This window comes from Numenius arquata, unplaced genomic scaffold (assembly GCF_964106895.1).
Source record: "Numenius arquata unplaced genomic scaffold, bNumArq3.hap1.1 HAP1_SCAFFOLD_777, whole genome shotgun sequence".
Taxonomy (NCBI): Eukaryota; Metazoa; Chordata; class Aves; order Charadriiformes; family Scolopacidae; genus Numenius; species Numenius arquata.
The window spans coordinates 1-63,287 of NW_027415477.1; the positions used below are offsets into that span (position 1 = coordinate 1).

A 63,287-nucleotide genomic window follows, 5' to 3' on the forward strand; every position below is an offset into this window, starting at 1 on the left:
GGCAAGGGCCTGGCGGGGGGTTGGTACCCCCCTCCCAGGGGTGGCTTTGGGGGTGTCGGGGGCCTGGGGAGGGGCAGATCCTGGTCTCCCCCTCCCAAGGCCACACCTGGGGGGTAACCGGGGCTGGGGGGGTCCCGGTCACCCCCCCCTGGGATAAACTCCAGAGGGGTTGGGGGTCCGGGGGGGGTCCCGGTACCCCCATTCTGGCTGCAGCCGGTGGGGACCGGGGGGGTCCCCAGATCCTGGGGGCAGATCCGGGGGGTCGGAGAAAGCCAGGCCTGGGGGTCGGGAGGGTCCTGGGGAGGGGGGGGGGAGAAGACACAACAGGGTGGGGGGGTGTCCCCATCAGCATCAGTGCCCCCCCCTCTCCCCCCAAAAAAAAAGCCCCCAAAGCTGGGGGGGGGGGTGGGGGGTGGGGGGGGGTGTCCTGCACTCACCCCACTCCATGGCGCCGCCGATGTCCTCTCCTGCTGGGGGGCACCCATGGGGTGGGGGGCAGTGGGGGGGACACACACCCCCCTCTCCCTCCCCGGTGCCCCCCGGGGTGTCGTCCCCCTCGGTGATGAGCAGCGGCTGCGGGGGGACGCTGTGGGGCCGGTAGAGGGGCACCCCCTGGGCACCCATGGGTGCCACCACCCGGCTCTGAAAGAGGGGGTTGGTGTGGAAATGGTGCTCCTCCTCCTCCAGGTCCTCCTCTTCCTCCGCGTCTTCCTCCCGGGAGGAACAGCCGCCGTCGTCTTCATCCTCACCCTCCTCTTCCTCTTCGCTGCCTTCGGGGTCCTGGTGATTGGGGGAGGTGGTCCCTTCCATGGGCATGAACTTGGGCGAGGTGGTCCCATCCATAGGCACGTGCTCCTGTGAGATGGTCCCATCCATGGGCATGGCCTTGGGCAAATTGGTCCCTTCCATGGCCATGAACTTGTCTGAGATGGTCCCTTCCATGGCCATGAACTTGGGTGAGATGGTCCCTTCCATGGGCATGGCCTTGGGCAAGTTGGTCCCTTCCATGAGCGTGGCCTTGTCTGAGATGGTCCCTTCCATGGCCATGAACTTGTGTGAGATGGTCCCTTCCATGGGCATGGCCTTGGGCAAGTTGGTCCCTTCCATGAGCGTGGCCTTGTCTGAGATGGTCCCTTCCATGGCCATGAACTTGTGTGAGATGGTCCCTTCCATGGGCATGGACTTGTATGAGATGGTCTCATCCATGGGAATGGCCTTGGGCAAGTTGGTCCCATCCATGGACAAGACGCTCCTATGTATGGGCATGTGCTCCTGTGAGATGGTTCCATCCACAGGCATGGCCTTGGGCGAGGTGGTCCCATCTATCGGCACATGCTCCTGTGAGATGTTCTCATCCACAGGCACGGACATGGGGGAGATGCTCCCATCCATGGACATGGACCTGGGCGAGATGCTCCCATCCGTGGGCACGTGGCCACGGCGCTCGTTTGAGATGCTGCCACCCATGGACACGTGCGAGATGCTCTCACAGGCGAATCCCCAGCCTTGGTGCTCCTGGAAGATGCTCCCATCCACGGGCAGGGACTTGGGGGAGATGGTTCCATCTGTAGACACATGGAAGACGCTCTTGTACGTGGAGCCATGGCCTTGGTGCTTGTGGAAGGTGCTCTCATCCATGGGCATGGACATGGGCAAGATGTTCTTATCCGTGAGCATGGACATGGGTGAGATGGTCCCACCTGTAGATACACTGAAGATGCTCTCGTATGTGGATCCATGGCCTTGGTGCTTGTGTGAGATGCCCTCATCCATGGCGATGAACTTGGGTGAGATGTTCTCATCTGTGGGCACGTGCTGCTGTGAGCTGCTCCCCTCTGTGGGCACGTGGCCCTGATGCTCTGGTGAGATGCTGCCACCCGTGGACACGTGGAAGATGCTCTCGAACATGGATCTGTGGCCTTGGTGCTCATGCAAGAGGCTCCCATCCGTGGGCATGAACTTGGGTGAGGTGATCCCGTCCCTGGGCATGAAGTTGGGCGAGGTGCTCCCATCCATGGGCATGAAGTTGGGTGAGGTGATCCCATCCGTGGCCATGAACTTGGGTGAGGTGCTTCCATCCGTGGCCATGAACTTGGGCGAGGTGCTCCCATCCATGGGAATGGACTTGGGCGAGGTGCTCCCATCCGTGGGGATGAAGTTGGGTGAAGTTGTCCCATCCGTGGGCATGAACTTAGATGAGGTGCTCCCATCCGTGGGCATGAACTTAGGTGAGGTGCTCCCATCGGTGGGCATGAAGTTGGGTGAGGTGGTCCCATCGGTGGCCACGTGTTGGTGCGAGATGCCCTCTTCTGTAGCCCCAGGACCACGTTGCTGGTGTGAGATGCTCCGTGCTGTGGCCAAACTCCCGGCGGTGGCCCCGTAGCCGTGGTGCCAGCCACCTTGGGGCGTCCGGTCGTGGTGGTCGCCATCCTGCTGCCCCTCGATGGCCCCTTGCAGCTCCCAGACGCAGAGTTGGGCCTGCACCAGGCTGGCCCAGAAGACGTCGGTGCCAGCCCTGGGGACCACGCTGGGGGGGGTCACCCCTTCGGCACCCGCCCCCGAGAAGACGATGGCATCCTGCGCCGCCAGGACCCCTGATGTGGTGGTGGTGGTGGTGGTGGTGATGGTGGTGGTGATGATGGTGGTGGTGGTGGTGGTGGTGGTGGTCGGGGGGGGTGCCCGCCGGCTCCATGGCGCCGTGCCCCCCCCCCAGCTATGGCCACCTGCCCGCCCCGTGCAGGCAGCTGCCCCTCCTGGTCCTGGTCCTGGTCCTGGTCCTGGTCCTGGTCCTGGTCGCGGTGACGGTGCCCGGCCCCATGGCCGTGGGTCAGCCCTGCGGGGGTGGGGGGGAGAGAAGGAGGAGAGGGGTGGGGGGTGAGGGGGGGGTCCCTGCGCCGCGGGAGGGAGGGAGGGAGGGAAGGAAGGATGGAGGAAGGGAGGGAGAGATGGAGGAGGGAGGGAGGGAGGGAAGGATGGGGGGAAGAAGGAAGAAGGGAGGGAGGAAGGAGAGAGGGAAGGAGGGAGGGAGAGAGGAGGGAAAAAAGGAGGGAAGGAAGGATGGAGGAAGAAGGGAGGGAGGGAGGGAGGAGGGAGGAAGGAAGAAAGAAGGAAGAAGGAAGGAGGAAGGAGGAAGGAAAGAGGAAAGAAGGGAGGGAAGGATGGAGGCAGGGAAGGACGAGGGAGGGATGGAGGGAGGAAGGAAGGAGGAAAGAGGGAGGGAGGAAGGGAAGGAAGGAAGGATGGAGGAAGGGAGGAAGAGATGGAGGAGGGAGGGAGGGAAGGATGGAGGGAGGAAGGAAGAAGGGAGGGAGGGAGGAAGGAGAGAGGGAAGGAGGGAGGGAGAGAGGAGGGAAAAAAAGAGGGAAGGAAGGATGGAGGAAGAAGGGAGGGAGGGAGGAGGGAGGAAGGAAGAAAGAAGAAAGAAGGAAAAAGGAAGAAGGAAGGAGGAAGGAGGAAGGAAAGAGGAAAGAAGGGAGGGAAGGATGGAGGCAGGGAGGGATGGAGGGAGGAAGGAAGGAGGAAAGAAGGGAGGGAAGGATGGAGGCAGGGAGGGATGGAGGGAGGAAGGAAGGAGGAAAGAGGGAGGGAGGAAGGGAAGGAAGGAAGGATGGAGGAAGGGAGGAAGAGATGGAGGAGGGAGGGAGGGAAGGATGGGGGGAAGAAGGAAGAAGGGAGGGAGGAAGGAGAGAGGAAGGAAAGAGGAAAGGAGGGAGGGAGAGGGGAGGGAAAAATGGAGGGAAGGAAGGATGGAGGAAGAAGGGAGGGAGGGAGGAGGGAGGAAGGAAGAAAGAAGAAAGAAGGAAAAAGGAAGAAAGAAGGAGGAAGGAGGAAGGAAAGAGGAAAGAAGGGAGGGAAGGATGGAGGCAGGGAGGGATGGAGGGAGGAAGGAAGGAGGAAAGAAGGGAGGGAAGGATGGAGGCAGGGAGGGATGGAGGGAGGAAGGAAGGAGGAAAGAAGGGAGGGAAGGATGGAGGCAGGGAGGGATGAGGGAGGGATGGAGGGAGGAAGGGAAGGAAGGAAGGATGGAGGAAGAAAGGAGGGAGGGACGGAGGAGGGAAGATGGAAGGAAGGGAGGGAGGGAGAGAAGGAAGAAGGAAGAAAGGGAGGGAGGGGAGGAAGGAGGGAGGGAAGGAGGAAGGATGGGGAAGGGGGGAAGGAGGGATGAAGGAAGGAGAGAGGAAGGAAGGATGGAGAAAGAAAGGGAGGGGGGATGGCGGAGGGATGAAGGGAGGGATGAAGGGAGGGATGAAGGGAGGGAAGGAGGGAGGGAAGGGAGGGAGGGATGAAGGAAGAGGGAGGGAAAAGGGAGGGAAGGAGAAGGGAGGAAGGGAGGGATGAAGGGAGGGAAGGAGGGAGGGAAGGGTGGGAGGGATGAAGAAAGAGGGAGGGAAAAGGGAGGGAAGGAGGGAGGGAAGGGAGGGAGGGATGAAGGAAGAGGGAGGGATGAAGGGAGGGAAGGAGGGAGGGATGAAGGAAGAGGGAGGGAAGGAGGGAGGGAAGGGAGGGAGGGATGAAGGAAGAGGGAGGGATGAAGGAAGAGGGAGGGATGAAGGGAGGGAAGGAGGAAGAGGGAGGGAAGGGGGGAGAAGGGAAGGAGGGAGGATGGAGGAGGGAGGAGGCGTGAGAGGGGGAAGGAGGAAGGAGGAAGGAGGGAGGGGGGAGGGATCGGAGGAGGAAGGAGGGATGGAGGGAGGAGGAGGAGGAGGGACAGCCTGGTGGAGGGGGCTGAGGGAGGGGGGCTTGAGGGTGGGTACCTCCGGGCAGGGTTGGGGGGGGGGGTCCCAGCACCCGCACCCCAGCACCCGCACCCCGTCCCCGTCCGTCCCCCCCCCCGCCGTGGCACCCACGTCACGGCCCCCACGTCACCCACGTCACCGCCACCGCCGCGGCTTCCGGCCCTGCCGGGGCAGGAAACGGGGATGGGAGCTGGGGTGGGGGTGGGGGGGGCACCCAACCGACCCCCCCCAGTTTGGGGGAGGGTGGGGGGAAGGGCTCTGCACCCCACATCCTGCCCCACATCTCCCTCCCGCGTAGGCCGCCCCGGAGCACAACCCCATAGCAGCCATCAGAGAAGCCACTACAATGGTGGGGGGGGGGGTACATTGGTGTCTCCGTCCCCCCCGTCCCCCCCCCCGCCACCAGCACCCCTGTCCCCGGTCGGGGGGGGGGGGGAGGGGGTGCACCCAAGGTTGGGGGGGGTCCTGCAGCACCCCCAAATCAAGGGGGGGGGGGGACAGGGGGTGTCTTGCCCCCAGATTTGGGTGCTGCCTGAATTTTGAGGGGGTGGGGGGGGGGCTGTGCCGAGGGGGGGTGCACCCCAAAGTGGGTGCTGCCTGCACGTGCCCCCAACCCCTTCACCCCTCCCTCCAAGTGCACCCCCATCAGGACACCCCAGGGAGGGGGGGGGGGGGGCACCCAAAGGGTTATTGGGGGGGGGTTTTGGGGGGACCCCAAAAGGCTTTAGAAGGGGGGGGGGGACACACACACAAGGTCTATGGGGACCCCAAAGGGTTCTGGGGGGGGCTCAGAGGGTGGGGACCCCAAAGGGTGGGGACCCCAAAGACTGTAGAAGAACCCAAAAATTGGGGGGGGGCACCTCAAAGAGTGGGGGGGGCGCTCGGGGGGGGGGGGGGGTGTCCCGAGGAGTGGGGGGGAGGACCCCAGAAGTTTACAAGGAGGGTCTGGGGGGTGGAAGGGGGGGGGGGGGCACCCCCAAGGGTGTGAGGGGCACCCCAAAGGCTGGGGGGAACCCCGAAACTTATGGGGGGGTTCAGGGCGGGGCTGGGGGAGGGGGACAAGATTTGTGGGGGGGGGGGACCCCAAAGGGTGTAGGGGGGACCCTAAAGGGGTGGGGGGGACCCCAGAGATCTTTGGGGCTCCAGAGGAGCCCGGGGGGGGACCCCAAGAGTTGGGGGGGGGGGGACCGAGGGGGGGGGGGGCCCTCAAGGTGTTTTGGGGGGACCCTCAAGGCTCGGGGGACCCTGAAGGGGCGAGGGGGGCCCTGGGGGTCGCTGAGGGCTATGGGGCCCCCCCGGGGGTCCCGCCCGTGTCCCCCCCCCCCCCCCCCGCTCCCCTCCCCTTCCCTTACCGGCACTGCCGGCGCGCGGCGCGGGGCGTGTCCTCCGATGGCCACGCCCCCTTCCCCTCCCTTCCAGGCGGGGGCGGGGCAAGAGCGTACAGGGACACGCCCCGCCCCCCTCCCCGCGGCGAGGCCACGCCCCCTCGCTGTGCCCAGCCACGCCCCCTCGGTGTGCCAGGCCACGCCCCCCCGGTGTGCCCGGTCCCGCTCCTGAGCCCCGACGGGAGGGTCCTGCCCCACCGGGCCCGATCCTGCCCCCCACAATGGGCTCATCCTGCCCCCACGGGGCCCGATCCTGGCCCCACACGGGCTGATCCTGCCCCACGGGGTCTGATCCTGCCCCACAGGGCCCGATCCTGGCCCCCACCATGAACCCCATCCTGCCCCATGGACTCGATCCTGCCCCCCCCCCCATGGGCTGATCCTACCCCCCCATAGACTCCATTCTGCCCCACAGGGCCCCATCCTGCCCCACCGGGCCCGATCCTGCCCCCACACGGGCTGATCCTGCCCCACGGGGTCTGATCCTGCCCGACAGGGCCCCATCCTGCCCCCCCCAATAGGCTCATCCTGCCCCACAGGGCCCGATCCTGCCCCCACATGGGCTGATCCTGCCCCACGGGGTCTGATCCTGCCCCACAGGGCCCCATCCTGGCCCCCACCATGAACCCCATCCTGCCCCATGGACCCGATCCTGCTCCCCCCATGGGCTGATCCTACCCCCCATAGACTCCATTCTGCCCCACCGGGCCCGATCCTGCCCCCACACGGGCTGATCCTGCCCCACGGGGCCCGATCCTGACGCCCCACAGGGCCTGATCCTGCCCCCCCAATGGACTGATCCTGCCCCACAGGGTCCCATCCTGCCCCACAGGGACAATCCTGCCCCCCCGGGCTCCATCCTGCCTCCCCAATGGGCTCATCCTGCCCCACGGGGTCTGATCCTGCCCCATGGACCCGATCCTGCCCCCCCATGGACCGATTCTGCCCCCTCCTATGGCCCAATCCTGCCCCACGGGGTCTGATCCTGCCCCATGGACCCGATCCTGCCCCCCCATGGACCCGATCAAGCCCCATGGGGCATGGTCCTGCCCCACAGGGCCCGATCCTGCCCCTCCACGGATCAATCCCGCCTCTCCATGGGGCCCGATCCTTCCCCCCCCCCCCCAAAAATCACACCCCACAAGCTGTGACAAACGCCATCGCTTTATTCCCTGACCCCGGGGGGGGCTGAGGGTGGGGAGGACACCCCCACCCATGGGTGCTGTGTCCCGTCCCCGTCCCCTGTCCCCCCCCCCCCAGGCCATGGGTGCCACGGTCACTTGCGGCGCAGGTAGAAGGCGGTGATGGCGGGGGGGGGCGGCCACGGCCAGCGCCTCCCCCGGTCCCGAGGCCGTGCTGAGGAAGAGCCCGGGGAAGGCGGCCGCCTCGAAGGTGTGCGTGGAGCCACCAAAGGTCTTGTAGAAGGTGTAAGGGGTGGCCTCCTTCGCCCGCAAGAACAGGTCCAGCAGCCCCACCTCCTGTCATTGGATGGGGGGGGGGGGGGGGGGTGTCACCGCTGGGACACCACCACCCCCCCCCGGGGTGGCACCGTCCCACAGAACCCCCCCCACCTCCAGGTGTCACCATCTCCAGGTGCCACCATCTCAAGGAACCCCATCCTCAAGGTGATGCCATCATGGGGTGACACCACCTGGGAAATCCCCACCGCCAGGTGACACCCCCTCAAGGTGGCACCATCCTGGGGAACCCCCACCTCCAGGTGATGCCATCACCTCAGGGTGACACCACTTTGGAATGACACCACCTTACGGTGCCACCACCTTATGTTTGCCACATTGGGTTGACCCAGCTTGGATTGACCCACTTCTGGATGTCCACCACCTTAGGGTACCCCCACCTTGGGTTGTCCACCTTGGGTTGACCCTCCTTGGGATGCCCCATCTCTGGGTGACCCCACCTTGGGTTGACTCGCCTCTGGACGTCCACCACCCCAAGGTGCCCCCACCTTGGGCTGACCCACTTCTGGGTGTCCACCACCTCTAGGTGTCCCCACCTTGTATGCCCGCCTTGGGTTGACCCACCTCTGGATGTCCACTACCTTAGGGTACCCCCACCTTGGGTTGACCACGTTGGGTTGACCCTTCTTGGGATGCCCCACCTCTGGGTGCCCCCACCTTGAGTCAACACACCTCTGGACGTCCACCACCCCAAGGTGCCCCCACCTTGGGTTGACCCTCCTTGGGACACCCCATTTCTGGGTTCCCCCACATTGGGTTGACCCACTTCTGGGTGTCCACCACCTCTAGGTGTCCCCACCTTGTATGCCCACCTTGGGTTGACCCAGCTCTGGACATCCACCACCCCAGGGTACCCACACCTTAGGTTGTCTACCTTGAGTTGACCCATCTTGGGTTGCCCCACCCCAGGGTGCCCCCCACCGTGACCTCCCCCACACACACCCACCTCCAGCTTCAGCTGGGGCTCGGGACCGGTGCCGCAGGAGAGGGCCTTGGTGCCACCACGGATGCCCACGATGAGGGGACAGCGCTGGCGCTCCAGGTGCCGGTTGGGCACCACGCTGATGGGTTCTACGGGGAGATGAGGTAGGTGGGGTTGGGTGGGAGGAGCACCCACGGGTGGGGGTACCACCCCCTCCCCACCCAGGGCACCCACCTTCCTGGGCGGCGTTGACCCCCTGCAGGCTGGTGGCCACCAGGCGGCCGTTGTGCAGGCAGAGCCCCCTCTGCTCCGTGTCCCGCACCAGGTAGTGGTAGGGCTCCAGGGGGGGGCGCGACTCCGCCGAGGATATTGTTGCCCCCTCCTCTGCTGGGGGACACGGGGACATGGGGACATGGGGAGTGGGCAGAGGGGTGGCATGGGGACGTGGGGACACGGGGACATGGGGACATGAGGAGGGGGCAGAGGGGTGGCATGGGGGCGTGGGGGCATGGGGACACGGGGGCATGGGGACATGGGGACATGGGGACATGGGGAGGGGGCATAGGGGCATCGGGAGCATGGGGACATGGGGACATGGGGAGGGGGCATAGGGGCATTGGGAGCATGGGGACATGGGGACATGGGGACATGGGGAGGGGGCATAGGGGCATCAGGGGAGCATGGGGACATGGGGACATGGGGAGGGGGCATAGGGGCATCGGGAGCATGGGGACATGGGGACATGGGGAGGGGGCATAGGGGCATCGGGAGCATGGGGACATGGGGACATGGGGAGGGGGCATAGGGGCATCAGGGGAGCATGGGGACATGGGGACACAGGGAGGGGGCATAGGGGCATCAGGGGAGCATGGGGACATGGGGACATGGGGACATGGGGAGCGGGCATAGGGGCATCGTGGGGACGTGGTGGCATCGGGAGGGGGCAGAGGGTCATCATGGGGGGCATAGGGACATGGGGCATCACAGGGACATGGGATTGGGGTACATGGGGATGGGGCACAGAGGAGTGATGGGCACGTGGGGTTGGGGGACATGGGGACACAGGGAGGGGGCACAGGGGGTGTCACAGGGGCATGGGAATATGGGGGCATGTGGGCATCACAGGGACGTGGGGATGGGGGACATGGGGACACGGGGACAGGGGACATGGTGAAGGGGCACGGGGGGGGGGGGGTCACCAATCCTAGGGGGACATGGGGACATTGGGCATCACAGGGACGTGGGGATGGGGGACATGGAGACGGGGGACACGGGTGTGATGGGCACGTGGGGATGGGGGACATGGGGACAGGGGACACGGTGAGGGGGCACAGGGGGTGTCACAAGTCCAGGGGGACATGGGGACACCGGGCATGACAGGGACGTGGGGACCGGGGGGACACGGACGTGATGTGCACGTGGGGGTAGGGCTAGATGCAGGGACATGGGGACAGGGACACGGGGGACAGATGGGGACAGGGACACGGGGGGGAGGGGGGGGGCACGTGGGGACAAGCCCCCCCGTCCCCGTCCCCCGTCCCCACCGGGCGCTACCTGTCCCCAGGAAGGCGTCGAACAAGGCCACCATGTCGGGGTCGGTGACAGCCTCGGCCGTGACACCCAGCGGGTGCCTGAAGGACTGGGTCTGCTCCGGGTGGCCCTGGGGACCCCCGGCTCTGGAGGGGGACACACACACACACACACACACACACACACACACACGGGGGTGAGGGCGGGGGCCACGCTGGGTGACTCAAGCCCCTGGGTCCAAGGAGAGGGACAGCCCCGTCCCCACCCTGTCACCGCTCACCTGCAGGCAGGTCTGGACCCGTGGGACATGGCTGAGCCTGCGCGAGAGAGAGAGGGTGGCATGTGGGTGACACGGGGTGACGCGGGTTGGGGGGGAGTGGGGTGGGGGGGGTGGGGAATCCCCCCCCTCCCCTCTAGCCCCCATCAATGCACCCGGTCTCCCAGTTGGCTCCCAGTTGGCTCCCAGTCGGCAGCCGGTTGTCAGTAGGCTCCAGAGTGAACGCCACCTAGAGTGTCACCCCAGCGGCTTGTCCCCGTCCCCAGCGATACCTGCGATTCCGTCAGCGTCTGGAGTCCTGTCCCGCGTCCTCTGGGGTGTCTCTGTGCGTGTGTGTGTGTGTGTGTCACCCCCCCAACGGGTGACAGTGGCTCTTATAAGGCTGGGCGGGGGGGGGGGGGACGGGGACAGAGCCCGCCCCGGTAATTGCACGGGTGTGAGCTGGGCTGGGCGGGCGCTGGCACAGCGCGAGGACGGGTGACAGGGACAGGCGGTGATGGCGAAACACTCTCCTCCCGGTGTGGTTGTCCCCGTGTCCGTTCCCCGCCCCCGCCGGGGTGCCCATTGTCACCGAGGCTGGGGTGTCCCCCGTGCCCCCCCCCCCCAGCCACCCCCATCCCCGTGGTGTCCCCTGTCCGGTGACGCCGTGTGGCCCGTGGATGGTCCCCGCGATGTCCCCGTGCCCTGTCCCCAAGATACTGGGGTGTCCTGTCCCCGTGGTGTCCGTGTGTTCCGTCCCCACGGTGTCCGTGTGTCCCGTCCCCATGGTCCCCTGTGTCCCATCCCCACGGTGTCCGTGTGTCCCATCCCCATGGTGTCCGTGTGTCCCGTCCCCATGGTCCCCTGTGTCCCATCCCCACGGTGTCCGTGTGTCCCATCCCCATGGTGTCCGTGTGTCCCGTCCCCATGGTCCCCTGTGTCCCATCCCCATGGTGTCCGTGTGTCCCATCCCCGTGGTGTCCATGTGTCCCGTCCCCATGGTGTCCGTGTGTCCCATCCCCACGGTGTCCGTGTGTCCCATCCCCATGGTCTCCTGTGTCCCGTCCCCATGGTGTCCGTGTGTCCCGTCCCCATGTCCCATGCGCCTCGTCCCCGAGGTCCCACGTGTTCTGTCCCCATGGTCCCACGTGCCTTGTCCCCACGGTGTCCGTGTGCCCCGTCCCAGAGGTCCCATGTGCCCTGTCCCCATGGTCCCACCCCCAGGGACCCATCACGGAAGTCCCATGTGCCATGTCTCCATGGTGCCCGTGTCCCCTGTCCCAGAGGTCCCACGTGTCTTGTCCCCGAGGTCCCACATGCCCTGTCCCCATGGTGTCCACTGTGCCGCGTCCCTATAGACCCCCGAGCGCAATCCCCATGGTGTCCCCCACCCCCTGGTGTCCACATCCCCACGGTGTCCCCCACCCCCTGGTATCCCCCCATCCCCCTGGTGTCCCCCATCCCCCTGGTGTCCCCCACCCCATGGTGCCCTCCATCCCCCGGTGTCCCCTCATCCCCACGGTGTCCCCCACCCCCTGGTGTCCCCCCATCCCCCTGATGTCCCCCATCCCCACGATGTCCCCCACCCCATGGTGCCCTCCATCCCAACGGTGTCCCCCATCCCCACAGTGTCCCCCCACCCCCTGGTGTCCCCCATCCCCATGGTGTACTCCATCTCCCTGGTGTCCCCCATCCCTTTCGTGTCCCCCATCCCCACGGTGTCCCCCCATCCCCACGGTGTCCCCCATCCTCCTGGTGTCCCCCATCTGATGGTGTCCCCCAATCCCCTTCGTGTCCCCCATCCCCATGATGTCCCCCCATCCCCACGGTGTCCCCCATCCCCCTGGTGTCCCCCATCCCCCGGTGTCCCCTCATCCCCACGGTGTCCCCCACCCCCTGGTGTCCCCCCATCCCCCTGATGTCCCCCATCCCCACGATGTCCCCCACCCCATGGTGCCCTCCATCCGCACGGTGTCCCCCATCCCCACAGTGTCCCCCCATCCCCACGGTGTCCCCCATCCCCATGGTGTCCCCCACCTCCTGGTGTCCTTCATTCCCACGGTGTCCCCCATCCCCCTGGTGTCCCCCATCCCCACGGTGTCCCCCATCCGATGGTGTCCCCCGATCCCCTTCGTGTCCCCCATCCCCACGATGTCCCCCCATCCCCATGGTGTCCCCCATCCCCCTGGTGTCCCCCATCCCCACGTTGTCCCACCCCGTGCCACGCCGCGCTGTCCCCCCGCGCTGCCGGTGACAGTCGGGGCGCATCGTGCGGGAAGCGGCTGCCACCCCACCCCACCCCCAAAATGCGGGAAGGGGCCGGTCCCGGGAGGTGCCCCATCTCTGGGGCAGCCCCACCGCCCGCGTCACCCCTCCCTGGGGACATCCCGTCCCCGTCCCAAACGAAGCGGTGGCGCAAGAGCGGCCACCCCGCCGCGGTGACGAAGGCGCCGGGGGCCACCGCTGGCCCGGCCCTGCCTTGTGTGTGTGTCCCCCCCCCTCGCTGCCACCCACGGCACGGGGACAGAGGTGTCCTCAGCATCTTTATTCCCAGGGGATGGCACCGTCCCCGGGGCGGGATGTCACCATCACTGGGGGGATGTCACCGTCCCCAGAGGGGGATGGCACCATCCCTGGGGGGGGGGGGGGGGGAAGGCACCGTCCCCAGAGGGGGATGGCACCGTCCCTGGGGGGGTGGCACTGTCCCGGGGGGGGGGATGGAACCGTCCTGGGGGGGGATGTCACCATCACTGGGGGGCGATGTCACCATCAGTGGGGGGTATGGCACCGTCTCTGGGGGGATGGCACCGTTCCGGGGGGGTGGTGGCACAGTCCCCAGAGGGGGTTGTCACCATCCCTGGGGGGGGGGGGGGGGATGGAACCGTCCCAGAGAGATGTCACTGTCCTGGGAGGGAGGGATGGCACCATCACTGGGGGGATGTCACCCTCTCCGGGGGGATGGCACCGTCCCTGGGGGGGATGGAACCGTCCTGGGGGGATGGCACCGTCCCGGGGGGGTGGCACCGTCCTCAGAGGGGGATGGCACCATCCTGAGGGGGTTGTCACCATCCCCAGGGGGATGGCACCATCCCTGGGGGGGGATGGCACCATCCCAGAGAGATGTCACTGTCCTGGGAGGCAGGGATGTCACCATCACTGGAGGGATGTCACCATCACTGGGGGGATGTCACCATCTCCGGGGGGATGGCACCATCCCTGTGGGGGGATGGAACCGTCCTGGGGGGGATGTCACCATCACTGGGGGGGATGTCACGGTCACTGGAGGGGGATGGCACCGTCTTGGGTGGGATGGCACCGTCCCCAGGGGGGGATGTCACCATCCTGAGGGGTGGCACTGTCCCAGGGGGGATGTCACCATCACTGGGGGGGATGGCACCATCACTGGGGGGATGGCACCGTCCCCAAGGGGTATGTCACCATCTCGGGGGGGGGTGGCACCATCTCCAGGGGGATGTCCCTGTCCCCAGGGGGAATGTCACCATCAGTAAGGGGATGGCACCATCACTGGGGGGATGGCACCTTCCCCAGGGAGGATGTCACCATCCCCGGCGGGGGGGGGGGGGGGGATGTCACCGTCCCCGGGGGCTCAGCAGAGCTGGAAGTAGAAGTCGAGGAGGTGGGTGGCATCGGGGTGGCGGGAGAGCCCCAGGGGCTGGTGGCCGCGGGCCGAGGTGCAGAGGAACCAGCCGGGGTTGGCGGCCGACTCGAAGCGCCACAGCCCGTCCTTGTAGGAGCGGAAGAAGGTGAAGGCGGCCGAGGCCACCCCGGCCTGGGGCAGCTCCCTGATGTCAGCGTCCTGCGGTGGCCACCACCCCCCCACAACGATGGGACGTCACCGGTGGCCGGCTCGGGGACAGCCCCACCTGGCTCTGTCGTGCTCCCCAGCCCCGTGGTGTCCCCAGCCCCACAATGTCCCATCCCTGTGATCCCCATGGTGTCCCCAGCCCCACAATGTCCCATCCCCGTGGTCCCCAGCCCTGGGTCTCCAGCCCCATGGTGTCCCTGTGGTGTCCCCAATCCCACAATGTCCCATCCCTGTGATCCCCATGGTGTCTCCAGCCCCACAATGTCCCATCCCCGTGGTCCCCAGCCCTGGGTCTCCAGCCCCATGGTGTCCCCAATCCCACAATGTCCCATCCCTGTGATCCCCGTGGTGTCCCCAGCCCCACAATGTCCCATCCCCGTGGTCCCCAGCCCCGTGGTCTCCAGCCCCATGGTGTCCCTGTGGTGTCCCCAATCCCACAATGTCCCATCCCTGTGATCCCCATGGTGTCTCCAGCCCCACAATGTCCCATCCCCGTGGTCCCCAGCCCTGGGTCTCCAGCCCCATGGTGTCCCCAATCCCACAATGTCCCATCCCTGTGATCCCCATGGTGTCCCCAGCCCCACAATGTCCCATCCCCGTGGTCCCCAGCCCCGTGGTCTCCAGCCCCATGGTGTCCCTGTGGTGTCCCCAATCCCACAATGTCCCATCTCTGTGATCCCCGTGGTGTCCCCAGCCCCACAGTGCCCCATCCCTGTGGCACCCTTGTCCCCACAGTGTCCCCATCCCCATGGCATCCCCATCCCCACCGTGTCCCCATCCCTGGGGCATCCCCATCCCTGTGTTGTTCCCATCCCCATGGCATCCCCACCCCTGTGGGACCCTTGTCCCCACAGTGTCCCCATCCCTGTGGCATCCCTGTCCCCGTCCCTTTGGTGTCTCCATCCCCATGGCATCCTTGTCCCCATGGCATCCTCGTTCCCATGGCATCCTCATCCCCGCAGTGTCCCCATCCCCATGGCGTCCCCATCCCCAGCATGTCCCCGTCCCTGTGGCATCCCCATCCCTGTGGCGTCCCCATCCCCGTGGCATCCCCACCCCTGTGGCATCCTTGTCCCCACAGTGTCCCCATCCCCATGGTGTCCCCATCCCCACAGTGTCCCCCTCCCCGTGGCATCCCCACCCCTGTGGCATCCCTGTCCCCATCCCTTTGGTGTCTCCATCCCCTTGGCATGGGGATCCCCTTGGCATCCCTTTGGTGTCTCCATCCCCTTGGCATCCCCGTCCCCGTGGCATCCCCATCCCCTTGGCATCCCCGTGGCATCCCCATCCCTTTGGGGTCCCCGGGCTTGTCCCCGTCCCCGCGGTGTCCCCTGACCTGCAGCTGCAGGGTGGGCTGGCTGGCGGGGGGGCTGGCCAGGCAGCGGGTGCCGTTCTGGATGCCCAGGATGACGGGCAACCGGGTGGGCTCGAAGGCACGGTTGGGCACCCAAAACACCTTCTCTGCGGGGGTGACACACGGATTGGGGGGGGGGGGGGGGCCATCAGGACCTGCCCGATATGTGTGTGTATGTGTGTCCCCCCCCACCCTCCACGTCCCCGTGTCACCTTCCAGGGCGGCGTTGGCCCCTTGCAGGTGCCCGGCCACCAGCTGGTCGTTGCGCAGGTAAAGCGATTTCTGGTTGACGTCCCAAATCCTGCCCGAGGGGGGGGGACGGACGGACACACACACGAGAGGGGACAGCGGTGACAGCGGTGCCCACCCCAGCACCCTGACACCCTCTCCCCCCCCCCCAAAAAAAAAAGTCCCACCCCATGTCCTGTGTTCCCCCCCCCCCCCCACCTCCAAGGAGATGTCACACACACATCCCCCCCCCGCCCCCCTTTCCGTGGGTGACTTACCGGTACTGGAAAACTTTGGTCTGCAGGGCGGGCGCGTGGCAGAGGGCTAAGCCTTCGGCCTCTGCGCAGAGGAAGAGGAGGGCGAGGGTGAGCGCGGGTTGGCACGTCATGGCACCCCGATACCCGCTCGCTGTGTGTCCAATCCCCCCCCCCCACACACACCTCCACCCTGCCCCTTCCCCAAACCTTTATAACCCCTCCCGAAATTCCCAGCCTGCGGAGGCGGGGGGCTGCCGGTGGCGCAACCGGCCCCCCACGGTTCCGCTTCCCCTCCTGTCTCACCCGGGGCCATTCCCCCGGGGGGGGGGGGGGGTCCCCGTTTCCCCTCCCCCCCCCCCCCATCACCCCCGCTCACCCATGGGACACCCCCCCCACCCCGGCTAAGCCCCGGAGCTGCGGCTGGGAGGAAGGAAGGAAGGGAGGAAGGAGGTTGGCAGTGGTATTGCCACACAGCTGGTGGGGTGCGAAGGGGTGGCTCCGCCCCGCCCGAGGGCTCGGCAGGGGCTGGGGGTGGCAACCGGAGCCGGTCGCCCCGAGGGGTGACAATGGGACAAACCTTGGGGTCACCGGGCCCCTCGGAGTTGGCCGAGGTGGGCCTCGAACTCCTAACCTCGGAGCTGGGGGGGCGGCGCCCTCCCTGTTGCGCCACCAGGCGGGGCTAGCCGCACATGGGCGGAGTTGCGGCGGCCCCGGCGCATGCGCAGCGAGGAGAGGAGGGCCGGCGCCAGGACCCAGCGGGCCCCCGTAGGTGTAGCGTGGGGACCAGTGAGTGGCCGCCGGCGGGCGGCGCATGCGCGGTGTGGGCGGGGAGGGAGGAGCGCATGCGCAGTGGGCGGCGGGAGCGGACTGCGCATGCGCAGTGTGCGCGGGCAGGGCGGGGGCGCATGCGCAGTGGGCGGCGGGAGAGGGCTGCGCATGCGCAGTGTGCGCGGGCAGGGCGGGGGCGCATGCGCAGTGGGCGGCGGGAGAGGGCGGCGCATGCGCAGTGCTCTCCCCCCCCCCTCCGGCGGGAGGGGAAGCGGGGGCCATGGCGGGAGGCCGGGCGCTGTGGGCGGCCGTCGTCTCCGTCGTGCTGGCGGCCTGGAGGGCCCAGGGCCTCTATTTCCACATCGGCGAGACCGAGAAGCGCTGCTTCATCGAGGAAATCCCAGATGAGACCATGGTTATCGGTGCGGGGCCCTGAGGGGGGAGCGGGGAGCGGGGAGGAGGCCACCGGGGGGGGTGGGGTGGGTAACGGGAGGGATAACCGAGGTTTGGGGGAGGCGATGGGGGGGACCACCGGGCGTCGGGAGGGGCCGGGGGGCAATGGGGAACCCCCAAGGGCCGGGAGAGATCCCTAGGAAGGGGGATGGGGGTGGGAAGTAACGGGACGGGGGTGCTGGGCCCGGTCTGGGGGTGCTGGGCCCGGTCTGGGGGTGCTGGGCCCCGCTTCCACCCGCCGCTCTCCCCAGGGAACTACCGGACGCAGCTGTGGGACAAACAGTCGGAGTCGTTCCTGCCCTCCACCCCCGGGCTGGGCATGCATGTGGAGGTGAAGGACCCCGACGGCAAGGTGAGCGGCACGGGGGGGACGGGAAGGGACAAGGGGGGGGATCCGGGCACCCACCGCCCCCGGGGTGGGGTCCCCAGGACATGTGGGGTGCCCCCCAGCCTGGGATTGGGGTCCCCAGGGTGCCCCCTAGCAGGGGTGGGGGGTCCGTGGGGTGTCCCCTAGCTGGGGTGCGGGGTCCCTGAGGTGCCCCCAAGCTGGGGTGGGGGTGCCCCCCAGCTGGGGTGCAGGGGTCCGTGGGGTGCCCCACAGCTGGGGTGGGGGTCCCTGGGGTGCCTCCCAGCTGGAGAGAGGGGTCCCTGAGGTGCCCCCAAGCTGGGATGGGGGTGCCCCCCAGCCTGGGAGTGGGGTCCACGGGGTGTCCTGTAGCAGGGGTGGGGGGTCCCTGGGGTGCCCCCCAGCTGGGTTGTGGGTCCCTGAGGTGCCCCCAAGCTGGAGTGGGGGGGTCCCTGGGGTGCCTGCTAGTTAGGGGAAGGGGTTTCTAGGGTGCACGGGGTCCCTATTGATGAGGTTAGGTGTTCCTGGGGTGCCCCCCCCGGCCTGGTTGTGGGGTCCCTGGAGCTCCTGGGGTGCCCACCAGCCTGGGTGGGGGGTCCCTAGGGAGCAAAGAGTGCTTGCCAGGGAAGGGGGGGGGGGTCCCTGGGGCACCCACCAGCTGTGGCAGGGGGTCCCTGGGGCACCCACCAGCTTGAGCGTGGGGTCCCTGGGCAGCACGGAGCACCCACCAGCCAGGGCAGTGCATCTCTGGGGTTCCTGGGGTGCCCTCCAGCTTGGGTGGGGGTCCCTGAGGTGCCCCCTAGCTGGAGCAAGGAGTCCCTGAGGTGTCCCCCAGCTTGGGTGGGGGTCCCTGAGGTGCCCCCCAGCTGGAGTGAGGGGTCCCTGGAGTGTCCCCCAGCTGGAGTGAGGGGTCCCTGGAGTGTCCCCCAGCTGGGGTGGGGGTCCCTGAGGTGTCCCCTAGCTGGAGCGAGGGGTCCCTGAGGTGCCCCCCAGCTGGAGTGAGGGGTCCCTGGAGTGTCCCCCAGCTGGGGTGGGGGTCCCTGAGGTGCCCCCTAGCTGGAGCGAGGGGTCCCTGAGGTGCCCCCCAGCTTGAGTGGGGGTCCCTGAGGTGCCCCCTAGCTGGAGCGAGGGGTCCCTGAGGTGCCCCCCAGCTTGAGTGGGGGTCCCTGAGGTGCCCCCTAGCTGGGGTGGGGGTCCCTGAGGTGCCCCCCAGCTGGAGTGAGGGGTCCCTGGAGTGTCCCACAGCTGGGGTGGGGATTCCCTGGCGCATATGGGGTGTCCCACCAGCTGTGGCAGGGGGTCCCTGGGGCACCCACCAGCGGGGGTGTGTTGTCCCTGAGGACCACAGGGTGCCCCCCCAAAGCCAGGACAAGGGGAAATCCGTGTGACCCCCTGGGATTTATCCCGGTTTCACTTCCCCGGGATCGGGGCTGCGGGTGACGGGTGCCGACGGTGTTGGGTGGCGCAGGTGGTCCTGTCGCGACAGTACGGCTCGGAGGGACGCTTCACCTTCACCTCCCACACTCCGGGCGAGCACCAGATCTGCCTCCACTCCAACTCCACGCGCATGGCCCTCTTCGCCGGCGGCAAACTGGTAACCTGGGGAGGGGGGGGACGGGACGGACGGGAATCGCGGGGCTGGGGGGGGGGAAAAACCCAGGCTCCGAGGAGGGGGGGTAGGGGTGGGTGACGATGACGATGAGGGTGTGATGATGATCCCCCATCGTCTTTTTCTTTTTTTATTTTTTTTTTGGGCCCCCGCCAGCGGGTACACCTGGACATCCAGGTGGGGGAACACACCAACAACTACCCCGAAATCGCCGCCAAGGACAAACTGACGGAGCTGCAGCTCCGCGCCCGCCAGCTCCTCGACCAGGTAGAGCAGATCCAGAAGGAACAGAACTACCAACGGGTGAGGAAAAGGCACCGAACGCACACACACCCCCCCCCGCCCCCCCCTTTATCTTTTTTTTTTTGCTCCTAACCTTCATTTTTTTTTTTATATAATTTGTCTCCCCCCCTCTCCCCCCCGCCGGCAGTACCGGGAGGAGCGTTTCCGTATGACCAGCGAGAGCACCAACCAGCGGGTGCTGTGGTGGTCCATCGCCCAAACCATCATCCTCATCCTCACCGGAATCTGGCAGATGAGGCACCTCAAGAGTTTCTTCGAGGCCAAAAAGCTGGTGTGACACCCCCCCCCCCCCCCAAAAAAAAAAACCAAACCAAACTGCCTGGTGGTGGGTGGTTTGGGTGAAAAATAAAGGTTTTTGGGGTCCGACGGGGCTCGCTGGTGCTTTTTTGGGGTGGAAGGGGGGCTCTGGCGCTGCCTGGCCGCAGTGTCCCCCCCCCCTCCGCTGTCTGTGTCGTCCCCCCCCAACAAGAACCCAGGGGGTGCACCCCATGAACCACCGCTGGGGGGGGGGGGGGGGGTGTGTGCTGCTGCTCAGTCCTCCAGCGCTAGGGGGCAGCGTGTAGACCGCCCCCCTCCCTTGGGGGGGCGCTCTGGGCGCGCGGGGGAAGTCTCTATGGTCTGGGAGTTTGCGCGCGCATGCGCAGTCGACGGCGGGCGGCCAAGATGGCGGCGGGGATGGCGGCGACGCCGGGGTTTGAGCACATGGGGCTGGACCCCGCGGCTGCTGCGGGTGCGCTGGGGAGCCCGGGTGGGGGATGGTGGGGTGGTCACGGTGGGCTGAAGGCTTCTGGGGGTGGGATCGGCCCCGTGGGGGTTTGGAGGGGGGCTCACGGTGAGCGAGGGAGAGGCCTGGAGGGGCCCGGCCACCGAGGTCCCTTGGTGTGTGGGGAGGCCCTGAGGGGCAGAGGCTCTGGGGTCCCTCCGAGGGGAGGGGGCCAGGACATGGGCGTCCCTTCAGGGAAGGAGGGGAGGCCGTGAGGGACCGGGGGGCCTGGGTCTCTTTCTTGGAGAGCTCATGAGAGGCTGGATCACCGGGATCCCTCGTTAGGGAGGGGGGCCGGGACATGAGGGTCCCTCTGGGGAGGCCGTGAGGGGCTGGGACACCAGGATCCCTCGTTAGGGAGGGGGGCCGGGACATGGGGGTCCCTTTGGGGAGGCCATGAGGAGCTGGGACATCGGTGTCTCTCGGTGGAGAAGGGACTGGGATATAGGTGTCTCGTTCAGGGGGGAGGCGGCTCTGTGGGGCCGGGAATGTGGGGTCCCTCGATGGGGAGGGGGGCCGGGACACGGATGTCCCTTTGCTGGGGGGGGGAGATCATGAAGGGTTGGGATTGTGGGGTCCGTCGGTGGGGAGAGGGTGGCCCTGAAGGGCTGGGACACCGATGTCCCTTGGGGTGAGGGCGCTTCGCAGGCCTGGGGTCCCCCCGCTGCAGGGAGTGGGGGTGGTCGTGGGTACCCTCTCTGTGGCGGGGGGACACTGGGGAGCCCAGGCGACTGGGACCCCCGAGGTGACAGCCCCCCCGCAGGCGGTGGCGGAGCTGGGCTGGGCCACCCCCACCGCCATCCAGGCCGAGGCCATTCCCCTGGCGCTGGAGGGACGTGACATCTTGGTCCGGGCCAGGACCGGCTCCGGGAAGACGGGGGGCGTACGGGCTCCCCCTGCTCCAGCACCTCTTGCGCGCCAAGGAGGTGAGGGGGGCACCGGGGGGGGCGTCAGGTGGGGTGGGTGCTGGGGGATCTGAAGCAAGGGTGGGTGCTGTGGGGCAGAGATGAGCACTGCGGGGCATGGGTCAGGGGTGGGCTCTGTGGGGCACGGGGGCACCTTGAGTGTGGAGGGTATCTCTGGGGTGCCGGTGGGTGATGCTGTGGGTGCAGGAGGGCTTGGGGCATTGGGGTATGGGGTCAGGGGTGGGCTCTGTGGGGCACAGGGGCATCTCTGGGGTGCCGGTGGGTGACGCTGTGGGCGCAGGTAGGCTCGGGGTATGGGGGCAGGAGGGGACACTGTGGGGTATGGGATCGGGGGTGGGCTCTGTGGGGCACATGGGCACTGTGGGGCAGGGGGGCGTCTCTGGGGTGCCGTGGGCTCGGGGTTTTGGGGTACGGGGGGGACACTGTGGGATATGGGTCAGGGGTGGGCTGTGTGGGGTGCGGGGGCACCGTGGAGCACGAGGCATGGGTGGGCACAGGGGCCCCATGGGGGCAGGTGGGCACTGTGGGGCAGGATTTGGCACTATGGGGTAGGGGGGACACACTGTGGGGTATGGGTGAGGGGTGGGCTCTTTGGGGCGCAGGGGTGTCTCTGGGGTGCTGGTGGGTGATGCTGTGGGCACAGGCGGGCTCAGGGTATGGGGGCAGGAGGGGACACTATGGGGTATGGGGTCGGGGGGTGGGCTCTGTGGGGCGCGGGGGCATCTCTGGGGTGCAGGTGGGGTGACGCTGCGGGCGCAGGCGTCCCGGCGGAGGCGCAGGCGGTGCGGGCGCTGGTGCTGGTTCCCTCCAAGGAGTTGGGGCAACAAGTGGGGCGCAGCCTGCGGCAACTGGCCACCTTCTGCGCCCGGGACCTGCGGGTGGCCGACCTCTGCGCCCACCCCGACCCGGCCGCCCAGCGGTAAGCTCCCCCCTGTCCCCGTACCCCTGGAGGGGGTGTATGTGTGTGCCGTTCCCCCCCCGCCCCCTACTCCTCTTTATTCGGGGGGGGGGGTGACGTGGGGGTTGTCCCCAGGCCGGTGCTGATGGAGAAGCCGGACGTGGTGGTGGGGACGCCGGGGAGGGTGCTGGCCCAGCTGGGTGCCCGCAGCCTCAGCCTGCGCCAGTCGCTGGAGGTGCTGGTGCTGGATGAGGCCGATCTGCTGCTCTCCTTCGGCTTCGGGGAGGACATCAAGGCCCTGCTGTGGTGAGGGGGGCACCGGGGAGGCGGACGGGGACAGGGACTTGGGGGGCACTGTGGGGCTGGAGGACATGGGGGGCACAGGCGAGGGGTTGGGGAGGCTGGCAGAGGTGTGGAGCACTGCTGGGGCTGGGGGATGTGGGGCACAGCCAGGGGTTGGGGGACACTGAGGGTTTGGGGGGCACTGCCAGGGGTGTGGGGCACAGTGGGGCTGGGGGATGTGGGGCACAGCCAGAGGGACACTGAGGATTTGGGGGACACTGAGAATTTGGGGGGCAGTGCCAGGGGTGTGGGGCACTGCTGGGGCTGGGGGGACATGGGGGGCACAGCCAAGGGTTTGGGGAGCACAGCCAGGGACTTGGGGGACACTGAGGGTTTGGGGGGCACTGCCAGGGGTGTGGGGCACAGTGGGGCTGGGGGATGTGGGGCAAAGCCAGGGGGACACTGAGGATTTGGGGGACACAGCCAAGGGTTTGGGGGACACTGAGAATTTGGGGGGCAGTGCCAGGGGTGTGGGGCACTGGTGGGGCTGGGGGGACGTGGGGGGCACAGCCAAGGGTTTGGGGAGCACAGCCAGGGACTTGGGGGACACTGAGGGTTTGGGGGGCACTGCCAGGGGTGTGGGGCACAGTGGGGCTGGGGGACGTGGGGGGCACAGGCAAGGGGTTGGGGATACTGCCAGGGGTGTGGGGCACTGCTGGGGCTGGGTGATGTGGGGCACAGCCAGGGGTTGGGGGACGCTGAGGATTTGGGGGGCAGTGCCAGGGGTGTGGGGCACTGCTGGGGTTGGAGGACTTGGGGGGCACAGCCAAGGTTTCGGGGGGGCGGTGCCAGGGGTGTGGGGCAACGCTAGAGCTAAAGGACATGGGGGGCACCGTGAAGGCTTGGGGGGGGGCACTTGCAGAGCGGGGGCGGGGGGGGGGGGCAGCACCGTGAGGGTTTGGGGCGCATTGCTAGGGTTGGGGGGCACGGTGGGGCTGGAGAGGGGGGACCAGGGCATGGCCAGGGGGCTTTGGGGGGGGGGGGGGGGGGGGGGGGCGTGGGGCTGGCACTGATGCCCCCCTCCTGTGCCCCCCCCCAGCCACCTCCCCAGGATCTACCAGGCGCTGCTGGTCTCGGCCACCTTCAGCCCCGAGGTGGAGGCCCTGCGGGAGCTGGTGCTGCACAACCCGGTGAGGGGCACTTGGGGGGGCACGGGGGGGGGGGGGGGGGGGAGGGAGGGGGCAGGGGGTCCGAGGGACGTCTTGGGGGGTCGGAGGGACATTTGGGGGCATCCGAAGGACATCTGGGGAAGTTTGGGGGGGTCCGAGGGCACGTTTGGGGGGGTCCGAGGGGAAGTTTGAGGGTCAGGGGTTGCCTGGGGGGGTCCGAGGGGAAGTTTGGGGGTCAGAGGGGCTCCTGGGGGGGTCTGAGGGACGTCTTGGGGGGTCAGAGGGACATTTGGGGGGGTCCGAGGAACATCTGGAGACATTTGGGGGGGTCTGAGGGAGGTTTGGGGGGGTCCGAGGGGAAGTTTGAGGGTCAGGGGGGTGCCTGGGGGGGTCCGAGGGAGGTTTTGGGGGGTCCGAGGGGAAGTTTGGGGGTCAGGGGGGCTCCAGGGGGGGTCTGAGGGATGTCTTGGGGGGTCGGAGGGACATTTGGGGGCATCCGAAGGACATCTGGGGAAGTTTGGGGGGGTCCGAGGGAACGTTTGGGGGGGTCCGAGGGGAAGTTTGAGGGTCAGGGGTTGCCTGGGGGGGTCCGAGGGAGGTTTGGGGGGGTCCGAGGGGAAGTTTGGGGGTCAGGGGGGCACCTGGGGGGGTCTGAGGGACGTATTGGGGGGTCAGAGGAACATTTGGGGGGGTCCGAGGAACATCTGGAGACATTTGGGGGGGTCTGAGGGAGGTTTGGGGGGGTCTGAGGGGAAGTTTGAGGGTCAGGGGTTGCCTGGGGGGGTCTGAGGGGCATCTGGGGAGGTTTGGGGGGAGTCTGAGGGAGGTTTGGGGGGGTCCGAGGGGAAGTTTGGGGGTCAGGGGGGCGCCTGGGAGGGTCCAAGGGAGGTTTGGGGGGGTCCAAGGGACATTTGGGGGGGTCCGAGGGAGGTTTGGGGGGTCCTGAGAGACATTTGGGGGGTCTTAGGGACTTTGGGGTCTCCAAGGGACATTTGGGGCGGTCCGAGGGAGGTTTGGGGGGGTCCGAGGAACGTTTGGGGGGGTCCGAGGAAGGTTTGGGGGGGTCTGAGGGAGGTTTGGGGGGTCCAAGAGACGTTTGGGGGGGTCTGAGGGACTTTGGGGTGTCCGAGTGACATTTGGGGGGGTCCAAGGGACGTTTAGGGGGGGGCAAAATGTGTACAGAACTGGGGGGACACGGGGCCGGGGGGCGGGGGTGTCACAACACCCCCATCCCCTTGTCGTTCCCCCCCCCCCAACTCCAACCCCGCCATCCCGGGCGCAGGTAACGTTGTGCCCGCCGGAGCCTCAGCTTCCCAGTAGCTCCCAGTTAGACCAGTTTGTGGTGCGCTGCGGGACGGAAGAGGACAAGTTCCTGCTGCTCTACGCCCTGCTGAAGCTGCGGCTCCTGCGGGGCCGGGCCCTGCTCTTCGTGGCCACGCTTGCCCGCTGCTACCGCCTCAAACTCTTCCTGGACCAGTTCGGCATCCCAGCCTGCGCCCTCAACTCCCAGCTCCCCGCACGCTCCCGGTAACCCCCCCCCCCCAGGGGGATAAAGGGGGGGCCCCCTTGGGTTGGGGTACCCTCGGAGGGGGGTGAGGAGGGGGAAAGGGGGAATGAGGTGGCCACGGGTGGCTGCGAAGGGACAAGGGGTGCCCCGTGGGAACTAGGGGTGCTCCTTGGGGACAAGGGGTGCCCGAGGGGACAAGGGGTGCCCCTTAGGGACAAGGGGTGCTTCTTGGAGAAAAGGGGTGTCTGAAGGGATATGGGGGGGCCCCCTTGGGTGGGGGTGCACCCAGGGTGGGGGGGAGGAGGGGGAAAGGGGGAATGAGGTGGCCACGGGTGGGAACTAGGGGTGCTCCTTGGGGACAAGGGGTGCCCAAGGGGACAAGGGGTGCTCCTTGGGGACAGGGGGTGTCCGAAGGGATAAGGGGGGGCCCCCTTGGGTGGGGGTACCCCCAGGGTTGGGGGGGGGAAAGGGGGAATGAGGTGGCCACGGGTGGCTGTGAAGGGACAAGGGGTGCCCCGTGGGAACTAGGGGTGCTCCTTGGGGACAAGGGGTGTCCGAAGGGATAAGGGGGGGCCCCCTTGGGTGGGGGTACCCCCAGGGTTGGGGGGGAAAGGGGGAATGAGGTGGCCACAGGCGGCTGTGAAGGGACAAGGGGTGTCCCGTGGGAACTAGGGGTGCTCCTTGGGGACAAGGGGTGCCTGAGGGGACAAGGGGTGTCCAAAGGGACAAGGGGTGCTTCTTGGAGAAGAGGGGTGTCCAAAGGGATAAGGGGGGGCCCCCTTGGGTGGGGGTACCCCCAGGGTTGGGGGGGGGAAAGGGGGAATGAGGTGGCCACGGGCGGCTGTGAAGGGACAAGGGGTGCCCCGTGGGAACTAGGGGTGCTCCCTGGGGACAAGGGGTGCCTGAGGGGACAGGGGGTGCTTCTTGGGAACTAGGAGTGCTCCTTGGGGACAAGGGGTGTCCGAAGGGATAAGGGGGGGCCCCCTTGGGTGGGGGTGAGGAGGGGGAAAGGGGGAATGAGGTGGCCACGGGTGGCCGTGAAGGGACAAGGGGTGCCCCGTGGGAACTAGGGGTGCTCCTTGGGGACAAGGGGTGCCTGAGGGGACAAGGGGTGCTTCTTGGGAACTAGGGGTGCTCCTTGGGAACTAGGGATGCTCCTTGGGGACAAGGGGTGCCTCTTAGGGACAAGGGGTGCCCCACAGGGACAAGGGGTGCCCCCTGGGGATAAAGGGCGCTCCTTGGGGACAAGGGGTCCCTGAGAGTGTCCCAGATGAGTTAAGGGACAAGGGGTGCTCGAGGGGACAAGGGGTCCCTGAGGTTGCCCCTGGTGACATAAGGGGTGCCCGGGGAAATGCCCCATGGGGACAGTGACACTCGGGGGGGGGGGGTGTCTCAGGAGGGTGCAGGGCACCCGTGAAGGAAAGGTGGGGGTACCTGTGAACCTGGGGGGAGGGTGGGGGTCACACCAAAGAGGGGGGGGGCGCCGTGGCGGGGACGGTGACAGGTCCTTGTCCCCAGGTGCCACGTCATCACCCAGTTCAACCGGGGCATCTACGACTACATCGTGGCCACCGACGAGGAGGCACCGGCCGTGCCCGCGGGGCACCCCCCCGGCAAGAAGCGCAAGGGCACGGGCCAGAGGTGAGACCGACCCCTTGGCGTCCCTTGGGTGCCACCAGCGTCCCCTGGGTGCCACCGTGTCACCAGGGCCATGGCCCGCTGCGGTCAGGGAGGGCTCAGGCCAGGGGAGGTGGTCCAGAGCCATCGGGGTGCTTCTGCTCGGGGTGTCCCTGTCCCCAACAATGTCCTGTGCCCGCAGGGATGTCCCTGTCCCCAAGGGGATGTCCCTGTCCCCAGAGGAGGTCCCTGTGACTGCAGAGATGTCCCTGTCCCCAGGGGACGTCCTTGTTCCCAGAGGAGGTCCCTGTGCCTGCAGGGATGTCCCTGTCCCTGTGTGATGTCCTTGTGCCCACAGGGGTGTCCCTCCCTCCCCAGGGGTGTTCCCTGTCCCCAAGGGGATGTCCTTGTCCCCAGGGGTGGTCCCTGTCCCCGGGGGTGGTCCCTGTCCCCAAGGAGATGTCCTTGTCCCCAGGGGTGATCCCTGTCCCCAGAGGAGGTCCCTGTGACTGCAGGGATGTCCTTGTCCTTGTGCGATGTCCTTGTGCCCACAGGGGTGTCCCTCCCTCCCCAGGGATGTTCCCTGTCCCCAAGGGGATGTCCCTGTCCCCAGGGGATGTCCTTGTCCCCAGGGGCAGTCCTTGTGCCCAAAGGGAGGTCCCTGTCCCCAGGGGAGGTCCCTGTTCCCACAGGGATGTCCCTGTCGGGGTGTCCTTTTGCCCACAGGGATGTCCCTCCCTCCCCAGGGGATGTCCCTGTCCTTGTGGGGATGTCCCTGTCCCCAGGGATGATCCCTGTCCCCAGGGGTGGTTCCTGTGCCCGAAGGGATGTCCCTGTCCCCAGGGGAGGTCCCTGTTCCCACAGGGATGTCCCTATCCCCAGGGGATGTCCTTGTTCCCAGAGGAGGTCCCTGTGCCCGCAGGGATGTCCCTGTCCCTGTGTGATGTCCTTGTGCCCAAAGGGATGTCCCTCCCTCTCCAGGGGAGGTCCCTGTCCTCGTGGGGATGTCCCTGTCCCAGAGGATGTCCTTGTCCCCAGGGGCGGTCCCTTTGACTGTAGGGATGTCCCTGTCCCCAAGGGGATGTTCCTGTCCCCAGGGGATGTCCTTGTTCCCAGAGGAGGTCCCTGTGCCCGAAGGGAGGTGCCTGTTCCCAGAGGTGGTCCCCGTTCCCACAGGGATGTCCCTGTCCCTCTGTGATGTCCTTGTGCCCAAAGGGATGTCCCTCCCTCCCCAGGGGATGTCCTTGTCCCCAGGGGCGGTCCCTGTGCCCAAAGGGAGGTCCCTGTCTCCAGGGGAGGTCCCTGTTCCCATAGGGATGTCCCTGTCCCTGTGTGATGTCCTTGTGCCCACAGGGATGTCCCTCCGTCCCCAGGGGAGGTCCCTGTCCTCGTGGGGATGTCCCTGTCCCCAGGGGTGATCCCTGTCCCCAGGGGTGGTCCCTGTGCCCGAAGGGATGTCCCTGTCCCCAGGGGATGTCCCTGTCCCCAGGGATGATCCCTGTCCCCAGGGGTGGTTCCTGTGCCCGAAGGGATGTCCCTGTCCCCAGGGGAGGTCCCTGTTCCCACAGGGATGTCCCTATCCCCAGGGGATGTCCTTGTTCCCAGAGGAGGTCCCTGTGCCCACAGGGATGTCCCTGTCCCTGTGTGATGTCCTTGTGCCCACAGGGATGTCCCTCCCTCTCCAGGGGAGGTCCCTGTCCTCGTGGGGATGTCCCTGTCCCCAGGGATGATCCCTGTCCCCAGAGGAGGTCCCCATGACTGCAGAGATGTCCCTGTCCCCAGAGGATGTCCTTGTCCCCAGGGGTGGTCCCTGTGCCCGAAGGGAGGTCCCTGTCCCCAGGAGAGGTCCCTGTCCTTGTAGGGATGTCCCTATCCCCGTGGGGATGTCCCTGTCCCTGCGGGGTTGTCCCTGTGCCCGCAGGGATGTCCCTGTCCCCAGAGGATGTCCTTATCCCCAGGGGAGGTCCATGTCCCCATGGGGATGTCCCTGTGTCCACAGGATGTCCTTATCCCCAGGGGATGTCCCTGTGCCTACAAGGATGTCCCTGTCCCCAGTGTGTCCCCTGTTTCGTGGGGGTCTCCTTGCCCTGTCCCCGTGGCTCTGGGGTCACCGTGTCACCCCATAACCACCAGCCACCCCATAACCACGTGCCACATGTCCCCGTGCCCAGCGCGTCCTCGTACCCACGGGGATCCCTTTTCCCGGTGTCCTCACACCCGTGTGAGTGTCTGCGTCCCAGATGTCCCTTTGTCTGGCTGTCCCCGTGTCCTTGGGGGGGGGGGGGGTGTCCCTGAGTCACCCCAATGTCCCTTGTGTGTCCCCCCCCTGCCCTCAACCCCGCAGCAAGGGCAAGGACCCCGAGTACGGCGTGGCCCGGGGCATCGACTTCCAAAACGTGGCCGCCGTCATCAACTTCGACGTGCCCCCTACGGTCGACTCCTACATCCACCGCGTGGGCAGGTACTTTGGGGACACGGAGAGAGGGGACACGGGGTTGGGGGGGGACAACCACACCGTGGTCGCCCACCGGTGTTCCCCTCCGTGCCCCGTAGGACGGCTCGCGCCGACAATCCCGGCACGGCTCTCACCCTGGCGCTGCCCGAGGAGCAGATGGGGCTGGCCCTCATCGAGGACGCGCTGGCTGGAGGTGGGTGGTCACCGCGGGGAGGGGACACTGAGTGTCAAAGAGGGTGAGGGTGACCCCCCTACACACACACACACCCTCCCCTCCCCTCCCTCGGTGTCGTGTGTGTGTGTCCCCCCCCTGCAGAGAACGGCGAGTCCATGCTGAAGCCCTACAAGTTCTCCATGGAGGAGATCGAAGGGTTGCGCTACCGATGCCGGGTAGGTGACAGGGGGGTGGGTGACGCTGGGGTGGGGTGGGGGGACCAGGCAGTGGCTTGGGGGGGTGTGTGCCAGCCTCTGTGTGTCCCTGTGTGTGTGTGTGTCCCCCCCCTGCCTTTCCTCTAGGACGCCATGCGCTCCGTCACCAAGCAGGCGGTGAAGGAAGCCCGGCTGCGGGAGATCAAGGACGAGCTGCTCAATTCGGAGAAACTCAAGGTAATAAACATCCCCCCCCCCAAAAAAAAACCCCTGGGGGGGGGGGGGGGGTCGTCTCTGGGCACACCCCCCCCCTAAAAAAAAAAAAAACCCTTTGTCCCCAGGTTTATTTCGAGGACAACCCCCGTGACCTCCACGTCCTGCGGCACGACAAGCCCCTGCACCCGGCCACCGTCCAGCCCCACCTCCGCAACGTCCCCGAGTACCTGGGTATGTCACACGGGGAGGGGGGGACACACACACACACACACAGAGAGGGAAAAAGGGGACATCGGGGACATCCCTAAGGCCACCCACACTCTTTTTTTTTTTTTTCTCTGTCCCAGTGCCCCCCAGCCTCCGCGGAATTGCCAAACCCAACCTCAAGAAACGCAAGTGGCCACCACGGTCGCCCCACGGCGCCGCTGCCAGACCTCGGGGTGGCCCCAAGGTGAGCGCGGGGACGGGCAGGGAGTGTGTGTGTGTGTGTGTGTGTGTGTGTGTGTATGGGGGTGTCCCCATCGTCCCCCATCGTGCCAAGGAGTGTGTGTGTATGGGGGGGACACACACACACCCCCCCCCACACACACACACACTGATTTCCTTCCCCCCCCCCCCCCCCCCCTCTCCTCTTTAACTTTTTCCAGTCCCGTGGCACCGGGAATCCGCTGCAGAGCTTCAAATATTCCCGTCGCCGTTCCAAGCGTCCGGCGGCGCCGCCATCCTGAGCGGGCGCCCGCCTATGGGGGGAGGAGGAAGGAGGTGGGGAGGGGGCGAGGGGGGGGGGCAAGTCAAATAAAGGTGCCAAGGGACCGATGTTGGCGCCGTGGCTTTTGTCACACGTGGGGCTACGTGACGTGTGTGTGTGTGCGTGTGTGCGTGTGTGTTGGTGACGCAGGGATGGGAAGCGGGGGGGGGGGCAAAGGTGCCAGGGCGTTATCCTCGTCGTCCCCGTCCCCCCCCCCCTTATCGATGCCAAGGCTGTAACGAAGGGCCATAAAGTAGGGCAAGGAGAACGCGGGGGTGGCACCGCCAGCTCTGGGGGTTCCTGTGCCCCCCATCCCACCCCCGTGCCGCTATCGCCCCCCATGCCTGGGGTGGCACTCGCTTGCCACCGACCAGCTTGCCCACTGTCACCCAGCCCTTTGTCCCGTCGTCCCCCGTCCCCCCCCCCCGCCGTGGCGTGCCAGGCAGCCGTTACCCGCCCCGGGGCGGGGGGGGGGGTGCCCGTTATCGCCCGCCGTGGCATCTTATCGGGGGTACGGTGTCTTATCGAGGGGGGGGCGGACGACACACACACGACACACAGGCGGCCCTGGTCCAAGGTTGCCCGCCGGCCTTGAACCCTTCCCGGCACCGGGGTTTTCCCGCTGGCACCCTCCCCTCCCGCGGTGGGCACCGGGGCGGGGAGGGTAACGGTGTTACCCAGCTTCGGTTACCGAAGGGGGGGGCAACCGGTTTCTCTTCCCGCCCCCCCACCCCGGCTCCCGGTGGCCTGACACACACTGATGTCACCGCCGCGGCCCCCGGTGTCACCGGTGCCAGCCTGGCAGGGATGAGTTTCCCACGCCTGGCACGGCCCCCGCGCTTCCTTCTCCACCCAGGGCATCCAGGCACCCAAACTTCTCCTTTTTCCCCCCAAAAAACAAAGCTCTGCCAGGGATGTGGGGTGCCCCCTACCCCTGGGTAATGGGGGGGGCAAAGCGGGCGCCTCCCTGGCAGGGCTGAGTTTCCCACGCCTGGCACGGCCCCTCCGCTTCCTTCACCCTGTGAAACCCCTGGGGCATCCAGGCACCAAAACTCCTCCTTTTTCCCCAAAAAACTCCTTTTTACCCCCGAAACCAAGCTCTGCCGGAGAAATGGGGTGTCCCTGGGGCAGGATGGGGGGGCGTCAAGGCGGGCACCTCCCTGGCACAGCCCCTTCCCTTCTTCACCCTGCGAAACCCCTGGGGCGCCCAGGTTGGTCAGCACACCCAAACTCTTCCTTTTTCCCCCCAAAACCAAAGCTGTGCTGGGAAAACGGGGTGCCCCCACCCCTGGGGGGGTGGGCAAGGTGGGCACCTCCCTGGCAGGGGTGAGTTTCCCACGCCTGCCATGGCCCCTTCCCTTCTCCATCCTGCGAAACCCCTGGGATGCCCAGGTTGGCCACCACACCCAAACTCCTCCTTTTTCCCCCCAAAACCAAAGTTGTGCCGGGGAATCGGGGTGCCCCCTCCCCTGGATAAGGGGGGGCAAGTCGGGCACCTCCCTGGCAGGGGTGAGTTTCCCACGCCTGGCACGGCCCCTTCCCTTCTCCATCCTGCGAAACCCCTGGGGTGCCCAGGTTGGTCCCCACACCCAAACTCTTCCTTTTTCCCCCCAAAACCAAAGCTGTGCCGGGGAATCGGGGTGCCCCCTCCCCTGGGTAAAGGGGGGGTGGGCAAGGCGGGCACCTCCCTGGCATGGCTGAGTTTCCCACGCCTGGCACGGCCCCTTCCCTTCTTCATCCTGCGAAACCCCTGGGATGCCCAGGTTGGTCACCACACCCAAACTCCTCCTTTTTGCCCCCAAAACCAAGCTCTGCCAGAGAAATGGGGTGTCCGTGGGGCAGGATGGGGGGGCGTCAAGGTGGGCACCTCCCTGGCAGGGGTGAGTTTCCCACGCCTGGCACGGCCGCTTCCCTTCTCCATCCTGTGAAACCCCTGGGGTGCCCAGGTTGGTCACCACACCCAAACTCTTCCTTTTTCCCCCCAAAACCAAAGCTGTGCCGGGAAAACGGGGTCCCCCCACCCCTGGGGGGGTGGGCAAGGTGGGCACCTCCCTGGCAGGGGTGAGTTTCCCACGCCTGGCACAGCCCATTCCCTTCTTCATCCTGCGAAACCCCTGGGGTGCCCAGGTTGGTCCCCACACCCAAACTCTTCCTTTTTCCCCCCAAAACCAAAGCTGTGCCGGGAAAACGGGGTGCCCCCACCCCTGGGGGGGTGGGCAAGGTGGGCACCTCCCTGGCAGGGCCGCTGTGCCCGGTGGCACCTATCGATCGGGGTTAATGATCACAAGGGCTTTACAGCTGGGGCGAGGGCTGATTGGCCTGGGTGCTATCAGCCCAGACGACCTCACGGGCGCCCGCCCTGGGGGTGGAGGGGGGGTGGGGGGGTGACGGGGGCCCTTATAGAGCCGGGGTGCAAGTAGTGGCACCCCCCCTTCGTGCCCCCCCCCCTCCCCCTCCCCTCAATAGCTCTCGGTGCCCAGGATGGCGGTGGGGTGCCCGGCGCTGGCCGGCGCGGTGCTCGGCACCCTCCTGGCGCTGGTAGGTGCTGGGGGGCGGTGGGGGGGGGGACGGGGACGGGGGGCTGAGGCTTTGGGGGGGGGGGATGTCTGTGGGGTGCCATTTAGGGGGGGCTGGGGGTGGCAGAGCTGGGGGGGACACCGGCACGGTGGCCATCGTAGTGACATTGGGGGTGGCAGAGCCAGGGGACACTGTTGTGGTGACGTTTGGAGGGTCTGGGGGTGACAGAGGTGGGGGGGACACTGGTGTGGTGCCCATGGGGTGACATTTAGGGGGGCTGGGGGTGGCAGAGCTGGGGGGACACCGGCACGGTGGCCATCGTAGTGACATTTGGGGGGGCTGGGGGGTGGCAGAGCCAGGGGACACTGTTGTGGTGACATTTGGAGGGTCTGGGGGTGCACAGAGTTGGGGGGACATTGGTGTGGTGCCCATGGGGTGATATTTAGGGGGGCTGGGGGTGGCAGAGTTGGGGGGACACTAGCATGGTGGCCATCGTGGTGACGTTTGGAGGGGCTGGGGGGTGACAGAGTTGGGGGGACATTGGTGTGGTGACATTTGGAGGGGCTGGGGGTGGCAGAATCGGGGGTGGCAGAGTTGGGGGGACACTGCTGTGGTGCCCATGGGGTGACATTTGGAGGGGTGGCACGGGTGGCAGAGTTGGGGGGACACTGGTGTGGTGCCCATGGGGTGATATTTAGGGGGGCTTGGGGTGGCAGAGTTGGGGGGACATCAGCATGGTGGCCATCGTGGTGACGTTTGGAGGGGCCGGGGGTGACAGAGTTGGGGGGACACCGATGTGGTGCCCGTGGGGTGCCATTTGGGGGGGGTGGCACGGGTGACAGAGTTGGGGGGACATTGGTGTGGTGACGTTTGGAGGGGCCGGGGGTGACAGAGCTGGGGGGACACCGTCGTGGTGGCCGTCACGGTTCCATCTGGGGGGATTTTGGGTGGCAGAGCCGGGGGTGACGGACCCAGGTGACACCGTCGGGGTGCCATGGGGCTGGGGTCACTGCCCCACCGCCCCCCCCATGTGTGTGTCCCATCCCGTGTGTCCCCCCCCCCCCCCCCAGGCCTCCCCCTCGCTGACCCCCATCCGCCGCCCCGGCTTCTGCGCTTTCTACGGCGACTGCGGCCGCAACCCCGAGATCAACGTCTCCCTGGTGGCCTCCGGCGTCCCCTGCCTGGACAACAGCCCTGCCCGGGTGGCCAGCGGGCCACTGCTGACCCTCCTCCGCACCGTCTGCCCCGAGCTGGTGCAAGATGGAGCTGGGGGGGGCAACGGGACCACCCGCGTCTGCTGCTCCCTCAAACAACTCGGGGACCTCCAGATCAGCGTGGCGCTCTCGGGCACCGTCCTCTCCCGCTGCCCGGCGTGCGCCCGCAACTTCGCCAACATCTACTGCAACAACATCTGCAGCCCCGACCAGAGCCTCTTCACCAACGTCACCCGGGTGGCCACCCCCAGCGTGGCCACCAACTCTTCCTCTTTGGTAAGCACCAACCCTTCCTCCTTGTTGAGCACCAACTCCTCCTCCTTGGTGGCCACCAGCCCTTCCTCCTTGGTGAACACCAACTCCTCCTCCTTGTTGAGCACCAACCCCTCCTCCTTGGTGGCCACCAACCCTTCCTCCTTGGTGAACACCAACTCCTCCTCCTTGGTGAGCACCAACCCCTCCTCCTTGGTGGCCACCAACCCTTCCTCCTTGGTGAACACCAACTCCTCCTCGGTGAGCACCAACTCCTCCTCCTTGGTGAGCACCAACCCCTCCTCCTTGGTGGCCACCAACCCTTCGTCCTTGGTGAACACCAACCCCTCCTCCTTGGTGGCCACCAAGCCTTCCTCCTTGTTGAGCACCAACCCCTCCTCCTTGGTGGCCACCAACCCTTCCTCCTTGTTGAGCACCAACTCCTCCTCCTTGGTGAGCACCAACCCCTCCTCCTTGGTGGCCACCAACCCTTCCTCCTTGGTGAACACCAACCCTTACTCCTCGGTGGCCACCAACCCTTCCTCCTTGTTGAGCACCAACCCCTCCTCCTTGGTGGCCACCAACCCTTCTCCTTGGTGAGCACCAACCCCTCCTCCTTGGTGGCCACCAACCCTTCGTCCTTGGTGAACACCAACCCCTCCTCCTTGGTGGCCACCAACCCTTCCTCCTTGTTGAGCACCAACCCCTCCTCCTTGGTGGCCACCAAGCCTTCCTCCTTGTTGAGCACCAACCCCTCCTCCTTGGTGGCCACCAACCCTTCCTCCTTGTTGAGCACCAACTCCTCCTCCTTGTTGAGCACCAACCCCTCCTCCTTGGTGGCCACCAACCCTTCCTCCTTGGTGAGCACCAACCCTTACTCCTCGGTGGCCACCAACCCTTCCTCCTTGTTGAGCACCAACCCCTCCTCCTTGGTGGCCACCAACCCTTCTCCTTGGTGAGCACCAACCCCTCCTCCTTGGTGGCCACCAACCCTTCGTCCTTGGTGAACACCAACCCCTCCTCCTTGGTGGCCACCAACCCTTCCTCCTTGTTGAGCACCAACCCCTCCTCCTTGGTGGCCACCAACCCTTCCTCCTTGTTGAGCACCAACCCCTCCTCCTTGGTGAGCACCAACCCCTCCTCCTTGGTGGCCACCAACCCTTCCTCCTTGTTGAGCACCAACCCCTCCTCCTTGGTGAGCACCAACCCCTCCTCCTTGGTGGCCACCAACCCTTCCTCCTTGTTGAGCACCAACTCCTCCTCCTTGGTGGCCACCAACCCTTCCTCCTTGTTGAGCACCAACCCCTCCTCCTTGGTGGCCACCAACCCTTCCTCCTTGGTGAGCACCAACCCTTACTCCTTGGTGGCCACCAACCCTTCCTTGGTGGCCACTTCTCTCCAGGCGGTGGTGGAATACCAGTGTTTTTACCGACGGAGCTTCGCCGATGCCGCCTTCGCCTCCTGCCAGGGCGTGCGGTTGCCGGCCACCGGCGGCTACGCCATCGACACCATGTGTGGCCGCTACGGCCACCAGCTCTGCACCACCCAGCGCTGGCTGGACTTCCAAGGGGACAAAAACAACGGCCTGGCCCCCCTCCAGATCGACTTCCACTTGGTAGCCAACGGCTCCCAGCCCGGGGAGGACATCCAGCCGCTGGACGGCCAGGCGTGGGGTTGCCACCAGGCTCTCGGCTCCAAGGAAGAGCCCTGCTCTTGCCAGGACTGCGCCCAAGCGTGCCCGCCGGTGGTGGCCCCCACTAGCCCGCCGCCCCCCTTCCGCCTGGGCAACGCCGACGGGGCTCTGGTGCTCTGCGGGCTGCTCTTTGGCCTCCTGGCCATCACCTTCATCGCCGTCCTGCTCTGCCGGCGCCACTGCTGCAAGGCCACCTCCCCCAAGCCGGAGCCACCGCCGGCCAGCGGCTGCTCAAGAAGGCTGGCCGACGGTAGCCACCGGCTACTAGCCACCGCCTTCCGCTGGTGGGGCACCTGGGTGGCCGGCCACCCCGTGAGGGTGCTGGTGGTGGCTGTGGCGGTGGCCGGGGGGCTAGCGGGTGGTTTGGCCACCGTACGCCTCACCACCGACCCGGTGGAGCTGTGGTCGGCTCCCGGTAGCCGCGCTCGGCAAGAGAAAGCCTTTCACGACCAACACTTCGGACCCTTCCTCCGCACCAACCAGATCCTCGTGACGGCCCCCGGGCGAGCCGGGGGGGGCTACGAGTCGGTGCTTTTGGGGGCCAAGAACTTCAGCGGGGTGCTGTCGCTGGAGGTGCTGGAAGCCCTGCTGGAGCTCCAGGAGCAACTGGCGGCCATCAAGGTGGTGGCCCCTTCCTCGGGCAAGGAGGTGACGCTGAAGGACGTTTGCTACGCCCCCCTCAACCCCCGACAGCCCACCCTGGACGACTGTTGCGTCAACAGCGTCACCCAGTACTTCCAGAACAACGGCACCCGCCTGACCATGACGGCCACCCAGACCGACGGCAAGAAGACGGGCACGGCCGACTGGCGCGACCACCTCATCTACTGCGTCAAGTGGGTCCCCGGGGAGAGGTGGGGTGGGGGGGGGTTGGAATGGGACGGGGTGAGGGGGGGACAAGGGGAGGGATGGAGGGGGGGGGGCGGGAGGGTGGGGTGGTACCCGTGGGGTGGTGGGTTGGTGGGTCGGGGTGGTATCTGTGGGGTGCTGGGCATGGCATGGTGTGCCCGTAGGGAGGTGAGCTGTGGGGCTGGAGTGAAATCTATGGGGTGCTGGGCATGGGATGGTGCCCATGGGGTGGTGGGCGTGGGATGGTGTCCTTGGGGTGCTGAGCTGTGGGGCTGGGGTGGTATCTGTGGGGTGGTGGGCATGGCATGGTGCCCGTAGGGAGGTGAGCTGTGGGGCTGGGGTGGTATCTATGGGGTGCTGGGCATGGCACGGTGCCCATGGGGTGGTGGGCGTGGGATGGTGTCCTTGGGGTGCTGAGCTGTGGGGCTGGGGTGCTCTCTATGGGGTGCTGGGCATGGCACGGTGCCCGTAGGGAGGTGAGCTGTGGGGCTGGGGTGGTATCTGTGGGGTGGTGGGCATGGCATGGTGTGCCCGTAGGGAGGTGAGCTGTGGGGCTGGGGTGCTCTCTATGGGGTGCTGGGCATGGCACGGTGCCCATGGGGTGGTGGGCGTGGGATGATGTCCTTGGGGTGCTGAGCTGTGGGGCTGGGGTGCTCTCTGTGGGTCCCAGGGGTACCGCAGTGGGGCTGAGGTGCTCTCTATGGGGTGGTGGGCATGGCATGGTGCCCGTAGGGAGGTGAGCTGTGGGGCTGGGGTGGTATCTATGGGGTGTCTCTATGGGGTGCAGTGGGGCAGTGTGCTCTCTATGGGGTGTCTCTATGGGGTGCTGTGGGGCAGTGTGTTCTCTATGGGGCAGTGGGGCAGTGTGCTCTATGGGGTGCAGTGGGGCAGTGTGCTCTCTATGGGGTGTCTCTATGGGGTGCAGTGGGGCAGTGTGCTCTCTATGGGGTCCTGTGGGGTAGTGTGCTCTCTATGGGGTGCAGTGGGGCAGTGTGTTCTCTATGGGGTGCAGTGGGGCAGTGTGCTCTCTATGTGGTGTCTCTATGGGGAGCAGTGGGGCAGTGTGCTCTCTATGGGGTGCAGTGGGGCAGTGTGCTCTATGGGGTGCAGTGGGGCAGTGTGTTCTCTATGGGGCGCAGTGGGGCAGTGTGCTCTATGGGGTGCAGTGGGGCAGTGTGCTCTCTATGGGGCGCAGTGGGGCAGTGTGCTCTATGGGGTGCAGTGGGGCAGCGTGCTCTCTATGTGGTGTCTCTATGGGGTGCAGTGGTTCGGTGTCCTCTCTACGTGTGGGGCGGTGTGTGCGTGTGTGTGTGCGCGCGCCGTGGGGCGCTGCCGTGGGTCTCACCCCCCCCCAACCCCGTGCCCCCCAGCTCCCCGCTCTCCTTCAAGGACATCACCGCGCTGGAGCTGAGCTGCATGGCCCAGTACGGGGGGCCCGTCTTCCCCTACATCGCCCTGGGGGGCTACCGGGGTACGTATAACACCCCCCCCACCCCGCGCCCCACTGTGGGTTAATTGGGGGGGGGGGGTGTGGGGTGGGCTTAGGGGGTGTCACACACACCCCCCCCCCCCTTGCTGTGTGTGTGTGTGTCCCCCCCCCCAGACACGGAGTACACGGAGGCGGAGGCGCTGATTGTCACCTATTCCCTCAACAACTTCCCGCGGGGGGACCCCCGAAACGAGTGGGTGCTGACCTGGGAGAGACGCTTCCTCCAGCTGGTGGGTGACTTCCAGCGCCGCCGGGGACACAACCTCTCCGTCACCTTCATGGCCGAGGTCAGACACCACCCCCCCCCCCCGAATCCCCCCGAGGTGTTGAGAACCTCCACCCCCCCCCCCCCCCCCATCACCCCGATTTTCACCCCTTTCCCCTCCCGTCACCCCCCCCAGCGCTCGCTGGAGGATGAGATCAACCGCACCACCGGGGAGGACCTCCCCGTCTTCGCCATCAGCTACTTGGTGGTCTTCCTCTACATCGCCGTGGCCCTGGGGGAGTACACGGCCTGGCGGCGCGTCCTGGTATGTCTCTGGGTTGGGGGGCAGCACCCATGGGTGCCCCCCCCCCCCCCGGTGGGTGCTGAGAGGGTGGGGGGTCCCCCTTCCTCATCTCAAGTGGGGTAGAAGGTGACATTGGGGGGCATCACAGGGGCACTGCGGTGGCCTTGGGTGAGGACATGAGATGGAACCGTCTCTTGGTGTTTCCCTGGGGGGGGCAGCACCCATGGGTGCCCCCCCTGGTGGGTGCTGAGAGGGTGGGAGGACCCCTTCCCCATCTCAAGTGGGGTAGAAGGTGACATTGGGGGGCATCACAGGGGGTATTGTGGTGGCCTTGGGGAGTACACGGCCTGGCGGCGCGTCCTGGTATGTCTCTGGGTTGGTGGTGGGGGGGCAGCACCCATGGGTGCCCCCCCCGGTGGGTGCTGAGAGGGTGGGGGGTCCCCCTTCCCCATCTCAAGTGGGGTAGAAGGTGACATTGGGGAGCATCACAGGGGCACTGCGGTGGCCTTGGGTGAGGACATGACATGGAACCGTCTCTTGGTGTTTCCCCGGGGGGGGCAGCACCCATGGGTGCCCCCCCCAGTGGGTGCTGAGAGGGTGGGGGGGTCCCCCTTCCTCATCTCAAGTGGGGTAGAAGGTGACATTGGGGGGGCATCACAGGGGGTATTGTGGTGGCCTTGGGGAGTACACGGCCTGGTGTCACCTCCTGGTATGTCTCTGAAGGGGGGGGCAGCACCCATGGGTGCCCCCCCCGGTGGGTGCTGAGAGGGTGGGAGGACCCCTTCCCCATCAAAGGTGGGGTGTCCCCCCACATTGCAGGTGGGGTAGAAGGTGGCTTTGGGGGGTATCATAGTGGCCCTGGGGGAGTACACGGCCTGGTGTCGCCTCCTGGTATGTCTCTGGGTTGGGGGGGGGGGGGCAGCACCCATGGGTGCCCCCCCGGTGGGTGCTGAGAGGGTGGGGGGTCCCCCTTCCTCATCAAAGGTGGGGTAGAAGGTGACATTGGGGAGCATCACAAGGGGCACTGCGGTGGCCTTGGGTGAGGACATGACATGGAACCGTCTCTTGGTGTTTCCCTGGGGGGGGCAGCACCCATGGGTGCCCCCCCCGGTGGGTGCTGAGAGGGTGGGAGGTCCCCCTTCCCCATCTCAAGTTGGGTAGAAGGTGACATTGGGGGGGCATCACAGGGGGTATTGTGGTGGCCTTGGGGGAGTACACGGCCTGGTGTCACCTCCTGGTATGTCTCTGAAGGGGGGGGCAGCACCCATGGGTGCCCCCCCCGGTGGGTGCTGAGAGGGTGGGGGGTCCCCCTTCCTCATCTCAAGTGGGGTAGAAGGTGACATTGGGGGGGCATCACAGGGGGTATTGTGGTGGCCTTGGGGAGTACACGGCCTGGTGTCACCTCCTGGTATGTCTCTGGGTTGGTGGGGGGGGGGCAGCACCCATGGGTGCCCCCCCCGGTGGGTGCTGAGAGGGTGGGGGGTCCCCCTTCCCCATCTCAAGTGGGGTAGAAGGTGACATTGGGGGGCATCACAGGGGGTATTGTGGTGGCCCTGGGGGAGTACACGGCCTGGCGGCGCTTCCTGGTATGTCTCTGGGTTGGGGGGCAGCACCCATGGGTGTCCCCCCCCCCCGGTGGGTGCTGAGAGGGTGGGGGGTCCCCCTTCCTCATCTCAAGTGGGGTAGAAGGTGACATTGGGGGGGCATCACAGGGGGTATTGTGGTGGCCTTGGGGAGTACACGGCCTGGTGTCGCCTCCTGGTATGTCTCTGGGTTGGGGGGCAGCACCCATGGGTGTCCCCCCCCCCCCGGTGGGTGCTGAGAGGGTGGGAGGTCCCCCTTCCTCATCAAAGGTGGGGTAGAAGGTGACATTGGGGGGGTATCGTGGTGGCTCTGGGTGAAGACATGGCATGGAACCATCTCTTGGTGTTTCCCCGGGGGGGGCAGCACCCATGGGTGCCCCCCCCGGTGGGTGCTGAGAGGGTGGGGGGTCCCCCTTCCTCATCTCAAGTGGGGTAGAAGGTGACACTGGGGGGCATCACAGGGGGTATTGTGGTGGCCTTGGGGGAGTACCTAGCCTGGTGCCGTCCCCTGGTATGTCCCTGGGGGGGGCACAAAGGGGACAGCACCCATGGGTGCCCCCCCCGGTGGGTGCTGAGAGGGTGGGGGGGGTCCCCCTCATCACCAGTGGGGTGTCCCCTCCATCAAAGGTGGGGTTGAAGGTGACATTGGGGGGCATCACGGGGGGCATCACGGGGGGCATCGTGGGTGAGGACATGACCTGGTGGCACGTCAAGGGGGGGGCACGGGGTGATGGCAGCACCCATGGGTGCCCCCCCGGCGGGTGCTGAGCTCTCGGGGTGTCCCGTCCCGTTCCCCCCCCCGCAGGTGGAGTCGAAGGTGACGCTGGCGCTGGGGGGCATCGCGGTGGTGCTGGGGGCCGTGCTGGCGGCCATGGGGCTGCTGGCGCTGCTGGGGCTGCCTTCCTCCCTCATCATCCTCGAGGTCGTGCCCTTCCTCGTCCTGGCCGTGGGCGCTGACAACATCTTCATCTTCGTGCAGGAGTACCAGGTGGGGGGCACCGGGGGGGGGGGCAAGGGGGGCACCTGTGGGCCATGGGGGTCCCCGTGGGGCACAGGGGCACGGGGACACCTTGGGGACAGAGGTCCCTGTGGGGCACGGGGGCACTTGTGGGGCACGTGGGCATGGGGACACCTTGGGGACTGGGGTCCCTGTGGGGCATGGGGGCACTTGTGGGTCACGGGGGCACTTGTGGGGCATGTGGGCATGCGGACACCTTGGGGACAGAGGTCCCTGTGGGTCACGGGGGCACTTGTGGGTCATGGGGGTCCCCGTGGGGCACAGGGGCACGGGGACACCTTGGGGACTGGGGTGCCTGTGGGGCATGGGGGCACTTGTGGGGCATGTGGGCATGCGGACACCTTGGGGACAGAGGTCCCTGTGGGGCACGGGGGCACTTGTGGGTCACAGGGGCACTTGTGGGGCACTGGGGCACGGGGCCACCTTGGGGACAGGGGTTCCTGTGGGGCATGGGGGCACTTGTGGGGTATGGGGGCACTTGTGGGGCACGTGGGCATGGGGACACCTTGGGGACAGAGGTCCCTGTGGGTCACGGGGGCACTTGTGGGTCATGGGGGTCCCCGTGGGGCACAGGGGCACGGGGACACCTTGGGGACTGGGGTCCCTGTGGGGCACGGGGGCACTTGTGGGGCACGTGGGCATGCGGACACCTTGGGGACAGAGGTCCCTGTGGGTCACGGGGGCACTTGTGGGTCATGGGGGTCCCCGTGGGGCACAGGGGCACGGGGACACCTTGGGGACTGGGGTGCCTGTGGGGCATGGGGGCACTTGTGGGGCATGTGGGCATGGGGACACCTTGGGGACTGGGGTCCCTATGGGGCACAGGGGTCTCTGTGGGGCACAGGGACATGGGGACACCTTGGGGACAGGGGTCCCTGTGGGGCACGGAGGCACCTGTGGGTGTGGGGGTCCCCATGGGGCACAGGGGCACGGGGACACCTTGGGGACAGGGGTCCCCGTGGGGCACGGGGGGGACCATGGGGCCAGGGGTCCCTGTGGGGCATGGGGTGGACCTGTGTGCAATGGGGGTCCCCATGGGGCAGGTGGGGACCCTTGGGTGGGGGCATCCCCGTGGGGGGGGGGGGTCACCTATGGGCACAGGGTTCCCCATGGAGCAGCCAGCCCCCCCCCCCCCAACCCAGGCCGGGCGAGGGGTGCCGGTGGGGTTACCCGCTGTGGGGTGGCGTTGGGGGGTGGCGGGTCGGGGGCACCCATGGGTGTCCCCCCCCCAAGCAGCAGTCCCCGCGGGAGGCGGGCGAGCGGCCGGAGCAGCACATCGGGCGGGTGCTGGCCCGGGTGGCCCCCAGCATGTTGCTCTGCAGCCTCTCCGAGGTCATCTGCTTCCTCCTGGGTGAGCGGGGCACGGGGGGGGCACGGGGGGGGCATGGGGACATGGCAGGGCATGGGGACATGGGGGGCATGGGGCAGCATGGGGACATGGGGGGGAAGGGGGGCATGGGGGGCATGGGGGGACATGGGGACATGGGGGGGCATGGGGACATGGGGGGACATGGGTGGCATGGGGGGCATGGGGGGCACAGGGGTCATGGGGACATGGGGGGGCATGGGGACATGGGGGGACATGGGTGGCATGGGGGGCATGGGGGGCACAGGGGTCATGGGGACATGGGGGGGCATGGGGACATGGGGGGACATGGGTGGCATGGAGGGCATGGGGGGACATGGAGGGCACAGGGACATGGGGGGCACAGGGTGGCATGGGGACATGGGGGGCATAGGGACATGGGGGGCATGGGGGGCACGGGGGGCACAGGGGTCATGGGGACATGGGGGGGCATGGGGACATGGAGGGCACAGGGACATGGGGGGCACAGGGTGGCATGGGGACATGGGGGGGCATGGGGATATGGGGGGCATGGGGGGACATGGAGGGCACGGGGGGCACAGGGGGCATGGGGACATGGGGGGCATGGGGGGAGATAGAGGGCACTGGGACGTGGGGGGCACAGGGTGGCATGGGGACATGGGGGGCACAGAAAGCACAGGGGGCATGGGGGGCATGAGAGACATGGGGACATGGGGGGCACGGGGACATGGGGGGCACAGGGACATGGGGGGCACAGGGAGCATAGGGGGCATGGGGGGCACAGGAAGCACAGGGGGGCATGGGGACACGGGGGGGATGGAGGCATGGGGGGCATGGGGACATGGGGGGCACAGGGGGCACGGGAGGGACAAGGGCATGGGGGGCACGAGGGGCACAGTGAGTGGCACAGGGGACACGGCGGGTATGGGTATGGGGGTCATGGGGGGCACAGGGGGACATGGGGGGGCACAGGAAGCACAGGGGACATGGGGACACAGGGGGCACGGGGGGCATGGGAACATGGGGGGCAACAGGGATGTCACGTGCAGCAGGCTGGGTGCAGCCGGGGGTCATGAGGGGCACGGTGGCCGTGGGTCGGTGTGGGGCGGTGGGTTGCTGTGGGTCGCCGTGGGTCGCCGACCCCCTGCCCGCAGGTGCCCTCTCCTCCATGCCCACCACCCGGGGGGCTGTGGGGCGGTGTCTGTGGGGTGGTGTTTGTGGGTCACAGTTATCTGTGGGTCGCAGTATCTGTGGGTCGGTGTGGGGCAGCTATGGGTCGCCGTGGGTCGCTGACCCCCTGCCCGCAGGCACCCTCTCCTTCATGCCCACCACCCGGGGGCTGTGGGGCGGTGTCTGTGGGGTGGTGTTTGTGGGTTGCAGTTATCTGTGGGTCGCTGTGGGTCGGTGTGGGGCGGCTATGGGTCGCCGTGGGTCGCTGACCCCCTGCCCGCAGGTGCCCTCTCCTCCATGCCCGCCGTCCGCACCTTCGCCCTCACGGCCGCCGTGGCCGTCGCCTTCGACTTCCTGCTCCAAATGTCCGCCTTCGTGGCGCTGCTGGCCCTCGACGCCCGGCGGCAGGAGGTGGGGGCACGGGGGACATGGGGGGCACAGGGGACATGGGGGGCACATGGGGGCGCAGGGGACATGGGGGGCATGGGGGGCACCAGAGGGTATGGGGGGCATGGGGAGTACGTGGGGCATGGGGGCACATGGGGGCACAGGGGACATGGGGGGCACATGGGGGCGCAGGGGACATGGGGGGCATGGGGGGCACCAGAGGGTATGGGGGGCATGGGGGCACAGGGGACATGGGGGCGCGTGGGGCACGGGGGGGCACATGGGGCATGGGGGGCAGGGAGGGCACGGGGGGCATGGGGGGGCACTGGAGGGCATGGGGGGCACATGGGGCACATGGGGGTGCAGGGGGCAGGGAGGGCACTGGGGGGCATGGGGGGCATGGGGGCATATGTGGGCACAGGGAACATGGGGGGCACATGGGGGCGCAGGGGACATGGGGGGCATGGGGGGCACCAGAGGGTATGGGGGGCATGGGGAGTACATGGGGCATGGGGGCACATGGGGGCACAGGGGACATGGGGGGCACATGGGGGCGCAGGGGACATGGGGGGCATGGGGGGCACCAGAGGGTATGGGGGGCATGGGGGCACAGGGGACATGGGGGCACGTGGGGCACGGGGGGGCACATGGGGCATGGGGGACAGGGAGGGCACGGGGGGCATGGGGGGGCACTGGAGGGTATGGGGGGCACATGGGGCACATGGGGGCGCAGGGGGCAGGGAGGGCACTGGGGGGCATGGGGGGCATGGGGGCATATGTGGGCACAGGGAACATGGGGGGCACATGGGGCACGGGGAACATGGGGGGCACGGGGGGCAGGGAGGGCACAGGGGGGCACCGGAGGGTATGGGGGGTACATGGGGCATGGGGGGCACGGGGGGCAGGGAGCGCACAGGAGGGCATGGGGGGCATATGGGGGTACAGGGGACATGGGGGGCATGGGGGGCACAGGGGACATGGGGGGCACATGGGGCATGGGGGGCAGGGAGGGCACGGGGGGCATGGGGAGGCACCGGAGGGTATGGGGGGTACATGGGGCACGGGGGGGGCATGGGGGGCACAGGGGGCATGGAGGGCACATGGGGCAGGGAGGGCATGGGGGGGCACTGGAGGGTATGGGGGGCATGGGGAGTACATGGGACATGGGGGGCACATGGGGCACGGGGGCCACAGGGGACATGGGGGGCAGATGGGGCACATGGGGGCGCAGGGGGCAGGGAGGGCACAGGGGACATGGGGGGCACCAGAGGGTATGGGGGGCATGGGGAGTACATGGGGCATGGGGGCACATGGGGGGCACGGGGGGCACAGGGGGGCACCGGAGGGTATGGGGGGTACATGGGGTATGGGGGGCACGGGGGGCAGGGAGCGCACAGGAGGGCATGGGGGGCATATGGGGGCACAGGGGACATGGGGGGCACCAGAGGGTATGGGGGGCATGGGGAGTACATGGGGCATGGGGGCACATGGGGCACGGGGGGGGGCACATGGGGCACAGGGGGGGCACAGGGAGCATGGGGATACATGGGGCATGGGGGGCACATTGGGCACGGGGGGCACAGGGGGCAGGGAGGGCACAGGGGGCATCGGGGGGCACCGGGGGGTATGGGGGGCACATGGGGCACGGGGGGCACAGGGAGCATGAGGGGCATGAGGAGTACGGGGGGCAGGGAGGGCAGGGGGGGTACATGGGGCATGGGGGGCCTGGGGGGCACGGGGGGCTGGGGGGCACAGGGGGGTGCGGGGGGCACTGGGGAGGGAGGGTGCCCGGGTGGTCCCAGGGGTGGGCATGGGGGGGGGGGGGGGGGGGGAAGGGGGTGCCCGGGGTGGGCGTGGGGTGCCCTTGGGAATGAGGGTCCCCGGGGGGGGGCACAGGGTGGGCGTGGGGTGCCCTTGGGTGCCCCAGATGATCAAGGGGTGCCCAGGGGGGGTTGAGGGGGGGGGCCCTTTGGGTGCCCGTGGGCCCCCGGGGGGGGTCGGGGGGGGTCGGTGCCATGCCGTGGGGTGCCCGGGGGGGGTCGGGGGGGGGGGGTCGTTGCCATGCCGTGGGGTGCCCGGGGGGGGGTCGTTGCCATGCCGTGGGGTGCCCGGGGGGGGTCGCGGGGGGGGGGTCGTTGCCATGCCGTGGGGTGCCCAGGGGGGGTCGCGGGGGGGGGTCGTTGCCATGCCGTGGGGTGCCCGGGGGGGGGTCGTTGCCATGCCGTGGGGTGCCCCCGCAGGCCGCCCGCTTCGACCTGTGCTGCTGCTTCGGGCTGGAGAAAGGGGGCGCGGGGGGGTCGGGGGGGCTCCGGCTGCTGCGCCCCCTGCTGCGTCGCTACTACACCCCCCTGCTGCTGCACCGCCTGGCACGGCCCGTCGTGGTGAGGGGCTGGGGGGCACGGGGGGGGGGGGCACAGGGGACTGGGGGGGGAATGGGGGGTACAGGGGAGGCATGGGGGGCTGGAGGGCACCGGGGGCTGGGGGGACATGGGGGGGGACTTGGAAGGGACTTGGGGGGCACAGGGGGCTGGGGGGGGAACGGGGGGGCATGGGGGGGCACAGAGGAGGCATGGGGGGCTGGAGGGCACGGGGGGCTGGGGGGGGAACGGGGGGGCATGGGGGGGCTGGAGGTCATGGGGGGCTGAGGGGGCATGGGGGGCATGGGGGGCACGGGGGGGACACGATTTGCTGGGGGGGCTCGGGGGGGACACGGGGGACTGGGGGAATGGGGGGCACAGTGGGGCATGGGGTGTTGGGGGGGCTGGGGGGCATGGGAGGGCACGGGGGGGGCACGGGGGGGGGGGGGGCACACACACGCTTGGGGGAGTCGGGGGGGTCTGGGGGTTACGGGGGGATGTGGGGTGGAGGGGTTCCGGGGGGATGTGGGGGTCCTGGGGAGGGTTGGGGGGGGGCCTTGGGAATGGGTGCGGGGGGGAGGGGGGGTGTCCTTGGGGGGGCCTTGGGGGTGTCGAGGCGTCGGGGGGGGGGGATGTGGGGTGTAGGGGGGGGGTCCTGACAGGACACGGAGGGTCCTGGGGGTGGTTGGGGGGGGGGGGCTGGGTCTGTGGGAGTGGGGGGGGGGGGTGTCCTTGGGGGGGGGTCCCAGGGGGTGTCCCCTCACTGTTGGTGGGGGGGGGGGGCGCGGGGGGGGGTGTCTCTGGCAGATCCTGCTCTTCCTCTTCCTGGCCTGCGCCGGGCTCTACCTCACCACGCGGGTGTCCGTGGGGCTGGACCAGGAGCTCGCCATGCCCAAGGTGGGGCAGCCCCACGGCGGAGGGAGGGACGGGGGGGACAGGGGGGGACACCTGGGGATGGGGGGGACACCCAGGGATGGGGACACCTGGGGACATCGTGGCCTTCCATGGGGGGGCTCCTATAGGGATGCTCCAGGGAGGGTATGGCCCCATAGAGGTGGGGTGGCCCCATAGAGGGACACCTGGGGATGGGGGGACACCCGGGGATGGGGGGACACCTGGGGATGGGGGGGACAGTGGGGACACCCAGGGATGGGGACACCTGGGGACATCGTGGGCCTCCATGGGGGGGCTCCTATAGGGCCACCTGGGGAGGGTATGGCCCCATATGGGGATGGACCGGGGTGGGGTGGCCCCATAGAGGGACACCTGGGGATGGGGGGACACCTGGGGATGGGGGGACACCTGGGGACAGTGGGGACACCCAGGGATGGGGACACCTGGGGACAGCATGGCCCTCCATATGGGGGCTCCTATAGGGCCACCTGGGGAGGGTATGGCCCCGTATGGTCCCCATAGGGGTGGGGTGGCCCCATAGAGGGACACCTGGGGACAGCGTGGTCTCTTACGGGCACAGTGTGGCCACCATGGGGCTGACACGGCCCCATATGGGGACACACGGGGTGGCATGTCCCTACAGGGGGACACTTTGGGGCTGGTGTCACCCCACCTGGGGACCACCGGGACCTTCTGGTGCCCCAGGTGTGGAGGGGGTGGCATGTCCTGACGTGGGGCCACCTGGGGCTGGTGTCACCCCATCCCACCTGGGGACCACCAGGACCCTCGGGGTGCCCTGGGTGGGAAGGGGGTGGCATGTCCTGACATGGGGCCACTCGGGGCTGGTGTCACCTCATCTGGGGACACGTCCTGACCCAGGGCTGGTGTCACCTCATCTGGGGTCCACCAGGGTGGGGAGGGGGTGGCATGTCCCTACTCAGGGCCACCCGGAGCTGGTGTCACCCCATCTGGGGTCCACTTATTGGTGGCATGTCCTGACATGGGGCCACCTGGGGCTGGTGTCACCCCATCTGGGGACACGTCCTGACCCAGAGCTGGTGTCACCTCATCTGGGGACCACCAGGGTGGGGAGGGGGTGGCATGTCCTGACGTGGGGGCCACCTGGGGCCGGTGCCACCGCCCCGTGGTGACCCCCTGGCTGAGGTGGGGTGGGTGTTGTGTGTGTGTCTCCCCCCATCCCAGGACTCCTACATGCTCCAGTACTTCGCCGCCCTCAACCAGTACCTGGCGGTGGGTGTCCCCACCTACTTTGTCACCACCGGTGGCTACAACTTCTCCTCGCCCAACGGCACCAACGGCATCTGCTCCAGCTCCGGCTGCAACTCCCGCTCCCTCACCAACCTCATCCAGTACGCCACCCTCTTCCCCAACGTGTGAGTCAACTGGGAGGGCACTGGGAGGGCACTGGGGAGGGTCCCGCCGGGCGCGGTGCCAGCCCTGCTTCCGCCCAGGTCCTACCTGGCCATCCCTGCCACCTCCTGGGTGGACGACTTCTTGGACTGGCTCAACCCCAACGGGCGCTGCTGCCGCATCCACCGCTTCGGCAACCTCACCGGGGAATTCTGTCCTTCCACCAGCAGTGAGTGGCCACCGGGACGAGGGGGCGGGCGACGGGGTGGCCGAACGGGCACGTGAGATCACCAGCGGGGTGGTCACCGGGAGCACACGAGGTCTACACGGTGGTGGGCGTTGGGGCACGTGAGGTCTACACCGGGGTGGACGTTGTGGTATGAGGTCTACACCATGGTGGCTACTGGGGGCGTGTGAGGTCTACACCGTGGTGGTCATTGGTGGCACGTGAGGTCTACGCTGTGGTGGACGTTGTGGCACATGAGGTCTACACCGTGGTGGTCATTGGTGGCACGTGAGTTCTATGCTGTGGTGGACGTTGTGGCACATGAGGTCTACACCGTGGTGGTCATTGGTGGCACGTGAGGTCTACACCGTGGTGGACGTTGTGGCACATGAGGTCTACACCGTGGTGGTCACTGGGGGCACGTGAGGTCTACACCGGGGTGGACGTTGTGGTATGAGGTCTACACCATGGTGGCTACTGGGGGCATGTGAGGTCTACACCGTGGTGGTCATTGGTGGCACGTGAGGTCTACGCTGTGGTGGACGTTGTGGCACATGAGGTCTACACCGTGGTGGTCACTGGGGGCACATGAGGTCTACACCGTGGTGGTCACTGGGGGCATGTGAGGTCTACACCGTGGTGGTCATTGGTGGCACGTGAGGTCTACACCGTGGTGGACGTTGTGGCACACGAGGTTCACACTGGGGCGGTCACTGGGGGCACAAGAGGTCTACACCGTGGTGGTCACTGGGGGTACATGAGGTCTACACCGTGGTGGACATTGTGGGCACGTGAGGTTGACATCATGGTGGACATTGTGGCATGAGGTCTACACCATGGTGGACATTGTGGGCACGTGACGTCTACACTGGGGTGGCGATTGGTTGTATGTTGGGTGCCCACCATGGTGGCCATTGGGTGTACATCGAGTGCCCACCATGGTGGCCGCTAGTTGTATGTTGAGTGCCCACCGTGGTGGCCACTGGTCATATGTTGGGTGCCCACCGTGGTGCCCATTGGAAGCCATTCGTTGTCCATTGGGTGCCTGCTGTGGTGCCCCTGGGGGGGGTCTCCCAGCTGCCCGCCGCTGTGCCCGCTGGGTGTCCCCCCCGCTTGCCCGCTGGGTGCTGAGGTGGCCATGCCGCAGGTGACGTCAGCTGCATCGGGGGGAAGTGCCTGGACCACGCCCGCCGCCCCACGGTGGAAGAGTTTGAGCGGTTCCTGCCCTGGTTCCTCCAAGACCGTCCCACCCTGCAGTGCGCCAAGGGGTAGGTGCCACCCGGGGCGGGATGGGGACACTCATGGGGGCCACCATCAATGGGGAGGCACCATCAATGGGGGCCACCATCAACGGGGGGCCACCATCAATATGGGCACCGTCAATGATGGGGCACCATCATTGGGGCCACCATCATTGGGGGGGCCACCATCAATGGTGGACACCAACAATGGGGGGGGACTATCAATGGGGGCCACCATCAATGGGGCGGCACCATCATTGTGGGGGCCACCATCAATGGTGGACACCAACAATGGGGGGGCCACCATCAATGGGGGCCGCCATCAGTGGTGGACACCAACAATGGGGGGGGGACTATCAATGGGGGCCACCATCAATGGGGGGGGACTATCAATGGGGCGGCACCATCATTGTGGGGGCCACCATCAATGGTGGACACCAACAATGGGGGGGCCACCGTCATTGGGGAGGCCACCATCAATGGGAGCCACCATCACTGGTGGACACCAACAATGGGGGGGGACTATCAATGGAGGGGGACTATCAATGGGGGCCATCATCAATGGGGGGGCAACCGTCAATGGGGGGGCACCAACAATGGGGGGAATCATCAATGGGGGGGCAACCATCAATGGTGGACACCAACAATGGGGGGGCACCATCAATGGTGGGGCACACGCCCATGGGGTTATGCTCGTGCGTGTGGGTACCCACGTGTACGTAGACGTCCGTGTGGGCACAGGGGTGTCCCCCCCAGCGCCCCATGGCCCTGGCACCTTCTCCCCACATCCTTGGGTGCCCCCCTCACCCTTTCACACCCCACACCCCCCCCCCGGCTTCCCCACAGGGGTCTGGGCGCCTACGACACGGCCGTGAGCATGGACGCCAACGGCACCATCCTGGGTGAGCACCGGGGTGGGGATGGTGGGGGGCAGGAGGGTGGGGGGGTTGTGCCGGGCTGACCCCCAACACCCCTGCCCCACATCTCCCCACAGCCTCCCGCTTCATGGCGTACCAGCGCCCGCTGCGCACCTCGCAGGAGTACACGGCGGCGCTGCGTGCCGCCCGCGCCCTGGCCGAGGAGATCACCGCCAACCTGCGCGCCGTCCCCGGCACCCACCCCGACTTCAGGGTCTTCCCCTACACGTGAGCACCCGCGCTGGGGTGGGGGTGGGGGGGGGTCTGTGGGGGGGTGTGGGGTTGGGGTTTGGAGTGGGGGGGGGGGGGAATGAGGGAGGAAGGGGGTGACTGGGGAGGGGTGGCCACCCCCGAGGTGCTGGGGGTGGCCCAGGGGTCCTAAGTGGGTGCTGGGGGGTCACAAGTGGGTGTTAGGGGTCAGCAGTGGGTGCTGGGGGTCAGAAATGGGTGCCCCAGAGCCTGGTTAGGGGTCAGAAGTGGGTGTTGGGGGTCAGCAGTGGGTGTTGGGGGTCAGATGTGGATGTTGGGGGTCAGCAGTGGGTGCTAGGGGTCAGACATGGGTGCCCCAGAGCCTGGTTAGGGGTCAGAAGTGGGTGCTGGGGGTCAGCAGTGGGTGCTAGGGGTCAGACATGGGTGCCCCAGAGCCTGGTTAGGGGTCAGATGTGGGTGTTGGGGGTCAGCAGTGGGTGCTGGGGGTCAGACGTGGGTGTTGGGGGTCAGCAGTGGGTGCTGGGGGTCAGAAATGGGTGCCCCAGAGCCTGGTTAGGGGTCAGAAGTGGGTGCTGGGGGTCAGAAGTGGGTGTTGGGGGGTCAGACGTGGGTGTTTGGGGTCAGCAGTGGGTGTTGGGGGTCAGAAGTGGATGCCCCAGAGCCTGGTTAGGGGTCAGACGTGGGTGCTGGGGATCAGAAGTGTGTGTTGGGGGTCAGACGTGGGTGTTGGGGGTCAGATGTGGGTGTTGGGGGTCAGAAGTGGGTGCTGGGGGTCAGAAATGGGTGCCCCAGAGCCTGGTTAGGGGTCAGAAGTGGGTGTTGGGGGTCAGGCATGGGTGCTGGGGGTCAGACGTGGGTGTTGGGGGTCAGCAGTGGGTGCTAGGGGTCAGACATGGGTGCCCCAGAGCCTGGTTAGGGGTCAGAAGTGGGTGCTAGGGGTCAGACATGGGTGCCCCAGAGCCTGGTTAGGGGTCAGACGTGGGTGTTGGGGGTCAGCAGTGGGTGCTAGGGGTCAGACATGGGTGCCCCAGAGCCTGGTTAGGGGTCAGAAGTGGGTGTTGGGGGTCAGCAGTGGGTGCTGGGGGTCAGACGTGGGTGTTGGGGGTCAGAAGTGGGTGCCCCAGAGCCTGGTTAGGGGTCAGCAGTGGGTGTTGGGGGTCAGAAGTGGTTGTTAGGGGTCAGCAGTGGGTGCCAGCCTGGGGTGCCCATGCAGGGGTGCCGTGGGGTGGCTGTGCCGGGGTGCTGTGGGGTGCTGTGGGGTGCCAGGTGCCCATGCCAGGGTGCTTGGAGTGCTGGGTGCCCATGCTGGGACGCCGTGGGGTGCTGGGTGTCCATGCCAGGGTCTGTGGGGTGCTGGGTGCCCATCCCAGGGTGCCATGGGGTGCCCAGTGCCCATGCTGGGGTGCCATGGGGTGCTGGGTGCCCATGCCGTGGGGTGCCATGGGGTGCCCGGTGGCCCTGCTGGGGTGCTGTGGGGTGCCATGGAGTGCTGGGTGCCCATGCCAGGGTCTGTGGGGTGCTGGGTGCTCATGCTGGGGTGCCATAGGGTGCCTGGTGGCCATGCTGGGGTACCGTGGGGTGCTGTGGGGTGCTGGGTGCCCATGCCGGGGTGCTGTGGGGTGCCAGGTGCCCATGCTGGGGTGCCATGGAATGGTACCCATGCTGGGGTGCTGTGGGGTGCCATGAAGTGCTGGGTGCCATGCCAGGGTCTGTGGGGTGCCGGGTGCCCATGCTGGGGTGCCGTGGGGTGCTGGGTGCCCATGCTGGGGTGCTGTGGGGTGCCCGGTGCCCATGCCGGGGTGCTGTGGGGTGCCAGGTGCCCATGCTGGGGTGCCATGGAATGGTACCCATGCTGGGGTGCCGTGGGGTGCCATGAAGTGCTGGGTGCCATGCCAGGATCTGTGGGGTGCTGGGTGCCCATGCTGGGATGCCGTGGGGTGCTAGGTGCCCATGCCAGGGTCTGTGGGGTGCCGGGTGCCCATGCTGGGGTGCCGTGGGGTGCGCGGTGGCCGTGCCGGGGTGCTGTGGGGTACCCGATGCCCACCTCGAGGTGCCATCATGGTGGTGTGTGTGTGTGTCCCCACCCCGGGCAGGGTGACCTACGTGTACTACGAGCAGTACCTGACGGTGGTGGCCGAGGGTCTCATCACGCTCTCCCTGTGCCTGGTGCCCACCTTCCTGGTGTCCTTCCTGCTGCTGGGCATGGACCTGCGCTCCAGCGCCGCCACCCTCCTCACCATCGCCATGATCCTGCTGGACACCGTGGGCGCCATGGCCCTCTGGGACATCCCCTACAACGCCGTGGCCCTCATCAACCTCGTGGCGGTGCGGGGGCGGCGGGGAGGGGGGCACGTGGGGTGGCATGGGGGACACGGGGCACGTGGGGTGGCACAGGGATTTGGGGCGCATGGGGACATGGGGCACATGGGGATGTGGGGCACCTGGGGTGGCACGGGGACATGGGGTGGTATGGGGGACATGGGGCACGTGGGGTGGCACAGGGATTTGGGGCGCATGGGGACATGGGGCATGTGGGGTGGCATGGGGGACATGGGGACATGGGGCACGTGGCGACATGGGGCACCTGGGGTGGCACGGGGACATGGGGTGGCATGGGGGACATGGGGCACGTGGGGTGACACAGGGACTTGGGGCACGTGGGGTGACATGGGGCACATGGGGACGTGGGGTATGTGGGGTGACATGGGGATGTGGGGTGGCATGGGGCATGTGGGGTGACACGGGGACACGGGGCACGTGGGGTGTCATGGGGACATGGGGCACGTGGGGTGACATGGGGATTTGGGGCATGCAGGGGGGCACGGGGTCGTGGGGCTGGCGGGGGGGCATAGGGATGTGGGGCACGTGGGGTGACATGAGGACATGGGTTGTGTCATGGGGAACACGGGGCATGTGGGGTGACATGGGACATGTGGGGTGTCATGGGGACATGGGACACGTGGGATGACAGTAGGACATGGGGCACGTGGGGTGGCCTTGATGGTCCAGGAGGTGGCACAGGGACCTGGGGACACAGGAGGTGGCACAGGGACGTGGAGAACATGGGGTGGCCTTGGGAGTGCAGGAGGTGCCTGAGGGACCTGGGACACGTGATGGCACGGGGACATGGGACACAGGGGGTGGCTTTGAGGGTCCAGAAGGTGGCCGAGGGACCTGGGGGACATGTGATGGCACAGGGACATGGGGTGACACTGGGACCTGGGTCACAGGAGGTGGCACAGGGACATGGAGAACATGGGGTGGCCTTGAGGATTCAGGAGGTGGCACTGGGACATGGGGACACAAGGGGTGGCCTTGAGGGTCCAGGAGGTGGCACTGGGACATGGGACACACAGGGTGGCCTTGAGGGTCCAGGAGGTGGCACAAGGACATGGAGAACATGGGATGGCCTTGAAGATCCAGGAGGTGGCAGAAGGACCTGGGACACATGGGGTGGCCTTGAGGATCCAGGAGGTGGCACTGGGACATGGAGAACATGGGGTGGCCTTGAGGGTCCAGGAGGTGGCAGAAGGACATGGCACACACGGGGTGGCCTTGAGGGTCCAGGAGGTGGCACTGGGACATGGGACACATGGGGTGGCTTTGAGGGTTCAGGAGGTGGCACTGGGACATGGGGACACAAGGGGTGACCTTGAGGGTCCAGGAGGTGGCACTGGGACATGGAGAACATGGGGTGGCCTTGAGGGTCCAGGAGGTGGCAGAAGGACCTGGGACACATGGGGTGGCCTTGAGGGTCCAGGAGGTGGCACAAGGACATGGAGAATATGGGGTGGCCTTGAGGGTCCAGGAGGTGGCAGAAGGACATGGAGAACATGAGATGGCCTTGAAGATCCAGGAGGTGGCAGAAGGACCTGGGACACACGGGGTGGCACGGAGACATGGGACACAGGGGGGTGACCTCGGGGGTTCTGGAGGTTCCCCGAGGTGGCCCCCCCCCACCCCCCAGCCGTGTCCCCGTGTGACGTCCCCGTGGGTCCCCGCAGGCTGTGGGCATCTCGGTGGAGTTCGTGTCCCACCTCACCTGCGCCTTCGCCCTCAGCACCCAGCCCGGCCGGGTGGCACGAGCCGCAGAGGCCACCGCCAACATGGGCAGCAAGGTGGGCACGGGGTTGGGGGGGGGACACACACACACACACATCAGGGGTGTCCCCGGCCACCGCTGACACCCCCCCCCCCCGCCAACTTGCCCCGTGGCCGCAGGTGGTGGCCGGGGTGGCCATGACCAACCTGCCGGGCATCGTGGTGTTGGCCTTCGCCAAGGCCCAGCTGGTCCAGATCTTCTTCTTCCGCCTCAACCTCATCATCACCCTGGTGGGGCTGGCGCACGGCATGGTCTTCCTCCCCGTCCTCCTCAGCTACATGGGTACGCGCCCCCCCCCCCCCCCAAAAAACCTCAGTCCCGTCCCGTCCCCCCCCCCCCCCCGGGGACACCCCCACCTCGGGGACACCCCCTGTCACCCACCCCACACCCCCTCCCCCCCCCCCCCCACACACACACCACGGGGACACCATCCTGGCATCCCCCCCCCCCTCCTTGGGGACACCAACCTAGCACCCCCCCACACCCCCTTGGAGACACCCCCGCTGTCACCCCCCCCGGGGACACCTCCCCTGTCACCCCCCCTGGGGACACCCCCTGTCACCCCCCCTGGGGACACCTCCCCTGTCACCCCCCCAGAGACACCCCCCCATCACCCTTCCCAGGAACACCCCCCCTGTCACCCCCTCGGGGACACCTCCCCTGTCACCTCCCCAGAGACACCCCCCCTGTCACCCCCCCCGGGGACACCCCCACCTCGGGGACACCCCCTGCCACCCACCCACCCACCCACACACACACACCACCCCCTTGGGGACACCATCCTGGCATCCCCCCCCACCCCCTTGGAGACACCCCCCCTGTCACCCCCCTCGGGGACACCTCCCCTGTCACCCCCCCAGAGACACCCCCCCGTCACCCTCCCCAGGAACACCCCCCCTGTCACCCCCTCGGGGACACCCCCCCTGTCACCCCCCCAGAGACACCTCCCCTGTCACCCCCCCCGGGGACACCCCCCCTGTCACCCTCCCCAGGAACACCCCCCCTGTCACCCCCCCTGGGGACACCCCCTGCCACCCGCCCACCCGGGACACCCCCTGGGGACACCATCCTGGCACACCCCCCCCTTGGGGACACCCCCCCCTCCCCATATCCCCCCCCCGGATAGCAGCCTGTCCCCTCTTGTCCTCCCCGTCCCCCCACCTTGGGAACCCCTGCTGTCCCCCCCCGGATGGCAGCCTGTCCCCTCTTGTCCCCCCCCATCACCCCCCCTTGAGAACACACACCCCCTCCCCATGTCCCCCCCCCGGGATGACAGCCTGTCCCCTCTCGTCCCCCCCCGTCACCCCATTGGGGACAACCCCCCATCCTCATGTCCCCCCCTCGTCCCCATGTCCCCCCCCCGGATGGCAGCCTGTCCCCTCTTGTCCCCCCCCGTCACCCCCCCTTGGGGACACCCCCCCCCTCCCCATATCCCCCCCCCGGGATGACAGCCTGTCCCCTCTCGTCCCCCCCCTGTCCCCCACCTTGGGAACCCCTCCTGTCCCCCCCGGATGGCAGCCTGTCCCCTCTTGTCCCCCCCCGTCACCCCTCTTTGGGGACACCCCCCCATCCTCATGTCCCCCCCCCCGTCCCCATGTCCCCCCCCGGGATGACAGCCTGTCCCCTCTCTTCCCCCCCGTCACCCCATTGGGGACAACCCCCCATCCTCATGCCCCCCCCCTGTCCCCATGTGTGCCCCCCCGGATGGCAGCCTGTCCCCCCTATCACCCCCCTTGGGGACACCCCCACCATCCCCATGTCCCCCCCCCGGGATGACAGCCTGTCCCCTCTCGTCCCCTCGTCCCCCCCCGTCACCCCCCTTGGGGACACCCCCCCCTCCCCATATCCCCCCCCCGGGATGACAGCCTGTCCCCTCTCGTCCCCCCCCTGTCCCCCACCTTGGGAACCCCTCCTGTCCCCCCCGGATGGCAGCCTGTCCCCTCTTGTCCCCCCCCGTCACCCCTCTTTGGGGACACCCCCCCATCCTCATGTCCCCCCCCCCGTCCCCATGTCCCCCCCCGGGATGACAGCCTGTCCCCTCTTGTCCCCCCCCGTCACCCCTCTTTGGGGACACCCCCCCATCCTCATGTCCCCCCCCCCCGTCCCCATGTGTCCCCCCCCCGGGATGACAGCCTGTCCCCTCTTGTCCCCGCAGGTCCCAGCCCTCGGGGGCCGGCGCTGTCCCCGGGGGTGTCCCCGGGGGTGTCCCCAGGGCTGGCCCTGGGCAACCCCTGCTTCCAGCACCCGGACCCGGGCGGGGGGGGGGACAAGGACAAGGACAAGGACAAGGACAAGGACAAGGACAAGGACACGGCCACCCTCCCCGGGCAGGGCTGAGCCCCGCCGTGTCCCCCCCCCCCGGCCCCGTCCCATCACACACACCCCGACCCCCTACACTTCCCCCCCCCCCCCCCCCCTCCGCCCCCCCCCCCCCGGTTTTTCTACTGCTGTCGTATTTAAACGGGTTTTCTCAGAGTCGGGACTGGGTGGAACTGGGTTGAACTGGGGGGGTCCGGGGGCACCCCATACAGAAACTGCATCTCGGCTCTGAGGCGTCACGGGGTCTGTGCGGGGACGTGTGGGGCAGGAGGGGACGGGGACGTGTGGGGCAGGAGGGGACGGTGGGGACGGGGACGTGTGGGGCAGGAGGGGATGGTGGGCACAGGAACATGTGGGGCAGGCGGGTACCACGGGGACATGTGGGGCACAAGGGGATAAGGACATGTGGGGCAGGCGGGGTACCATGGGGATGGGGACATGTGGGGCAGGCGGGTACCATGGGGAAAGGAACATGTGGGGTGGGTGGGCATCACAGGGACATGTGGGGCACAAGAGGATGGTGGGGACAGGGACATGTGGGGCACATGGGCATCACGGGGACAGGGACATGTGGGGCACACGGGTATCACAGGGACATGTGGGGCACAAGAGGATGGTGGGGACAGAGACATGTGGGGCAGGAGGGCATCACGGGGACAGGGACATGTGGGGCAGGAGGGGATGGTGAGCACAGGAACATGTGGGGCAGGCGGGTACCATGGGGAAAGGAACATGTGGGGCGGGTGGGCATCACGGACATGTGGGGCACAAGAGGATGGTGGGGACAGGGACATGTGGGGCACAGGGGCATCACAGGGACATGTGGGGCACAGGGGCATCACAGGGACATGTGGGGCACAAGAGGATGGTGGGGACAGGAACATGTGGGGCAGGTGGGCACCACGGGGACATGTGGGGCACAGAGGCATCATGGGGACAGAGACATGTGGGGCAGGAGGGCATCACGGGTACAGGGACATGTGGGGCAGGAGGGGACGGTGGGGGCGGGGACATGTGGGGCAGGCGGGTACCATGGGGATGGGGAGATGTGGGGCAGGAGGGGATGGTGGGCACAGGAACATGTGGGGCAGGTGGGTACCACGGGGACACGTGGGGCACAAGGGGATAGGGACATGTGGGGCAGGCGGGTACCATGGGGAAAGGAACATGTGGGGCGGGCGGGCATCACAGGGACATGTGGGGCACAAGAGGATGGTGGGGAGAGGGACACGTGGGGCACAGGGGCATCACGGGGACAGGGACATGTGGGGCACAAGGGGATGTTGGGGACAGGGACATGTGGGGCACACGGGCATCACAGGGACATGTGGGGCCTGTGGGCATCACGGGGACAGGAACATGTGAGGCACAGAGGCATCATGGGGACAGAGACATGTGGGGCAGGAGGGCATCACGGGGACAGGGACATGTGGGGCAGGAGGGGACGGTGGGGGCGGGGACATGTGGGGCAGGCGGGTACCATGGGGATGGGGACATGTGGGGCAGGAGGGGATGGTGAGCACAGGAACATGTGGGGCAGGCGGGTACCACGGGGACACGTGGGGCACAAGGGGATAGGGACATGTGGGGCAGGCGGGTACCATGGGGATGGGGACATATGGGGCAGGCGGGGACAGTGGGGACAGGGATACATGGGGCACAGGGACATCACAGGGACATGTGGGGCCTGTGGGCATCACGGGGACAGGAACATGTGGGGCAGGTGGGCACCACGGGGACGGGGACATGTGGGGCACAGAGGCATCATGGGGACAGAGACATGTGGGGCAGGAGGGCATCACAGGGACTTGTGGGGCACACAGGCAGGAGGGCATCACGGGGACAGGGACACGTGGGGCAGGAGGGGATGGTGGGCACAGGAACATGTGGGGCAGGCGGGTACCATGGGGATGGGGAGATGTGGGGCAGGAGGGGATGGTGAGCACAGGAACATGTGGGGCAGGTGGGTACCACGGGGACACGTGGGGCACAAGGGGATGGGGACATGTGGGGCAGACGGGTACCATGGGGATGGGGACATGTGGGGCGGGCGGGCATCACAGGGACATGTGGGGCACAAGAGGATGGTGGGGACAGGGACATGTGGGGCACACGGGCATCACAGGGACATGTGGGGCCTGTGGGCATCATGGGGACAGGAACATGTGGGGCAGGAGGGCATCACGGGTACAGGGACATGTGGGGCAGGAGGGGACGGTGGGGGCGGGGACGTGTGGGGCAGGCGGGTACCATGGGGATGGGGACATGTGGGGCAGGAGGGGATGGTGAGCACAGGAACATGTGGGGCAGGCAGGTACCACGGGGACACGTGGGGCAGGAGGCGATGGGGACATGTGGGGCAGGCGGGTACCATGGGGATGGGGACATGTGGGGCAGGCGGGTACCATGGGGATGGGGACATATGGGGCAGGCGGGGACAGTGGGGACAGGGACACGTGGGGCACAGGGGCATCACAGGGACGGGGACATGTGGGGCAGGAGGGCACTGTGGGGACAGAGACACGTGGGGCAGGAGGGGACGGTGGGGACAGGGACACGTGGGGCAGACAGGTACCATGGGGATGGGGACATGTGGGGCAGGAGGGCATCACAGGGGACAGGGACATGTGGGGCAGGAGGGGACGGTGGGGACAGGGACACGTGGGGCACAGGGACCTCAGAGGGAGGGAGCGCCGTGGGGCGCAGAGGGGAGGCCCCATGGGGCACAGAACCCCGTGGGGCACAAGCCATGGGGTGCCCCCCGAGCCCCGCAGTGGGGCAGGGTGGGCACAGGCCCCCTGCTTCATCCCCCCCCGCAGTGCCGTGGGGCACTGGGGGCACTTGTGGGGCAGAGCGGGCGCCGTCGGCAGCTGGGGGGGGGGGGGTGTGTGTGTCTCGGCGTGACCCCCAAGCAGTGGGGCAGGTGCCAGGGGGTGGGTGTGGGGCAGGAAGGGGGCACCCCCTTGGGGACACCGGCCACGGTGCCACCGGCTGCCCCACACGTCCCCGGCCCCACAGTGACTGTGTCCCGTCCCCGTGGCACCCTGTGCCCCACACATCCCCGGCCCCATGGCACCCTGTGCCCCACACATTCCTGTCCCTACAACACCCCTGTGCCCCACATGTCCCCATGGCACCCCTGTGCCCCATGTCCCCACCGTCCCCCTGTGCCCCACACGTCCCTATCCCCATGGCACCCCTGTGCCCCACATGTCCCCAACATCCCCCTGTGCCCCACACATCCCCGTCCCTGTGGCACCCGTCTGCCCCACACATTCCTGTCCCTACAACACCCCTGTGCCCCACATGTCCCTCTCCCCATGGCACCCTGTGCCCCACACGTCCCCATGATCCCCGTCTGCCCCACACATCCCTGTCCCCCCAATGCCCGTGTGCCCCACACATCCCCACCGTGCCCCCTGTGCCCCACACATCCCTGTCCCCATGGCACCCATCTGCCCCACACATTTCTGTCCCTACAACACCGCTGTGCCCCACAGGTCCCTGTCCCACACATGTGCCCCACACATTCCCGTGGCACCCGTGTGCCCCACACATCCCCGTCCTCCCGATGTCCATGTGCCCCACACGTCCCTGTCCCCGTGATCCCCCTGTGCCCCACACGTCCCCATGGCACCCGTTTGCCCCACACGTCCCTATCCCCCCCCCATGGCCCCCCCTGCCCACATCCCCCCACAGCTGACACCCTGCAGGGCTGGAGCCCCCACTGCCCCCCCGTTCCCAGTGCCCCCCATTCCAATCCCCCCCCACATCCACTGCCCCCCCATTCCCAGTGCCCCCACGTTCCCAGTGCCCCCCCCATTCCCAGTGCCCCCCCACACCCAGTGCCCCCCATCCAGTGCCTCCCCGTTCCCAGTGCCCCCCAATCCCACTGCCCCCCCATTCCCACAGCCCCCCCATCCAGTGCCCCCCCATTCCAATGCCCCCCCCAATCCCACTGCCCCCCCGTTCCCAGTGCCCCCCTATCCAGTGCCCCCCCAATCCCACTGCCCCCCCACACCCAGTGCCCCCCCACACCCAGTGCCCCCCCACATCCAGTGCCCCCCCCCATCCAGTGCCCCCCGTTCCCAGTGCCCCCCCCATTCCCAGTGCCCCCCCACATCCAGTACCCCCATTCCCAGTGCCCCCCAATCCCACTGCCCCCCCGTTCCCAGTGCCCCCCCATCCAGTGCCTCCCCGTTCCCAGTGCCCCCCCCATTCCCAGTGCCCCCCCACATCCAGTGCCCCCCATTCCCAGTGCCCCCCCATTCCCACAGCCCCCCCATCCAGTGCCCCCCCATTCCAATGCCCCCCCCAATCCCAGTGCCCCCCCGTTCCCAGTGCCCCCCCACATCCAGTACCCCCCATTCCCAGTGCCCCCCAATCCCACTGCCCCCCCCGTTCCCAGTGCCCCCCTGTTCCAATGCCCCCCCATTCCCAGTGCCCCCCCGTTCCCAGTGCCCCCCATTCCAATGCCCCCACACACACCCAGTGCCCCCCCCTTCCCAGTGCCCCCCCCATCCAGTGCCCCCCCCATTCCCAGTGCCCCCCCGTTCCCAGTGACACCCCCCGGGGGGTGCGGGGGGGGGACACACGGCACAGAGTGACACCCCCCCCCGGGGGGGGGGCGGGGCCGGGCTGCCCCGAGGACCCAACGACCCCCAGCTGGGGGGGGGCGGACCCCCCCCCGGGCACAGCTGAGCCCCATCGCGGGGCCGGGCACGGCCCCCCCCCCGGGGCCTCTTAAACCCCCCGGGGGGCTGCTGGGAGCTACTGGGGGCTGCTGGGAGCTACTGGGTGGTTACTGGGAGCTGGCAGCCGCTTACTGGGAGCTGCTGGGAGGCTACTGGGAGCGACTGGGGGCTGGCAGCCGCTTACTGGGAGTAACTGGGGGCTAGTAGCTGCTTACTGGGAGCTGCTGGGAGGCTACTGGGAGTGACTGGGTGCCCACTGGGAGTGAGTGGGGGCTGGCTGCTGCTTACTGGGAGCTGCTGGGAGGCTACTGGGAGCGACTGGGGGCTGGCAGCCGCTTACTGGGAGGCTACTGGGAGTAATTGGGGGCTAGCAGCTGCTTACTGGGAGCTGCTGGGAGACTACTGGGAGTGAGTGGGGGCTGGCTACTACTTACTGGGAGGCTACTGGGAGTGAGTGGGGGCTGGCAGCTGCTTACTGGGAGCTGCTGGGAGGCTACTGGGAGTGACTGGGGGCTGGCTACTACTTGCTGGGAGGCTACTGGGAGTG

General features: G+C 67.7%; 5 protein-coding genes across 6 annotated transcripts; 3 read left to right on the forward strand and 2 right to left on the reverse strand.

Annotated features, from left to right (window-relative positions):
• Positions 1–7,397: 7,397 nt before the first annotated feature.
• On the reverse strand, positions 7,398–10,109 carry LOC141478743 (interleukin-36 receptor antagonist protein-like). Its single transcript, XM_074167728.1, is given in 5 exon segments — positions 7,398–7,440; positions 7,442–7,599; positions 8,546–8,670; positions 8,756–8,908; positions 10,076–10,109. Coding segments are annotated over 5 exon segments (513 nt in total).
• A 3,805-nt stretch (positions 10,110–13,914) lies between these two features.
• Positions 13,915–16,103, reverse strand: LOC141478746 (interleukin-1 family member 10-like). 2 transcript variants are annotated; one of them, XM_074167733.1, is made up of 4 exons: positions 15,994–16,103; positions 15,700–15,788; positions 15,470–15,594; positions 13,915–14,052 (listed from the first exon to the last, which is right to left on the reverse strand). In XM_074167733.1, the coding sequence occupies exons 1-4, from the start codon at positions 16,101–16,103 to the stop codon at positions 13,915–13,917; spliced, it is 462 nt and encodes a 153-aa protein (XP_074023834.1). The 2 variants fall into 2 exon arrangements, with proteins under 2 accessions (XP_074023834.1, XP_074023833.1); XM_074167732.1 differs by having other exon boundaries at positions 13,915–14,124.
• A 914-nt stretch (positions 16,104–17,017) lies between these two features.
• On the forward strand, positions 17,018–19,821 carry TMED4 (transmembrane p24 trafficking protein 4). Its single transcript, XM_074167727.1, has 5 exons — positions 17,018–17,162; positions 17,445–17,545; positions 19,008–19,133; positions 19,305–19,451; positions 19,579–19,821. Exons 1-5 carry the CDS (start codon positions 17,021–17,023, stop codon positions 19,726–19,728), a joined length of 666 nt encoding a protein of 221 aa, XP_074023828.1. The 5' UTR covers positions 17,018–17,020; the 3' UTR covers positions 19,729–19,821.
• A 266-nt stretch (positions 19,822–20,087) lies between these two features.
• On the forward strand, positions 20,088–30,469 carry DDX56 (DEAD-box helicase 56). Its single transcript, XM_074167729.1, has 14 exons — positions 20,088–20,177; positions 20,885–21,140; positions 21,900–22,059; positions 22,174–22,344; positions 23,420–23,510; positions 24,772–25,016; positions 26,515–26,637; positions 28,958–29,074; positions 29,167–29,261; positions 29,385–29,458; positions 29,585–29,674; positions 29,779–29,884; positions 30,001–30,104; positions 30,301–30,469. Exons 1-14 carry the CDS (start codon positions 20,088–20,090, stop codon positions 30,379–30,381), a joined length of 1,803 nt encoding a protein of 600 aa, XP_074023830.1. The 3' UTR covers positions 30,382–30,469.
• A 2,413-nt stretch (positions 30,470–32,882) lies between these two features.
• Positions 32,883–56,009, forward strand: NPC1L1 (NPC1 like intracellular cholesterol transporter 1; the record flags this gene model as incomplete). Its single annotated transcript, XM_074167731.1, has 19 exons — positions 32,883–32,939; positions 33,989–34,408; positions 35,787–36,913; positions 38,297–38,397; positions 38,530–38,702; positions 38,817–38,945; positions 41,313–41,495; positions 42,762–42,876; positions 44,306–44,433; positions 46,650–46,790; positions 47,574–47,663; positions 48,864–49,054; positions 49,133–49,260; positions 50,405–50,525; positions 51,345–51,400; positions 51,493–51,643; positions 53,719–53,950; positions 55,630–55,743; positions 55,847–56,009. Coding segments are annotated over exons 1-19 (3,820 nt in total), but the record flags the coding sequence as incomplete, so codon positions are not given.
• Positions 56,010–63,287: the final 7,278 nt, after the last annotated feature.

Coding starts and splice junctions, on each gene's coding strand:
- LOC141478746 (XM_074167732.1), bottom strand. CDS start 16,103: ATGACGTGCCAACCCGCGCTCACCCTCGCCCTCCTCTTCCTCTGCGCA. Junction 15,789..15,993: donor ACCAAAGTTTTCCAGTACCG/GTAAGTCACCCA, acceptor CCCCTCGGGCAG/GATTTGGGACGTCAACCAGA. Junction 14,125..15,469: donor AGCCCACCCTGCAGCTGCAG/GTCAGGGGACAC, acceptor TGGCCACCGCAG/GACGCTGACATCAGGGAGCT.
- TMED4 (XM_074167727.1), top strand. CDS start 17,021: ATGGCGGGAGGCCGGGCGCTGTGGGCGGCCGTCGTCTCCGTCGTGCTG. Junction 17,163..17,444: donor AGATGAGACCATGGTTATCG/GTGCGGGGCCCT, acceptor CGCTCTCCCCAG/GGAACTACCGGACGCAGCTG. Junction 19,452..19,578: donor AGGAACAGAACTACCAACGG/GTGAGGAAAAGG, acceptor CCCCGCCGGCAG/TACCGGGAGGAGCGTTTCCG.
- DDX56 (XM_074167729.1), top strand. CDS start 20,088: ATGCGCAGTCGACGGCGGGCGGCCAAGATGGCGGCGGGGATGGCGGCG. Junction 21,141..21,899: donor ACCTCTTGCGCGCCAAGGAG/GTGAGGGGGGCA, acceptor CTGCGGGCGCAG/GCGTCCCGGCGGAGGCGCAG. Junction 25,017..26,514: donor CAGCTCCCCGCACGCTCCCG/GTAACCCCCCCC, acceptor CCTTGTCCCCAG/GTGCCACGTCATCACCCAGT.